Source organism: Strongylocentrotus purpuratus, unplaced genomic scaffold (genome assembly GCF_000002235.5).
Source record: "Strongylocentrotus purpuratus isolate Spur 01 unplaced genomic scaffold, Spur_5.0 spur5_contig_843, whole genome shotgun sequence".
In the NCBI taxonomy this organism is placed as follows: domain Eukaryota; kingdom Metazoa; phylum Echinodermata; class Echinoidea; order Camarodonta; family Strongylocentrotidae; genus Strongylocentrotus; species Strongylocentrotus purpuratus.
In genome coordinates this window covers 8,834-69,781 of record NW_022145550.1, presented here as the reverse complement: position 1 = coordinate 69,781, position 60,948 = coordinate 8,834, and the positions used below count along the sequence as shown (strand labels likewise).

The window sequence follows — 60,948 nt, the reverse complement described above, 5'->3', positions numbered from 1 at the left end:
ATTTTAAAATAAAATGGGTTTACAAATCAACATGAATTTGATTTTGTCCCAGAAATAGAAAGAAAATGTTTTTAATAATCATTACTAGAATCTTTGTGAAAATTGTGGTAACAATGTTAGATGTTAAATAAAAAGAATCAAAATGTTATATTTAAAACAAGATTCTAAATACTTACCTACTTTTATTTCTTAAATGGAACAACAAATTATCTCTTTTTTTTCATGCACTTTGATTTGGGTTGCTAACAAAATAGTCAACTATTGTAAGTTTGCGATGCATGTTCAAATTCTATGAGAAGTATTTTGAAAACCTAAAATATGAATTAAATAAGCTCCTGTAGTCTCTTTACAATAATAGGGGGAAAACACTTATGAGGTAAAATACAGTGATAAATGAAAAAAGTAATATTAACTATATTTGAACATATAAGTAATAAACACAAGATAAATATTCTTTAAGCAAAGGAGAAAATCGAATATATACTGGATAAGTCTAAAGAAGCATCTCCAAGACTCTTCAATAGTGAAGGAGGGGGAGTCGATAGAAGAAGAAAATTTGTATAAATCAAATTGTAAAATGTATATAAGTCATTAAAAAAGGGTTCTATTTTGAAGTCCTTTGTAGGTTTAGGCCTCTTTTAAGGTAAATTGGCAAAGGCATTTTCCCCATAATTTTTTTATAATTATTAATGTACTTTGAAAGAGTGAATTTGAATGAGAAGAATATATAAAAGACTTGTTTGCATAGTTACTTTTTGATAGCGGTACTATTCATGTCAAATAAAAGAGTGTTATTACATTAAAACATTTGAGAATGAGCTAGACATGCATTTGAATTACTGGTACAGTAAAAAAAAAAAAAAAATCTTTTCTTTAAAGTACATATATATTTCATGATAACCACAGATTCTTTATTTCATGTAATTATAAATAACATAAGATACCACATACATGAACATGTATAAACAGACAGAAATAGTAAAAAGTGAAGGCTTATCTTTATTGAACATTTGGTTGTTTGTAAGTCATATTTTACTTCATATTTCAACGTGTTCAAAAATCCTGTCAAGCGTTGCTAAATTCCACATTATACATGGATTTTAATACACAGTCACTTTCCGTATTTACTGGGTCTACAATACTACATGTACATATTTAGGTACACGCTTTTTTAGAAACACCATTATCCACTAATTAATGCAATTACCGGTAGTGCTTTTACTGTTTGTATAATCAAAAGCGTGTATTGAATTGCCAGGCAAGTCATAGTATCACATCATGAATACATCAAGAATGGCAATGGTCAGATTAGAATCCAGTAAAAAAATAACTTGTACGTGGGCTAAAATATGGTAAACTATTCTTTCACCAGCATCTCATGTACATGCAGCAAAATGGTATTGTAAATATTGCCAGTAAAGTTATAGACATCACTCAAGCACTAACCACCTTACAAATAATGTGAGAAGGTCTACATTACAGGTAACAGATTTGGACTCCTGGGACCAGTTTCACAAAGCCTTTTTTTCAATGACAAATTACAAATATCAGTGACAAATCTGCTAATAACCAATCGGAAGCAAGGATATCAGTAGTTTATAACAAACACTGTCAATTGTCACTGATGACAAGTTTTGTGAAACGCCCCCCGGTAGAAACGACATACTGTAAGCATAATCAATCTCTTCACATGTCTAGGTTAGCATACTCATCAAACTTCTTCATGTACTCTGCCATGCCTTCATAACAGATGCTGTATTGATCCTGTAAAAGAGAAGGGGGGAAAAGGTGAAGAAATATAAATAAGTAAGAAATTGTGTAGCAAAATTTTTGGTCAAAAAGTTGAATGCACATAACTGACACAGAGTGTATTACTTGTGTTACACATAATCACAACATCAACATGAAAACCACTTATTCATTAAGGTTTTAGAGTATAGATTTTGAAGAAGAGGTCACTGTCTTTTAAGGAGTTGTAATTGACTGGGATAGATCAAATTCCCAGATCAATCACAAACTTAAAAGCTCCAGTCTCTTTAGTATAGAGTTGTGAGTGATCATAAGTTGCGACATATTTTAATTAATCACAACTGTTTTAGTATAAGCCCTGATTTACTTCTAAGACAAAAATTGATAATTAACACATAATCTACTTGACTAACAATATCTCTACCTCCTCTGTTCAAACAAAAGTTTACATACATCATCTCTAAATAATAACCCCTGATTCAATCATGCTAGGACTGTTCACCGTTTGGAAGATGACAGAACAAATATTTCAAGAGAATTTCTGTCACAACATCATCTCACGATGAGTACTCCGCTTTATCTTTAAAGTATTACAAGCCCAGACTTACCACTGACTCAATCATGCTGGGACGGTTTGCTCGTAACCTCTTCACGGATTGGAAGATGTCGACAGAGCTGTCAGTTATCATCTTCTCAGCTGCTGAATAGATGGCTGCAAACACACCACTCCTACCAATTCCATTGCTGTGATCATGAAACAAAGAAAATCATGCTCTAAGGTTGTAGGTGGAAACTTTAACAAACTTCCCCTACCAATCCTATTGCTGTGATGATCAAACAAATAACCCATGCCTTAAACATTACAGGTAGACATTTTTGACCATTTCGGAAGAACAGATTTCATGGAAATATAAGGGTGAGGAAAGAAAGGAGTAAGGTTGGTCTAATTGAAGAGGATGCTTGATACAAGAAGAAATGGAAGGCGGGAGTGCCATCATGGCGGAAAAGTCTGTAACCCCTTGTAAGATGGAAAATGCTGACTTTGATAAATGATGACGATGATGATTTAAAAGTAAGTAGAGATGAAATAAATAAAGGTATTTCCGTGTTTGCTTCATCAATCTGATCATTATCACTACTATTATATACTCTAATTAAAAAATGCATCATACAAACTTTTTGACCTGTAAACAACCAGGTAATGAAAGTCTATCTGACAAACATATCACTATCAAATTTGATCTTGAGCCAGAACTATTTCCCCTGATTTCTAGATTGTATCCATCACTCAATCTCATTAGAGGTTCCTTCAAGTAATCAAATGATTTCACAAATCTTTCTTTATGTAATGAATTTATTCAAAATTACACACATACCACATGTACTTAACAAGTAAAATAGGATTTTACTGAACTATTTGTATCTTTGTACATATATAAATGTAGATATATATATATATATAATGATTTTGACAGCTGTGAATTAAACATGGGCACTTTTTCATGAAGCTTCTTATCAATAACAAGTTACAATAACTGTTATAAGCCATTACAATTGTGGAGTTTGATTGACTGAGAGCAAATTTTTCATTGACTTTAGAGTGGCTCATGGATAACGAGTTTTATCAAACAGGCCCCTGAACTTGAACATGAGTTGTACATATATGCATATATTAGAAGACTATACTCACATGCAGTGTAACACGATTGGACCTGATGCTTGTGATGTCCTTACACACTCACTAACAGCATCAACCAGATGGAGGATGGGAGCTAAGGAGGCGGGTCTCTTCTGGTTACCATCCCAACCCATCAACTGAAACTGCTTCACTGTCAGAGTCTGTTAGAAATAAACAACAGGTTTATCCTTGTCAATATCCTTGTGATTATCTTTAAATCAAAACTTAAAACACATCTTTTCAATTAACTGTAAGTCTAAGCATATCAGGAGTTTTTGTTGCGCAGTAGAATATATACTTAATGTTGGATAGTTTCTGTGCTCTATAAATGTATTATTATTATTATTATTATTAATACAGTGTGATTGTTGTGATACATCACATTTCCCAGAGACCCAAGCTTGAGATGGTTTATTACCATTTGGTCTACAACTGGTTCGTCTACTAACAGGAAATACTTACCAATGTTAACAAGAGGAAGTATGTTGAGCGTATCTCAATCTTCTTATGTTTCTCTATCGACCTTTCCTTCTTACTCTTTCTCACAGCGCATACAAACATATTGTGATATGCGCTATATAGGTACGGTATATTATTATTATTATTGACCGGACCACGAATAATGTCATGATGATTAGACAGCTGCATGGAGAAACTTGTGAGTGTAGAGGCAGTATTTTCAGCTGTTTGAATAAAATTAATTTCAATTCATGTCATGGATTTATTTGTGCAACGATTTTAAAAACATGGAAGATTTATCAAACAAAGTTTTCCGAGGGAACATTTAACAATTCCCCTAGCAAAGATATCTCATGAAAGCTAGATAGTCTGTGGGTTAAGACATAATGAAAACTTACTCCCTTCTTAGGTCCCTTGATCTCAAACTTCCTCATGACGTAGTCACTGCGGATGGTTTCAGCCGAGATGATAGATACCTTGAGGGGACCAAACTGGACCGAGTCTTTATTGGGCCAGTACTGGGCACAGGACTAGCATATGAGTTGGAGGAGAAGGATTTCAATGTGATAAACATAAAGCACTTAAAGCTTTGGTATGAGTTATGTGTTTGTTTACTTAACATGAAATTTATTATTCCAATTACAACCAAATAATCTTATAACATTCAAATTATATAGCATAGCCCTTTCCATACATGTAAATTCATATTTTGAGCAATAAACCTTGCATAGGTAGCTGGGACTCTTTTAACCCTATCAGCCCTGCATTTTTATTTGCATTGATCCTTTCTATCTATATCCTAGTACTTGTTCAATGCCTGTTCGGTTATTCTGTATTATTTTATTCAAATTATGGAATATCAAACTGAAGCTGCAATTTACCAAAACATGGAACAATATGTTGATCTTTAATTAGAAAAGTTAACAGCATCAGCAAAATTTGATGTGAATTCCTTACAGAATGGGAAGACAGTGAAAGTTTCTCCATTCAGACAGGGATTAAGTCAAATCAGTCATTCGGACCATATTGCCTACTATGTGATTGGATAATTCCTACAGTAAGCCTAGAGAATAAGGCAATGCAGTGATCACCGTGTAAAACATTCTTGATATTTCAATGCTGATTATCTCTTGTGGAAGTATCTTGTTATCTAGTTTTGCCTTTTATCCATCATGTAAACTGCTAAAATATCATCATCAAATGTCAAATATCTTCAAATATCTCTCTTCAATAATCATTAGACCTGTACGTACGTCATACCATGTACTTGTACATGTATATAACTGCATATAATGTTTTTATAGTATACATGTAAAATTCTAGCGTAATTTCTTTTTATCATAAGCCAATTTGTAAATAGCTTTGGAATGGATGACCTCAAAATATCCACAGATCTTTTACACGTTGGATACGTCCCACTTGTGCATTTTAGAATAATTACTGCCAAAGTGATGGAGGTGCTTCATGTTTGCCTCTTGAGAAGAATACTTCCACCTGTGTATCAGATATATGTACTGTCGGTGCATAAATGAATACTGATTACATGACTTTCATGAGCACAATACCAGCATGCATCTCGATGGGTTTTAAAATTTGGGAACGAATGACCTTTATCTGCCCATGCGCAGATACCATTTACGAACTGGATTATTTCATCGATAAAAATCTGTAATGTTGTTCTTTTTTGGTAAACTTTGTGTGTACTCCACTGACCTTGTCTTGAAGATCAAGTTCATTTAGCATGACAATGACAGGACTTCTCCAGTCACACACCATTCTCCAGATATCACCGGTGGTATGAGGGAGGGGCATCTGGGTTGCTAGGAACACATCCTTCTTAATGAATGTCTGAAAAAGATACATCATTATTATCCAATCAGTACAAACTATACATATTTTGGGGGGAATAATTTTAAATGTATTCAATGTTTAAAGGAACTGGTGTCGCCCAAAACATAGCTTTTAGAGATGTTGATGAATGTATATTTTGAATATTTTTCTCAAAGAATAAATGACATCATCTGTTCATTTATTACTAATAATAATTAATAACAATAATAATTACTTATTATTAATATATTTATATTTGAAATAAATTGTCTTGGAGAGGAGATTGCATTTCAACACTCCAATCACATCTTTCCATACCATATACTGCATACCCAGCCCAAAAGTTTTGTGTTAAACGATGTATTTTGACCAAAGACAGGGATACACTCTTCTTTCATAATCGAACTTAGGTGCCTCCATTTGAAATTTTAATGCCATGAAAATATTTTCACTCTATAAATCCAACAAATAACCATGGAAAAAACCCAAACTGTCGATATACATGAATGTGTCAGGAAAAGGACACTACCAGGCCAATTAACAGCAACCCCTTCGGATAAATATCACCTCCATCTCCATCCAAAACAACTCAAGAGCTTCTAAGCCCTTGTGTGTGGGAACATTTCTCTAGGAGTAGTTGTCATAGGGGTTTGGTGGTACATGTAGTTCAGGACCTTCTTCATGGAGAATCGCAAAAAAACATTATAGCACTCAAACATTGAGTATAAATTAATGAAAAGGGTGCATTGTGTAAGTCAAGAGGATTAATTTGAAAGATTTTAAAGGTATAACCAGTTTTGAAAACGCCCCCCTCTCAAAAAATAAAATGGAAGCTCTTATTACCAATCATGTGAAAGAATATGTTTTGAAAACCGCCTACTAATTGATATATTTGGTAAATTATTATATCTATCCGGACTGGATAAATATCGGGTAGTTCCATATATACATCTCTCTGTATTCTAAATATGAGGACCACATTTTTACGCCTCATATGTTTGTGTATAGTTCCATATACATCTTTCTGTGTACAGTGCTTGTAACTTTACCAAGACTGAGCCAAATTTCTTATTATTTTGATGATTCAAGAACCTTGCAGTACACACCAATTCTTAAATGCTAGATGATCAACCTTTTCGATTCCATAACGTTTCTTTCACAATGCAATCGCATGACCAGAACTGGTCTATACCTTTAACCTCATACTTACATTGAGAAAAGAGGCATTGATATAGTCTGTGCTTCCTGCTTCTCCCTTTGTCACTAGGCATGGTCTGTTCTTCTCCACTGAAAAAAAGATATGGTACCATTTAATTTGTCATAAATATATGCTGAGGCAAACGTAAAAGGAAATAATTTTGCTGTGCAAGGCTGGTATCCAATGCATTGCTTCATGAAACCGTCATAAGTACAAGTTTGCCGACATCCCATCGAACATTTAACAAACTTTTTGATGGGATGTCAGTGAACTTATGACAGTTTCGAAAAACAATGTTCTGTACTCCACATATCAGCTGTATGCTCTTTAATCATGTACAATTAGTAAGGAAAGAATGTTGCCAAATCATGGCAACTGATAGTAATAACATTTTAAAAATGATACTGCTCAGAATAGAAGAGCCTGGTAACTGCAAAAAATACATAAATCATAACTCTGTTATTCACTTCACACAGATGCTGACCTTAAACAAACAAAAAAGTAGTCATGTTTTAATAAAATTTTAAATAAATTTCATTGAGATTGTGCGGGCAGGTATTGAATCCGATAACCGGGGTAATAGTATATCTGTAAAGCGCTTAGAGACATTGTAGATGTACTAAGCGCTATATAAAAGTGGAATATTATTGTTATTGATACATTCAAGCCTACTATTAAACTGCCTGTGATAAATAATGTTTATCATTATCTGACATTTTCTTGCTTGGAAGAGTCGATATATGGTCTTCAAAACAAATAAGAGATTAAAGTGGCATGCTGTAAAGAAGGAAGACTCACTGGGTAGAACGTTCGGGAATCTGTTCTTGTCAATGTTGGCAGGTAGACCAGCAGCCTTGAAAGCTTGTGGACCGACGGGAGGGGTGAGCTGGTTCAAGATCTACCAACAAACAAAGGCAACACTACTACATAAACACAACACATGCATCAAAACAATCACATAGACAGTGGGAGTGTAGAAAAAAGACAAAAAAACTTTCAAGATAATGAGTTAACCCAGAGGTGATACACAGCAGCAAATTAACCACATAGGGGTGAAGGAAAGATGCAATGAACCCCAATTCGGGGGAAAATGCCATTTAATGCTGGTTTAAAGTTGTGTTAACCAAGTCATGCAAACATTCTATTTATAATAGAAATCATGGATTCAAAACAAAACATAGTAAGAAAAGATATTACCCCATTTCAAATGGGAACCAGGTGGCCCTGTATAAAGCCTATGGGAATGAAAGAATTCAGTACCGGTACTCAACAGGTTAAAGCCTAAATTATTGGAAGCCTCAAATTTGCAAAGCATTTGATTGCAAAATTTCACTTAAATTGTATCGTAATGCGAAAGAGGATGTTATTTAAGACACACCTCTGCAAAGTTCCCCCCCCCCCAAAAAAAAAAAAAATACAACTTCAAAATGTTCAAGAGTATCTCTACAAGAAAGGAACAGATTACAATGCTGATTGGACTATTGCTCATCAGTTTTACCTCAAATTCCTGTTCAATGTTGAGTTTCTGGGTAAGTGGATTCCTCTCTTGGAGTGAGGAAAGCTTGGCTTCAAAACTGCTGACAGGAACATCAGTGTTACCACTCATGTAGGCCTCAACTAGGGCAGTATGGATGAGAATATACTGGTCCTGATAGTGGAAAATACATAAAGAACAGATATATGAATCACATCATAGAAATAAAAGCACAAACTACTATCATAATAGCAGTAGTAATACATTGTAGTAGTAGCAGTTGAAGTAAAAGTAGTAGTAGTAGTAGCAGTAGTAGTATTAGTAGTAGTAGTAGTAGTAGTAGTAGTAGTAGTAGTAGTAGCAGTAGTAGTATTAGTAGTAGTAGTAGTAGTAGTAGTAGTAGTAGTAGTAGTAGTATCGTTATAATGCTGTAAGGGTTTAAACTTGTAAATGTAACAACACTGGGCTGTGGGCAAGATCTTCATCATGAAACAGTTGGCAATCTTACACTCATGAAGTTCTTACATCTGTTGCCTTGTATCCTGTATCCTGTAGGAAGTATCCTGTAGGAAGTAATCAAGTCAAATCTATTTGTAATACAGGCCATCATGGTACAGGCCATCATATAAAGCTGAGCAGAATAAATGATAGATACTTACAGCAGTTTGGACCATATTAGGTCTGTCTTTTCTCATCTTCTGAATGAAACCAAAGATGTCGACCCTGCTCTCTTCTATGACCTGTGCTAGCATGCAGTAAAGTGAGATGAACGTTCCTGTCCTCCCAACACCAGCACTATTTAGAAAATAATAATTGAAGTTTAAATGATGTGTCAAGAAAAACTAATTTATTGTGGAAATCATATTTATGAAGGATCCAGATAGAACCAAGTCATTGTAACAAGGAGCTGGTTAGTAGCTGTAATGACCCGATTGGGATAAATATTACCAAAACTGTGATTCAGATATGTCAAATTACAACATTTGATTCACCAATATTACTGTCTTTTACACTGCATATTTTTGTTCTCATTAATTAGCACATTATTTTGAGGTTTCAAAAAACTATTTTCTGGTCACATTCTTAATCATGATCTAACTCACCTGCAGTGAACAAGCATGGGTGTGGAGCCCTTGGTATTAGCAGTGATTCGTTCATGGACATGTTTGACAGTCTGTGTATAGCTGATGAGTGTGGTAGGGTACTGTGGAACACCCATATCAGGCCAGGACTGGTAGTGGAACTGGTGGACGGACCTCGTTTCACCTCCACTCACCTGAGAAAAGAACATAATCAAGAGCACAGTTTGATAAAAATTGTTCATAGGAATTGATTTTTGTTTTAACTACTGGAATCACTGAATTTAATTGGTTATTTTCTAATAATCAGTGCCTTTGATTAGGCATCTACATACTGACGCTCTACTAATTCTCTGATTGGACTAAGTTGGATGAAGAAACAGTCAAGGTAAAGTGGAAGTTTTCATTCATTCTTTCATTCAGATTATCACAATTAATTAAGGTACACAATATTTGTTATGAAAAGGAACATCATCTTTTAAAGCAGGTGGGACCAAAGTGCTATCATCACCTATCTTGCGCTGTTTAGAGCCTGGGGGTGTTTCATAAAGCTGTTCATAAAGTTACGCATGACTTTATGAATGACTTATATATGAAAAGCCAAATGGGATGCTCAATCCTTTTTCAACTGCATCAAATAAAGTTGAACTGTGCAGATGTAGATTAACATTCTTATGATAACAAACATTTTTAATGCAAAGTATATTTTTTGCCATAATTTAATTAAGGTTTAGGAAATATAGTCACACTTTGTGAAAACATTAGGAAAAAATTTGGGCATCCTATCTGGCACTTCATATTCAAGTCGTTAGTAAGGTCATGCGTAACTTTACAAACAGCTTTATGAAACACCCCCCAGAACATAATTCTTACCTGCTTAACATCCAGAACCCTGTGCACATGATCTGAGAACTCTTCAATGGTTCTCAGCTTGACCTCAATCCCACCAAACGTCTTGCTCTTACCCATCTCCTTCGGCCAGTAAACTGTGCAGCGATCCTGTCGTACAGAGCAGAGAAATGTTGAGTTGACATTTATAAATCATAGCGTACAGTGTTGTTTTTTAGTGAGATCTCATTTTTTTCGATCTAGCATACAAAGACGCGTCCAGAATGCAAAAGGCAAAATACTTGTTGTTTGTGAATTAAAGTTTTTTTTTTTTTTTATATGTGATGAAAGTTTAGGTAAACATTAAGCCTTATCAAGACAGTACACGTATTTACCAGCTAGTATCCTAACAATGTGCTTCTACCTCTATATGTTAAAAAATATGATTTCAATCAATTATGTATTTTGCGTTCTGGGTTTGTCTTTGCATGCCACTACGTCTAGCTAAGCTATCTTAATTGGTCTCATCATTACATTATAATCAAATAATATGTAGGTCTTATCTATAAGTATGGCATATTTGTGTGTATGAAATCATTGATTACTTACCTTGCCTCCCTCTAAGATGTTTGTAACCATGACAACCGAACATACATTCTCCTGCCAAATGAGTCTCCAGAAATCATTGATGCTTGCAGTGTTGGGGGCTGAGAGTAGACAGAAATACAAAGAGCATTATGAAATGAAGGATCATTAGGGAAATATTTCAATCAAAATGTTTAAACATGTAGGTGATGAATGCATATATTATTCCTGAACGAAAAGCTTTCTCCCATTAAATCTTCTGTGTCTTTCTAAAAAACATATTGATCTTATTTCAGATTAACATATATGTACATAGTAATAGGCACAAAAGATTTGTAATATCATTTTACTAATTTTGAATGAACCCAAATATTACAATCTTCAGTAAAGATAATTTTCATATTTTGAAGATGATGTCTTTAAACATACCTTGGGCAGCAATAAATGTCTTCTTCCCCTTGTCATCCTGTTGAAAATAAGAAGATATTATCACTATCAAATTCCAAATTGACCTCTAGTTTGTGTCTCTACAATTCATATATTCCTACCTCTCACTTCTCATTCGCTTAGGTAATTTTTTCTCTCTCTCTGTCTCTCTCTCCCTACCCTCCCTCTCTCTTTCCCTCTATTTATCTCTCTCTCTCTCTATTCTCCCTCCCACTCTTTATCTCTCTCTCTCTCTCTCTCTCTCTCTCTCCTTCTCTCTCTCTCTCTCTCTCTCCCTCCCTCCCTCCCTCTCTATCTCTCGCTCTTTACAGTTACCTTCTGTTTCTTTTTATTCGCTTCTTATTCTTTTCTTATAATATTCTGTGTCTCTACCCTTCCTTCACTCAAAAGGAACATTATGTAGTACCATGGTGGGCTTAATTTTTCCTATTACATAGTACTGGCAAAGGCAAATGATATGGTGAGCTTTATTTTGTCAGAATACCAAAATATCAATAAAGATTACCTATTTAATCTTTTCAAACTACATGTACATATGTCAGCATGAAGAACTTTAATAGATGAACGAAAAGTCAATTACACTTAAAAGACAGTGCAGTAAACCCAGAGAATTTCATGAATTTTTAAAATGGAATAAACTTGTGGCAGTTTCATCCTGTAAAATAACCATATCACAACTAAGTTTGCAATTCCAAGTTCCTTGTGGCAGTTACAAGTTACTAAAGGAAACCTGAAATATGGTGTTTACAGAAGGTATGGAAGTAAAAATTTATTTCATGAATCTCAGTATACTTTTGGAAGATGATAGGAAATGCGACTGACCCGTATGTAATTAGCATTGTAGTAGTCTGAGTGAGGATCATCTTTCAACGTCTCGAGGACTACTCTGGAATGATCAACTACAAACCAAGAAAAGAAACAGGTTAATCATTTTTACCAAATATTATCTCTCTTACATTTTTAAATGTGAATAATAATAGTAATCAGCTGTTCTGTAACACACATACATTGTGATATTTATTCTAGAAGCAATTAAAAGCTGATTCCAATGTGATATGTAAATTATCGCCTCAGCTCTCGCTTTGTAATATCAATTTTCAATTTTAAAGAATTATCATGGAAGTAAGAGACAAAGTTAATAATTATATCTGAAGTTGGACTAATGATATAGAAAGGAAATTCTTATAAAATGTCACCGTTCATATATAAAATATAACACATTGATATATTATATTTGAGGCAGTAGTCATTTTCCAGGTATAAACCAAAGGGCTTCAGCATTGATTACAATTAATCATTGTGAAAATACTAATCCCTATGAACAGCTAGGATTTATGGGAATGGGAAATATCACAGTTTTAAATTGATACATACATTTGTACATTTACTTGTACATCTCATCAACACTCATACTTTCATTATGTCAAAGTAAAAATAAACTCACATGCAACAATGTTTTTGAATCGATTCTTGGCTTTGTTTTCCGGTTTCATAGCAACTGTTTTGGCGATACCATCATCTGAAGGCAATAACTGAAATTCAAAAAAAGGATCATAAATTAATTTATAGAAAATCGTTTTAATTAAAATTTTGTAATGAATGCAAAATACAGCAACAGAGAATTTGCTTTTTGAAATACATATTACAATAAATCTCACATTTTTGCTGGAGTGTAAGAATATAAGGAATAAGAAAGTGACTAGAAAATAACTAACAATGAAAATTAAAACAGTTATAAGAATTTTAATGATTATTTTATCAGAGAGCTAACAAAGCATGTGAGTGTGTTTATTTTATTTATACACGGTAAAAGTCCGAAACAGTTCGCAGACTGGTTTCAATCAGGGCCGTCGATAAAAAACAACATAATCATGACATATAAACAAAAGTAATATAACACTGACAGATTCACAACCATTGAACGAAATGTGTATGCTTGTGAGTAAGTAACCAGAAGGCCAATTCTTTTATGTCCTCTCTGAGTGACTAGATATTGAGGATTAATGCATTAACATATGATAAAGCATGAACCTTCCTAAAACAATTCTGAGATGGAGAAATATGGATGAAGCATAAACCTTGTTCCTGACTTGAGGGTCATATCAAACACAGATAGGCTCGTTCAGATATGATGCTGCAAACCACCCAGTCATCTTGTGTGTGAAAGAATGGTAACTGCACTCAACAAAGATCAAATGCGTATTCACTTAGCTCTGTGTTATTGATACAGAAATGTGAAGTGTATACTTAACGTCATCATTTAAAAACACAGTTTTTACAGTTGATATCTGAAAGAGGCTTAACGAGTCCTTCTAACATTCTGACCCTATGTAGAAAAGGGTCCTGCATACTGATAGTCATACTTACACCAAATTCATGAGCAAATCCATCTTGATCTTGGGCTTTCTTCTTCTCCACATGTTCCACAAGGTTGACCACGGCGATGGATCCAGGAAGGCTCACATTCTCGTAGATATCTCCTTCCGTTGTATCCGTCCCTGCTTCCTTCACCGTAGGGGCCAACAGACTGGGTACCGAGACCACATGAGATCGCTTCTCAGGTTTAGCATAGAGCGCATTGAGAGCGTCTAACGTGATGTCTCCTGAAAGCAACGGCAGTGTTTGACTCTTCCCATTGGACGCAATCGGGGCCTCCATAGCGACGTCGTACGTTGTGTCTTTTTTGATAGTCATGTCAAGGTTCAGGTCGTCGTTTAGAAGGGAGTTGCTCTCATGGCTGATGTAGGCATACTCGGTCTCTGCTGGATCGCGGACTATCGGCTTGTCGTTGATACGTGCTGGATTGCAGAAAACATTGAATGAAGGAATCTCTCATAGAATAATACAACAATATCAAATACTACTATACACCAACATCAAGGTGGTCTGTACTTCACTGAAAGAAGTATCAGTTTATTATTTATTTTGACCATACACTGTACATCAAGAAAGAGCATATAAGACAACTTTCAAGTTAATGACTTTGTGAAACATTTTATCACATAAACTATTGAGAATTCTATGTATCAATCATTCCACCCTCCCTCACATGCAGTGAAGGTAAAAACCAAATAATTGCTTTCAACCTACCAGCATTGTTGCTGTTCTGATGATCAAGAGGTAGATTGGACTCATAGAGAACATTGTCCACAAGCTCAGTCGAATTCATTGCCCCTATCTTCTTTTCTCTCTTTCTTTTGCTGTTAAATAAAACAAAAGAATCAATTGGAAAGTTACTTGTTAAAGAAATGATGCATAGGCCCACATGTATGTAAAAAAAATAGATATATGAAATGTAACCAACATGTTAAAACATATATAATACCAATGAACTTGTTAGAATTAAATCTGAGAACACACTACCCTGTGTCAATAGATTGATTGTAGCGAATTGAATTACTTAGGCCACATTTGTAGACGGCATAATGATAAATAGCATTAAAAAGATAATTATGCAAGAATTCACTGAAGGCCAATTAGAAGACAAGGCATACATAACTTAGATGAACGGAATAAGAAAACTAACAGGTCTTTAACTCATCTCAGCCCATCGTTTGGCTTGAGACAGAACACTGCGGAAAACCATCATCAACAGCTAGGGTTACAAAGGGCGAGTCATGACTCTATTAGGACCACAACGATATGTAGTGTGTGTGTGTATGTAATTGGGTTTTTACAGACGTGTATCAATGAGATATGATTATTTACGTCAGGGGACCGACTTTTAACGTCACCATCCGAAAGACGCGACTCAGTTTCGAACCTGCGTCCTCGGCTGAAGTCAGTTTGTAACTTCCATTGTTAGCTGGATTACAGGCTACTTAATGCTCTGAATAACTGATGAAGCAGAGTGTGGTTACCATGCTCGTAGAGCCATGACGATGATGATGATGAGAAGAATAACAACGATGATTCCTATCACGATACCAGCGATGAGGGGAACATTGGATGCAGCAGTACCGGTATCTATATAGTAAAGTAAAAATTTATACAAGTAAGTTTAATGACATATATTCCTTGAAATTACCCACGTTGACTCAGACAGGTATTAACCATGCCCATTCAAAATTGTATCTATTTATCGCACCCCCACCCCCTTTATTATAAACTGAATGTAATTCAGCTCTCGGGCTGCTATTTCAGTATTTCTAATAAACCATTCAATAATACACTCTAAAACCTGAAGGCCTCTTTTTTTCTTGGTAGAAAACTTTAGATGCACGTGTTCCCCTCATGTTTGAAGAGGGATTTCTACCCATGAGCACATAATACTTCTGTAAATGAAAACAGACTCCCAGGTTAACCACTTTGTACAGAGGGGCTAAAACTCTATGTAAGAGTATGTATAGGGGCAGGTCAAAGCTATTTGGTAATATTTGTTCCATACATTATGACAATTATTATCATTGAAGGTATCATTGTGTCTGATCAAAGCCATATTATATTACAGGTTATTGCTATTTTGTTTCCCTGTCAGGATAAAAACTATGATATATAATATTCAAAATACAAACATATGCATGTACAATGAGATTTCTAAAGGGGGAGGATCATGAAAAGCACATAAATTGCTTGTTAAAAATTATCCTCACAAAATATACAAAGTAACAATAATTTTGCTACAAAATTTACCGGTAAATCAAAATTACAAGAAAAATAGGAACATAGAGAAAATAGAGAAAGAAGGAGGAAACATTGCATAAACATTGACATTATAAGTTATTAAAACTTTTTAAAGAGAAATTGTTTATATAGTTTATTAAAGATAAACTTGAGTTCTGGTAAAAAAAGAAAATAAATTCTCACAGAATCTAACGAAACTTACATGTGAATGTTCAAGATTACAAATAAATGTCATGTGCCAAACAATTTTGGAAGAAAATGTATACTGGCTGAGTAATGAGCATAGAAAGATAAGGAAATCAGGGTAGTACTAGCCCCGACACCATGTGTGTTGTCCCATATACATCTTTCTGTGTCAGGGATTGTTACTTTACCAAGACATGATGACCATTTCATTTTTGTATCATAAATTTTTTTTTTTTTACCCAGCAATGAAGTCTTTAAAGGTGACCATTCACCGTATCCAGCTCCATTCAAAACTCGAACCTGAAAAAAAGAGGGATGAAAAGGGGATGAAATTTACAAAATGTATTAAAATTCATATCAATCATTCCAGGCATCTGGAATATATTAACATAAAAAAAAACCTCACTTAATGTAAACCAACATACCACCAAGCTGTCCCCAAGAAGACTTGACAATACATAACTTGTATGGCCTCTTATTCAGGCAGTAAACAATATTGGATTGCAAGCAATGGTACTACCACGAACAAGTTGAAATTGCCTAATTCATACAATTGCATACAATTTAATCAGTTATTCTAATAATGACTTGTTTGTATTTTGAGGCAATCAATTGTTGTTGTCCATGGCCCTCAACAAGTCAAGTATTACGTTTATCATTATTTTCCTTTACTTTGAGACAGCACGCAGGAACTTTACCTCAATTTCAAATTCACTGTCTTTTGTCACTCCTTCGGTAATCTCATACTTGTTACCCTCAACATCAACAATTACTGTATCAAGTCGTTCTGGTTTTGTCTGGGTGTATCTTAGTTGGTATCCCTGTACATCTCCATTGAGGTGAGCAGGGCTAGCAGCATCCCAGCGCACAATTACAGTTTCAGAGGTCGCTTCAACGCTTACAGTGGGCGCAGGGGCAACTACAAATACAAAAACAAAAAACATTGAAAAGAAGTATGGAAATTATCTGATTAAAGCACATACTCGAAAGGCATAAAATCATAAATCTAATTCCCGGATTTGTGGCAGTATAAATCTTGTTGTATTATGTTTTATAGTTTGAAATAAACTGGTTATGCAGTTCAAAACCTTTTTTTTATTCATTTTGATTTGAGGCAAAGACAAATCCAAGAGGCTAGAGTTGTCAGATGTTATATGAGTGATATATATCTCAATTCATAACCAGATTCAAGACTTCAAAATTGGTCTTAGGACTTCTCACTCCCCTGAGTTTGAGTTTGTTTACTAAAAAGAGTCAAAATATAATTTTCTATAATGTTTTCTAAAAACAGAAAGTACAGTCACATGGTCATGTTGCTAAATGCTCCCTTCCATACTTATCTACTCACTTGTTGAATCATTTTTATGGATTTATATTTAAGATTCACAAACACTCTAGCTCAAGTTTCCCCTGTAAGTTTATGCAAGACTACAAGAATACAGGCACAACAAACAACATACTAGTAATCATAAAACATAGAAAGATACACAGAAAATTATGTGATCTAAATGTAAGATCTTACAAAACCTTATCATTTCTAAAAAGATACATGTATGGTGGCGCCTTTTTAAGTTTCATAATGTTTAGAAATGATCTTATTTAACCTTTAAAATATGTTAATAGACATATACCTCCTTCAGTATTATTACATTTTAAAAATGATTTGTGCATGTAGTTTCAATCTATTACTTCACATACAAGCATTCTCATTTCATGACTATTTATACAAATTACGCTGTATTTCCTCTTACGCATTTCCTCTGTGATCTGTGTAAAGCCCTCTCCTCTTGGCGTCTCAGAGTCTTTATTGTAGACTACAACCTGGATGAGATACTGGGAGTACGGTTCAAGGGTCAGGGTGTGTTCAGACGTTGGGGGATCAAAGGGAATATCAACAGAGTTCTCATTGGGGTCAGCCGCCCTCTTTGAGATCCCAGACTGGATGTCAGACCGGGTGAAGTAGATGCGGATTCCTCCCACTCCACTGGCACAGCTAGAAGTATTGGATGGAGGATTCTACGAGATAAAAAGATACAAAAGCCTTACAAAATTCAAAAATTGTAAATCATAGTTTTTAGTTTAATTTTTAAATAAAGAATACAATATTCCATATGGAAAGAATTAGCTTCATGGTTTTCCCACATCCCTTCTGGGGAGACAAAATATAGCTGTATCCTGATTGACACTATAGTCCATTAACATTCCTGAGTACTGAATTTGCTGTTGCAGAGATTTGGGAGGTGAAAATCTCTTAAAGGTTTAAAATGTTATAAAAATCATAATTGAAAAATTTCTCATTTACATTGCTCATATACACCAGGTTCTAGTAACCTGTAGCTAGTTTACCAATTTCATTGCTCCCAGCATTCAAGGAATTCCTTCCTACCAGGTTTAATTTGAGGCCTGGGTCGAGAATGGCAAATGTAGACAAATGCCTTGCCAAGATAGGACATTCACCTTACCAGTCAAAAGATTAAACTACTCGTGCTCAACATATCTGGAATAACAATTAGCTTACCTCCCAAGATACCAAGAATTCTCCAGGTCTAGTCCCATTAGTGACATTAACGGATGACAGTCCTTCACTAGGAGCTACAGTGTATACATGCACAATAAAAATAAGACCAAATATTTTTTATTATTTAAACATTCTTAATTCCATATCTAGTGGTTTGTTGCACTAGACAACATTTAATCCAATACATTGCAATGTAGTTAAGAATTAGCTTTAACCGATCTAAGATTTTATGCGGTGAATTTTCATCATGGTTTAGTTTTCAAGTGTTTGTAAATACGAAAGTAGTATTTCATTAGCAGCTTGATAAGTCATTAGCCTGTTTTGAATTTCAAGAAAATATTACAAATTATTCAAGTTTTTTGTCAAAATTTTGGCACTTAAAACTGCCTAAATGATCATTTCTGTGTTACAAACCAGCCAATTTATGGTACTGAACAGTTTAAAGGTAATACAAAGTTTTGGTATGCGGTCATGAATTAAATGAACATATTGGAAGCATATGCGATCCTACAATATTCAGTGATCGTTGTCGCGGTTGAAATCGAGTCTATGAAAGTGATTAAATTGTAAATAATAAACTCTTTATGTTGTATAGCGCCCTCTCAAGGTTAAGATATTAATTTAGCTATATAACAATGTTATTTGACTAAAATCGACCAATTTGCTATAGCCGTTTGGAATATATATATCACAAATGCATATTCTGAGATTGTCATGGTCGCAGCTACCATCGTATATGGCTGTAGGCGCTATTTGAAATTTATAAAACTTACCAGGAGCACCGATAAATTTTTATATTCAAGTTTTCTTGAAAGCAGAAGTGTTTTAGGAGCTAATTTTGTTAGTGCTTATAATACATCCATAGGGGCATCCAAATATATCACAACTGTAAAGAATCACTATCCAGCCAATTTTCAAAATTTAACAAAATTTTGTAATACCTTTAATGCAGCTGTGTTTAACCTACCTGTGAAAGATGAATCTAGTCCATATTGTTTTGAGACAATCAGCTTGTTATAAATAGGCTTTCATTATGAGACTAGATGTTTAATGTCATAAACAAATTTACCGATATTGCGAACACATAAATGAATACTAGCAGGTATTTCATTCTACTGAGCATTACATTTAATAGTTTTGTATTATTGAATATCTTTTTTAAATGGGATTGTTGATGCACACAAAATCAGACAAATAATTTCATTGATATATTATTAGTTGATATATTCTTTTCAGTTTAAATAAATGAGAAATGGGCACAAACATGAAAGGATAAATTTTCAAGAAAAGATGCAGTGTAGTATTAAGTTACAATGTAAAATTACATTGAATATACCTTACTAAAGAAAGCTGAACATGCTGCAGAATTTTTTTTAAAATCTGAGATCATATTAAGCATTAAGAACTTACGTGAGCATTGGGTGGTTCCTACTACCTCAAATCGGCCTCCCTGGCCTCCTGGTCCAGGTCTAAATGCTGCTACACCAAACATGTAGGCCGTATCTGGACTTAGACCAGTCACTGTTTCAGATGGTGCTAGGCGGTCAGACCTGATAACTTCTTGATAATCTGCTATTGAGTTGTTCAGCATGTAGTAGACACGGTACCCGACGAGAGGAGGATCACCTATATCTGTTGATGCATCCCAGGCATCCCACATCAGAGTAACTGATTCATTGGTTGCTCTGCTCACGACGGGTGCACTAGGGAGTTCAGGCTGGGCTACAGTGAGATAAAACCAAATATTCAATGAAATAGGGAAGATTGAAAAGAACAGAGTATCCCTGAATTCAAATGGTTATTTCAAATCGTGTTAGATAAATAGCAGAGTGTTGGGCAAATATTTCTTAAATTCAACAGGCTACTTTGACAAATTCGAAAATTATTTCTCCTGTTTTCCAAAAAGAATACCAGTAAGGCTTTCTTCAGTCACAAATATCTGGAAACAGCTCACAGCAAGCTTATACAGAGTTTAATATCTGACCTCTGAAACCAGTATTGGAATTGACCCATTGCGCTTAGAGACTTCGGTGGTAAGCGCTTTATAAGTAACGTTTTTATTATTATTATTATTATTATACTGCAACCAGCTGGTCCCTGTGTTTAGTCTATGGGAAAGAGAGAATCCAGTTCATCCTACACAAGCATCATCATTTGTAGTAATGAGTTCTGGTAATGAGGTACATAACTAAAATCAGTGAATTAAACAAAACTTCCTTTAATTATTATATTTCTTTTATTTATAAAGGTGTCTGTCTGCCAATGACAGTATCATGAGGAACATGCATATAATGATGGTGCATGGGGGGGGGGGGATTCCCTGAAGAAAAAATTGTATTTGATCATTAAAACATAGTAATGTGTTTGTATATTACAAAACTACATCCATCAACTTACTAAATTCCCCATCGGTAGTCATATTGTCACTAAAGAAGATGTTCACATCAGAGAGAGAGCAGACAAATATTTCTCCAACTTTCACATCACGCACGAGAAATAGAAACTTTGCAATTGGGGGGACTCCATTTCCATTTTTTATTATGTTTTCTTGTGTATAATTTCCGATGCCGAATTTCCTGTAGAGATTGACCACTGGAGCCGTGGAGATGAGATTTCCACCTTCCAGGCAACAGATGAAATTGGTGAGCTGTCCCTTGTTGGTCTTTTCATAACTAACCGTGAAAGCTACCAAATGAAAATGAAAGATAATTAAACTGACGCAGCTATGCAAGATAATGTTTTCAGGATACAGGATATGTTTTCTTAATACCTCCCCAGCAGGTTCATGTTTATCACTACATGCAGACTGCCAATTTAATAAATTATACAGTTAGACTAATACTTATGACCTACTATTAGCAGTTCCAGTCCAAGGCAGATTGTAGTTATGTCTACATTTTCAAACCTTGCAACATTTAATACGTCATATTTGTTTTTTAAAGTGAGACATATTAATTGTATCTTGTTTTCCTCTAAAATTAACAGATGGTAATTTTCACTTGGAATTAAATTGCTTCTGTTTATTTGCAATAAATTTACAATGTATGCAAGTTTCATTGAATGAATATAAACTTTACTATATGGTTTGAACACAAACTGGTAATTGATCATGATGGCAGACTTAATTGTGCATAGAGGGGGGTATTTAATAAAAAAAGAAGCTCTGCTCAAGCTTTGTTCATTCTTTTTCCAACACAGTATGTTCATTTGTTTACATATATAAGAGTATTAAATAACTTGAAATTCAGGATTTGACAATGTTTTGAATAGTGTGTCATGAATTAGTAAAGATCACTACCCTAAATTCATGTTTACCATAACAGTTAACACATGTAAATCAGTAATAATAACTGTATTTTTTACTGAGAACAAGAAGGGCACAAGATGTTTGTCTCAGCCAACAACATCCCTCTTGCATATTTGTTAGTGAGTATCTGATTAACTGAAAACGTGGCATGTGATACTCAACAATTTGATATACACGCACAGGCCTTTTTTATATGATATATAACATGTATAAAAGTGAATTAGACTGCACACATGTGTATCTTTCCTTCGCGTACCCATTGTTTGCATCGTCTAATATCTGCACACATCTGACGCAAAGGCAGCCTAGATAAAATTGAGAGGCCTAGAGTCCAAATGACAGCAAATACCCTTTACTTTATTTATCAAGTATTGCAATGCGTCTCGTTGTTCAATATAAATAATACATGAACCAACAAATTCAGAATTTGTTGGTTCGTATATTTTGTTATTTTAAAGTGCGAGCATGCAATATTTATATAATATTGCAATTATACTTACGCTCACAATTAGGCCCATATCTGCCAATCATGCATTCTGAAATATAAAAATAATTGAAATAAATTATCTGCAACCAAGCAGAAGACATTAGGTGAGAGAATAGATTTACTTCATACTACACAAAAACAATCTGAACATTTATCATAAATCATTACAATGCCATGGACACTGGGAGTTGAAATCCTTCCACTACACATGTAGTGTCTTTTAAGAGGAGTAATATAAGTCGTAGTGACTAACTCATCTTAAAAGACACTACAGCTGAAAATTCCCATTTTTATGTTCAGAAAAAATACTTGTAACACTGACTGGATCAGTACATCTGTATCAAATCACCCCTATAACTCACAACTTGCAATCCTTTAGATAATTGTATTTAATATATAGCACAATTTATTTGTTCCAATCATTGGTTGAAACTATGTTGTTATTACTTCAATGTCTATCTAATGTCTTAATTTTCTCCCTCTTCTTCTATTTCAAGCTGTATCTCGTCTGTCCTTTTCATTTCCCTATCTTTACCATTTACTTGTTGATTTTGTGTGCAATCTATATTACTGTGCATATTACTATATTTTATCGAATCAATTTTCAATGTAATATATTTCTAAAATCTTTTGCAATTCAATTTGTTTCAGCCTCTAGCTGCTATTTTGAATGTATGTGTTTTAATCGATAAACCAGTTCAAATCAAATCAAAGTAGTGACAAGGACCAAAATACACTCATAGGTGTAAACATTGCATATACATGTACACCAGACAACAAAACTAGCAATATTATAATCAATACTTGAAGATAAAGTTGAGTTCTGGTCATGCGATTGCATTGTAAAAGAAACGATGTGGAATCGATCAGAAAAAGTGGATTATTTGGCATATTAGTATCGGTGTGCACTACAAGGTTCGGGAATCATCAAAATGATAAGAACTTTGGCCCAGTCTTGGTAAAAGTAACAAGCACTGTACACAGAAAGATGTATATGGAACTACACAAACATATGTGGTGTAAAAATGTGGTCCTCATATTAAGAATATGAAGTCATTTGAAGAGTCATGCTTTGCAGGGAACATTTTTTCTCTGATTTTCTTCGATATATCCACACTTGCATAATAACAATGAAAACAGTCACCAATTATTTTTCACCTCTACACAGAACTCAACCTTCTCTTTAAGTTGGCAACACTGATAGATTGTTAGACTGACCTTGGCAGTTGGTCCCTGTCCATCCTGGTTCACATTCAGTAGAGCTTCCTGTACAGACTCCAGTAAATCCATCACACTCTTCTGATACACAGTGACATTTCTCCGTACAACTGGCTCCAAACTCACCTTGATCACATTCTAATTAGTGTTTGTTATAAGAGAAAACAATTTTTTAAGAACCACATTAAAGTACACCCCTGCTGTATTGTCACATTCTTGTTGTTTAGAGATAAATATCTGTTGTGCAGTTTTGTAGATCATTATCAAGTACTTAGCTGTGGACCAATATGTCAAAATGTGTACATAGGGCTCATATACAGACTAAAAAACATTTAATCTTCTAAAAAAATTAGTGTAAAGCTGTGTTGTATATATCTATCAAAATAGAAGGTGGTACAAATAGAATGTAATTGAACAGGGCTGTGGATTTTCCAAAGCAAGGCTTAACATATAAACATAAAACATACAGTTGTTTATACCAATATCATACATAGTTCAATGAGATAATATATTGAAGGTAATTAACATTTTAGGAATATTAGTTACATAGATATAATTTAGATATAGGTGTTTTATTGTAATTTACTTTTATCCTATGAAAACAATGTGGTAATTAACATGGAGTACATTGATGACCGAGGGCGGTAGACTAGAGTCAGTGAGAGAGAGAGAGAGAGGGAGAGAGAGAGGGAGGGAGGGAGAGAAAGAAAGAAAGAGAGAGAGAGAGGGATAGAGAGAGACAAAAGGTGGGGGAAGAGAGAGGTGACATGCTTTTGATAGGTAAGAAAGTTCTGGGAAGGAAGTAAAGAGGGAAGATAGGGAAAGCGAAAGAAAGAAAGGAAGAATAAATCGAAAAGGTATTTAAAGAGGACAGCAGAGTAGTCCACCTTGACAGGTAATGATTAGAGTCATAGAAAAAAGAGCTATAAATAGTTACAAATTCATATTTGATGTTTGTGTGCTAATTCCCATTTGTGCCAAATGAGTGAAGATTCAATGTTCCATGACAATAACCCAATTGACAGTATTTCACTTCCTTCTATTGGTTACATACCTGTAGTACAGTCCAATCCTTTGTATCCTGGTGTACATGAACATCCATAGGGATCGGGCACACAAACCTGAAGTCCACTACATGCTGTGATATCATCTGAAAGCTCGTAGTCGCATCTGTACTCGCAATTACGACCATAGCGATTTCCACCGCATGCTACATGTAGGCAACAGATAAAGAAGATAGATATTAATAACTTGTAATCTATTAATACACTAAAATGTTATAACAACATACCACTACTGCTACTACTACTGATACTAAATAATGATGACTGCTAAATAATGCTGAGCTCCATATTCATTACCCAAAATGCTCAAGGCGCTGGGAGAGTACATGAAAAATACAATTTAATGTAAATTGGAATATATGAACAACACCATCAAGAGCAGAAAGTATACTTTCCCCAATAATTACAGTTCTACAGGCACAATTTTGAATTTGGACCAATTTGTTTTTGTTGATCCTACCTATAATCTTCCTTTATATTGCACAGAAGCACACACAATTGTGAGTTAGATTTATGATTAGATTAGTAGGATTCTGTTACCATTATGATATGGTTAAGGATGATCAGACGAATAATACTTAATCAATATGTTTTAAAAATTATAATATTCTTTAAATTGTATATTACATACCACAATATGATATATGATATAAGCCTGATGGGATCTAGAGACAGTGGGTCACAATATATAAGAAGATGGGACCAATGACAAAAGCCTGCAGAGCTCGACACTAACAGGTGCCTCGGATAAATGGATCCCCAAAAAGTCTGGACCCGCCAAATGTGTAAATTTGTAAACTAGGGCTCCTGCATACAGACTGTAAAAAATGCATTCTGGAACACCGCCATCCCAGGTCTAACTGCATCACACTTTTTTGAACAAAACATCCCGGACCATCCCGGATCACCCCAGACCATGGTCCGGGATGGTCCGGAGTGGTCCGTGCTCGTCCGTGCTGGTCCGGCTTTATATGGGACTGGGGCTTAAGCTGTATAGAGGCTACTTAGTTTCCTTACACTTTGTTTGATTACTAGCTGGTACATGTAATTTTTACTTTGGTTGTCCTGTACCCCAGGCTATTACAAGCCCTGTTGATATGACAGGTAAATGAAAAGTAAATTCTATGAAAGGTCTCTGGATATACTCTTACCCATTTCACATCCATCTCCCTGGAATCCTGGAGGACAGATGCATATCCCTGTTTGATCATGACAGATTCCTCCATTGTAACATGATGGACATATCTGGGTACATCCATTAGATTCATCATAGCGACCAGCAGGACACGCTGAAAAATATGATAACAATATTAGAATGGTTACCTCTTGTATCCATGTGTGATATTCTGACTAACTGTACAAATGCATAAAAGATATGGAGGTGCCATATTATAGTGAATATATGTCACTTCGGTTCGAGGTCTGCCATGGCACCAATGTCTTTTGGCAAGACATTAATATGCATTTGCCACACTTGACCCAGATGAGGTAAATGGGTACCTGGCAGGAATTGATACTTAATTGAAAGGCAAGTGTGCCATAATGGCAGCTATGCTAAAGCTGGGTTAATAATTGTGGAAGGCCAGGAGTATCAAATTTGACAGACATGAGCGCTAGAAGAACCTACTATTATTATTATTATTATTACATTTCAGGAATAGCTATGATGATTTATCAATAACACAAGTCCTTATCCACTTCAGATGAAAATTTAGAAGACATAATTCAGGTACTTGAAGCTAACTAGACATAAAACCTGTACACCCAAGAAGCTCATCCTACCTCATTGGTATACCTTTCTTAATGATAACATATACTGTACTTCTCATGGGGTCTGACCTAGGTTACTGCAGGCATGGTAATGAATGGATTAAGAATGGGGATATTACAGTAAAGGGTATTATTTCAAGGTATGATACTTCTCTCTCTCTCTCTCTCTCTCTCTCTCTGAAAATATATATCTTTCATTTTTCTTAAATGATTTTAAAATGAAGTTATCATAATACTTCAAAATTCTCCCTCTTCTCATATATCTCAATCCCTTTCTATCTTTCTGCCTGTCTGTCTATTCATCTTTATATTTATCTAATTAATCTATCAAAAAACCATGACAATATTCATAATTCTAATCATCTAAATATCTTCTTTATTATGTTCTCACATGTGACCTACCTCTCACAATTAATCGGAGTAGTCCAGCTCTTGCTTGTCCCCTCCCATTCATCAAATGAAGCTCATAAACACCACCATGTGAGGTGTCTACCTCTCCTATGATTGTGTAGACAGTCAATCCCTCAAAGATCGTGCGGTAAGAGATAGTTACAGAAGAGTCAGTTGTACCATTAAACCTCCAGTTCTTTTCCGTCTCACTAGGAGTAAGCTCAGTAAAATCAACTGTAACATTCACATCCCCCTTGTTGACAGTCTTTGAAAACCTGCCACTTGTAGGCTCAAACTTAGCTGAAAAAACAAATAAATGAATAATAAGTTTGTGGATTGTTTAAGTACACCATATATTCACAACGTCAAAAGAAAATCAAATTTATAATTACTTTTAGACTTCACTTCAACACCACAAGGCTTCCATATCATTCTGTATAAATGTAGTGAATGTGCAAATATTCCATTTAATTAAGAAGAATAAAGTTAGTGTTTTAGTCCAAATAGTCCACTAAACTTATTTTTAAACACAAATTGAACACTATTTATACTTATTTGCTGGATTAAAAAGTCTTGGGCATCAATGTCCTTCTCAATAATGCTAAATATATTACTCATTGCGGATGTAGTATGGAAAATAATATCGCTAGTGATATTCTCTTCCCTCGAGGTTTTGGTTGCAGAGCAGGTGATTTCTGGAAATGTTGCAAATGCCTCTCAAATCACTATGAGAACATAAGTTAAAAAACTGCACATTTTTGTTTGTTCATAAATATATACATGAATAAGTTATTAATATCTGAAGAGGGATAGCTAGTAAATAGGAAGCCTTTCATGATCATCATTTACCCTCATATACTCAAATGCAAAATAAATAATCAAAATACATTTAAATTCACATGTTTTTCATTCATGCTTGCAAATCCTATAGTTTATAGACTGAATTGCTTGTTTGGTTCATGAGTCATGCCATTTAAGGCTTTGATTTGGATAAAAATTCAAATAAAACAGATCAATCATATCGTCCCTATTTTCACGAAGTGACGGTAGTGAGGAAAATCGTCACGCAAAGTGAATGCAATTTTTTTTCACTACCGTCACTTCGTGAAAACAGCGACGATATATTAGTAGATAATGAACAAAAATATAAAAACAATTCAGAAAATAAATGTTACTGTTTGTCTTTAACAAAAACTATAATCATTCTCCATTTTCTGGCTGACAAAAAATATACATGACTCCACGACAACATTAAAAAAGGTGTCAAACTCACAAAATGTGCTGTGAAATTATCAGGTGCTAGCTGTGCAATTTCTAGTTGGGGGGGGGGGGTTATATCTCACCAACGAATACTTCTTTTTTCTAATGCTATAGTTCTGTTTATTCCCAATATTATTCTCATATGATAAATTTGTTGTTATCTCTACTCATTTTGGACCATGAAACATTTTAACTCCTTAATTATTTTGCTATGGTACAAATTTGGAATTTATATGGATGTGTTTAGAACATACAGTGTATGTAGATGGTCTAACCTAATATGTCTGTGCTTTACTACAGGTCTCTTAAGTATTTTTAAAAAAAACATATGAATGGTTTAGATTTGTGCTATGAAATGTAACATTTAGTGAGACAGGGAAATGTACATATGGTTATATTTGTTTGTTTGTATTTAACATCTACTCTTCAGAGAAATATAACAAATCATACCACTTACCATCAGATCTCAAGAAGAGTGTCGGTACAACAGAGCGTTCTCCATCCAGGGATGCAGCACAGTAGAAGGCACCGTACGACCTGTGATTGGTTGTGTCTAGATCTATTCTGTAGGCTTGAACTGGTGGATTACCAGCAGTGAAGGGGATACTGAGCGGTGGATCATCATTAGCTGGGTCATTTATATCATTGAATACATAGGCATACCTCCCTCTAGACACAGCAGCATTCAAAGAAGGAGAACTCCTGTAGCACTCAAAGAAAGGGTTATCAGTCTCTGTGCTTGTATATCCTCTACTAGTGGTATATATGTAGGTTTGTCCTGAGTGAGAGGGAAAAAAACCGAAAGTGGGTCGGTTGGTTCTATTTCGTTGATAAAATGTACATAGATCTACACATAAACAAATTTCAAAATAATTCATTTAAAAGATGGCTGGAATGCTAATGGCTTTTTTGCTGACCTCACAAAAAAACCAAAAAAAAAGTAATAACAAATATCCAATCCCTCTTCCCAGCCCTCATCTTCATGTTACACTATTGGGAATCTTATCCCCCATCCTCCTATCATTATCTGTTCTGATATACCCCAAAAGAATCAAAATCTTTTAGGCAATCATTTAGGCTATTTTGAAATAAAGTGAGAGTGTCAGGTCTATGATTGGTAATATTGATGAGTGATGAAAGAAAGTTCATTAACAATAATAAGAGTTTGGCAAGTTATCTAGGTGTATTAATGCATTAAATTTCCAATTCGTCCTTGGATATTGTAGAACCATTAACTTCTGTGACCTGAAATTTATTTGAAATGTGAATGAGGGCTATTTCCACAGCCAATTTTTTTTCTTCTGTGAATGGCATAATTATTAAACAGATATATACCATCAGATAATCAAGGTAGGAATGTAAGGCACATACAACTTATGATGTGTCCATGTCTGATAATGAATTTACACATGAATCAGTATCAAGATACATGTACATCATTCTTCGAAAAGATATAAAGTACATTAATGCAAAAAAACATTAGAGATGCAAAGAATCTCTTTCCTGTTTCTGTTAATGATTCTTTTAGTTTCTCTTAAGTACCCCCAAGTCATAAACTCTCTTTGTTACAACCCTCTCCTTGTCGTATCTCCTATTACCTCTTGCATCTTCTTAATAATAAGCAATTTTCTAATGTAATTTTGATATAAAAGCTAGCATAAAAAGTACAGATTCATAACTGTACAAGTGATATATTAGATCAGAGCCCCTGCCCCTATTTTCGCCATTATTTAAGGTTAATGATCATATTCTACATAGAACCTATGTGCTCATGCAGACACAAGAGACAGAATTAATGACCACATTATGTGTGGAGGCTAGAATTAATTTGTTGTGATGTTTGACCACACAAAAAAAAACCTATTAAGGAGTGCAAACATGGAGGAGTAAAATTGAACAAATATTTTGCTGTAACCATTTTGCACAGACAGTTGCTCATGAAGGACGTTTCAATGACAAAGTGGAAACCATATAATTATGTCACTTCTAAATTTAGGATTGTCATCTAAATTTCCCTCCCCCCCCCCCCCCCCCCTCTCTCTCTCTCTCTCTCTCTCTCTCTCTCTCTATCCCTCTCTTTCTCTCTCTCTCACTCTCTCTCTCTCTCTTTCTCTCTCTCTCCACTCTACCTCTCTCTATCTCTCTTACTGTCTCTCTCCTCTTTTCTACCCCCCTTGCTCTCTCTCTCTCTCTCTCTCTCTCTCTCTCTCTCATTTTCTGTCTCATAGTCACTCTCTAGATTCTTCATATTTTCTAACAAATATGGAGCACTTTTCCTTAAAAAAATACTGTTGACAGGCCATTTAGAGCCATTTACAAATGTACATCATTTACACCCTTATGTAGGCAACCTACATTGCACAACCTGTCAATGAAACAATAATGCCTTTCTAATGTCTATGAAATAAATGAACAAAGGCCTCAGAAATCAAAAATTCTGTAGTTTCTGCTATATATTCAAGGCTACCTATAATGTACATGCAGCCTATAACACATCAGAATCAGATTTTACTCAAAATGTTACTGGTTTCTTTTTCGTATTTCTCTGAATTTATTAAAGTCAACTTGATGCCTGGGTGGACTTTCCCTTTATGATGTAAATGTACTTTAGATAAAACAAGGAACTAATGTTCTATTTTTAGAAATACATGTAGTTACTTCCACCATTCTTTGAAATGTGGTGGATAAACCAGAGAAGGTTATTTAAAAGTACATAGAACACTTTCTTTCTTTTGATTTTACTTTGAACTTCAGCACTGTAATACTTTTATACATTCAAAATTAGGCATTAGTCATTAAGACATAAACATTTGAAATCAATAGCCAGATACCCATTTGTTCAAATAGATTCAATACCCTTTTCCAACTGTTTCAAATTACAAAACAACTAATTTCATTTTAAACTGTTATTCACTTTCTGAAATCATCTTCTTTCCAAAAACATGAGCACAAGCATTAATTTTTATGAGTAAAAATTTTCCTACCAGTATAAACCCAATTTTACTATTTAAAGACTGTCAAAACTACTGGGCCAGAAGGGATTAGACCACACAGTGAGGTTGCTGACAGGTGGCTATCTCATTAACTCAGCTCTCAACTAACATAAGAAAAAGAGGATCATGGGGGACCAACAGGCACTGATTAGGGAAGTTTTCTATATATAGAGGGAGCAAGTAGCTACAAGTAGGACAGTGGGGCTTTAACAATATACATGCTCCAGATGCGTGCCATCAGGCAATAATTTTCATTCAAAGCAAAACACATCCTATTCAAATTCATTTCATTACAACCACTCGTGCATGTGACTTGTCATTTCAATTAGAGTTTTTGTTCTCCCTTTCATTACTGTTCAAACAATATTACTGATAATGGTGTCTCTAAAACAGCAAAACAGCAGCAAATTCATGCTGTCAGCTTTATAGTCTATGCAATTATCCAGGAAGAAAAAAGGTAAAAGGTAAAGGTATTAATGAATAATGTTCTACACTATGACATTTCAATGCAACATCTATACCTACATGTACATGTACGCTAGTCTGGTATTCAGTTACCTCTTATAATAACAACCCATACGCCATAGTGCATTAACCTAGGTATCTGTTTCAAGAAATGTTGGCTCTCTGACAAAAATTCTCCAAGCTGTGCATACTCATTGTTTTTCATTGCCTTGCATGCCAATGATGATCAGCAAGGCTCAGTTTTAATGGATCATATATCTGTTCTGTTTCGGGGAGCTTGATGAGTTTTAATCGGTCGTTTCCGTTATTTACAAGTGGTCGTTTCTATTTACCAATGATAACCTTTTAGTATTTGTATTGAACACATTGAATTTTATTCATTACAAGACAAGGTTTAGAAGAAAAATCTTCTTTTTAATCAATTGCTTATACTACACATGTACGTATGATCATAGATTTTAAATTCAATTTTTCTGTTCAATTCAATTATATTTCTGTTTCCAACAAAACATTACAAATCAATTATGATCATTTAAATGTACAACAATTAAGGAATACATATTGGAGACAGAGGGGTCCACTAAAAAGCAATGCTGGTACAATCATGGACCCCTCAAAATTTGATAGTTAGGAATTAATAGTGAGTAATTAAATTACCAAAATTTGTAACTACACAAGGAACTAGAAATATAAAAAGGGGGATATGCCAACAGAGACAAGAACAGGACAAGAGGGAACTTTGACATGAAAAAGATATAACACGGTCAACTAGACAATGCCAAAAAAGAAGTGACATAAAATATTACAAAAGGATGAGATGCATGGGGGATTGAGAAGAAGATGAGGAATGAGATTGGTGCATTAGAAAGGAGTCTAAAGAGATATGCATGAGAGGGCACAATACAATATATATCAAATTACATTTTGAGTCAGCGAGTAGAGAATGACCTTGTTTAAAAAAAACTAAAAAAAGTTTTAAGAAAAGAAAGATCACTGCACAGGACTGTTCTTTACATCCTTTTATTCATAACTATTCTACACCCCCCCCCCCTCCCTCATCTGACAAGACCTTTCAATGCCTTGTTGAGGCACTAAGGGGTTGTCGGGGGGGGGGGGTCTCATTTTTAAACAGTTGGCACCGCCCCCCCCCCCCTCCCTCTAATTTAAATGGCCTAGCACAAGTATAGAGCTAGTAGGAATTAGCCTTTAATTTCACAAACCACTCTAGACAAATCACATTTATTTGGCAGACAGAAAGAAATCAACATAAACCATAAAGAAAGAAAGAGAAAGCTTAGGAAGTAAGTAAGAAAAGAAAGAAAGAAAGAAAGAAAGAAAGAGAGTAAGAAAGAAAGAGAGAAAGCTAGAAAGTAAGAGAGAAAGAAAGAATGCTAAAAAGTAAGTAAGAAAGAAAGAAAGCTAGAAAGAAAGAAAGCTAGAGAGTATAGGGAAAAAGAAAGGATGAAAGAATGGAACCTCAAAACATGCAAGGCAGCTTACCATGAACGAAGCACGATGCCAGTAGATGAGCAAACCATATCACCCGCATCCCTACCCGTGACCAAGCAACGGAAGGCTCCCCGGACTTTCGGCTAGTCATCACTTCAACCAATGGGCCTAACACCTTTTCTAACAACGCGCAAGAGAATCACACACAAACATCCAACACAGGTTTAATTTCCGCCGAGATTAATCCGAATAATGAATCGTTTTCAAAAATTACAGCAATATAAACACTCACAATGACGTAGAAACCAAACTCAGTTTCTACTCATTTGTTTGTTGAACTGTCAGGCATTACGTGAACAATACTGGTAGAGAAATATTTGGAAACAATATTTCACTCTGCAAATTGAACAGCATTACAATGACCAGCTCACGCACACACAATGTACACAAACCCATTCATGCACAACCTACAGCTTCGCATTGTCCGCGAGCGGAAGATTGTGCGCTCCGCACTTTTGCTCAATACCACAATCTCCTGATCAGAAATAACAATATTGTGAAACTGAAACCCATGTCATCTAAAATCGGCGATAAGCTAAACAAGGGGAAATGCAAAGTTGATCATCCTTCCTTGGGTATTCTTATGTCAATTTAATCCACCAAGTCTTTTAAAAAAGTGTAAAACTAGATTGCATCTCCTTGGTAAGATGCCTATATTTGAAGACTATATACCTTGCCTGATACGTACCACGTGCATGAATGAAAAGCAATAAGACATCAAAAGGTGTGAGCAGGGGAAACCCCCTACGCTGGGAGGGTGATCGATGACGTCATGATGATAAGCGCAGATCGTGCATGCATACGCGTACCCTAAATAACAGGGGGGGGGGGGGCCTCCAGGGTATCTTTATTTTGTACGAATTCTTCTAAATTTCGTTGTTCAAAGATAACATTGGTAACGACTGTGTTTTTAAATGAGATTATGAATTAGGATTAGATCAGGATTAGATCAGGATAGGCCCATATTGTTGGATCCAGAAACGTAGTTAAAAATTTGACGAATTTAGTCAAATGTCGCTGGAGCGAGTTCCATAAAACCCTATAGACTCCTATTCTACTCGCTCATGTAAACACGACTCTGGGTAAATCACATTTAACAAAGGAATACTAAGACCCCAGACTAATTACCTTTGTTAAATCCAGTTTCGAACAAAAGTGTAACCCAACGTGTGGTTTAAAATTTTATTAGGGTACGGGCCTCGATCACAGCCATTAAACCTACATAGCAAAACAAATGACATTAATACACCTATCACACCAACGAGATAGACGACAGAAAATTACCCCCAAATTCGCTCGGTCTGGGGTCGGTTTGGAAATAGTATGGCGGTTTGACTGCGGTAGCACTAAGTTGATTCCAAAAGGAGCTCTTTTGAAAAATATAGGTTATTTATCATCTTAGAATAAAATAAGAATGTGATATTTATTATTTATTGCTACTTTTATCAAGTCATACCATTATTTAAATCTTGAATTCAATAATACACGTATTACACACTTTATTTTTTTTTATAGTTAACGACTATTTACTCTCAAGAGTATGAAGGGCGTTTCTTTAACATGTGCTTTATGAAAATTATTTTATTATCGTCAGTATTATTAAACCGTAACTACAATTTAAACCTGTTTCCTTCGCTACCAGCCCATGATGCAAGGTTAGCTCTTAGTAGAAAATATGTCCAGGAAATGATTTAGGGGGATGGTTGTTATGGTTTCCTTGTTTCATGCAATTTATATGACTTGTGGTTTTATCATAGATCGAACAAAACCGCTGAAATCACCTTTTATTCTCAAGTGCGGATAAATCATTGTAGCCTAATTGTCGCTGTTATGGTATGCTATAAACGATTTTTGAGAAAAAATATCAGCGTGGTCCAATAAAGCCTTTCAATACTTTGTTCAATATTACTGTAGCTCCATTGGCGCATAATGGCAACGGTAATTGACGTATGGAAACACAGTACTAGCTCATCGCAAAAGAAAACGTAATTTTCTCTCACAACGAAGGCATGGGTTATGAGTTGCAAAAACATTTCCAGTATGGGGCTTATAATTTCAACTATTATACTCAAGGGCAATTTCTATACCCTATTTTAGTGCCTATGATAATTTGATTTGATTTGATTTGATTTATTTCTATATCATATTTCAAGCATACATATTTTAAACATATATAATGTCCATCAGTTTGATATAATTTACGTTTCAAAGTACAATACATGATACTCATACTTTATAGAACATAGACAATATATAGGAGAACATTACTCACTTTACAATTAACATGATGAGGGATACAGCGTGAAGCTTGAAATGCTTGCAGCCCTCGATTAAACTAAACTATTATTAATTAAACTAAACTAAACTAAACTAACATCCTATAGTACAAATGAAACATATTCGAGAGAGAGAGAGAGATCAATGCTAATGATAACAATAATGATGATAATGATAATAATGATAATCCGCTGTAATACCGGTTTCTTTTATGGCACATTTCCATTAGCTAAATAAAGTAGTTACAGTATTATGATTACCCCGGTCTTTGGATTCAATCAATATTCTGCACATTGTAGTGCACATTGTCTACTCCACAATGACTACAGAAATCATATTTGGGAAGATTTTATTGGTGGATTTCATATGTTTCCAAACATGATGGACAAGGGCAGGGAACTTGCTAACGATTGATTTCTCGAAAGTATTTGCGATTGTGTTGTTGCATCATAATCGTATCCACGCTACTTGCAAAAAAAGCAAAAATGTGCAATACTTCGTCCTGTTGTCTATCATCAGATTATGCTTAATGATACTGAGATTTCGTGTATCAACACAATTCATGACAATGAAATATTTTAGAATGAGGTGCAACTAACAAAACTTCAAAACCAAGACAAAATCAATAAAATCGGAGTTCTTTTGATATTACTCATAGTTCCGTTTGCGAGAAAAGGAAATAGTGGCTTTGATATCAAACATATTTTGGAGAATAACTCAAGGCCATTATCGTCAATTTCTCTTTCAATGTCGGTTTAACAAAGCACTTATTAAACAAGTTAATTCGGACACCTTTGGAAAATGAAATATCTGTTTACAATTTGCTCGTATTAATTACTTTAAAAAATAAATCGTCCTTCAAAACTATTGGTGCGTCAAAAGAATGCGTATTAAGAATGGAGTGATTCAGAAGATGATCAGTGCAGCGGAACAAAATATCGGGGGCGATTATAGTGGTGTCAATGCATTCTAGTGGGTGATAGTAAATACCCTTCAAACAATAAGCTGAAAATTCAATGAAAAGAATTTTTAAGTGCATTCTCTATATTTTAGATTATGCTATAATCAGGGACATTTTTCCTTGTAAAAGAACATAAGCATGATCTATATAGTTAGGGCCATTAATTACAACGGCTGTTGACACGAGGCCTATATACTACAACCATGACTACTATTACTACTACTACTCCTCATATTACTACTACTACTACTACTACTACTACTACTACTACTACTACTACTAGTAGTAGTAGTAGTAGTTTACTACCGTACTCTTATTACTGCTGGTTCTCCGATTCTTACTGTTATAGACCTATCTCACAATGTTAGGTGCTTGTTCAAGATGATGTTGATGATGATGATGATGATGATGATGACGATGATGATGATGATGAATTCGATGATGATGATGATGATGGCAATGATGATGATGATGGCGATGATGGCGGTGATGGTAGTGGTGTTGGTACTGGTGGTGGTGTTAGTGTTGGTGATGCCTTGTGACGATGATGATGATGATGTTGATGATGGTGGTGGTGATGGTGGTGGTGGTGGTGATGGTGATACGTAAGTATTATGCATGTAGGCGAAATTATCGTATCTCACTGTAGTGTAATTGTGTGCGTAGTGGTATAGGCCTTCGTAAGAACAGATTCAGAAACATCGTAAATGGATAAAGGTTTAATGACCCTAGTATGAAGTAGTGATTACATGAATAAACCAGGGAATTCCCTCAGTATAATTCTAACGACTCCAATTATATACGTTCGAGTAATATGCACAACCGGAATTGTATTCATGCAGTTGGTTGCTACCGGAAGTAAATGGCTTTCTATTTCCTGTGTGTCTGTTTAGATTATCCATGCCCACTTCCTGAAACATTTGTAACGACAAGAGTGAGTGCTTGAGCCTCGTTCACATTGCATTGCCGGTGTCGGTTTTTAGAGATCAGAGAATAACGAGGGAACAGTTATATCTTATATTCGACCAGAATTGTCTGTCCTGAAAAGTCTCATTCTCAAAGTCGAAAAAAAAATGATTTTAATAAAATGCGTAGCGTAATTGAACTGAAGGAGAAAATGGTATTAGAGTTGAGCTTCACTGTCAAACGTCTTCTCGATTCTCCCTCGCAGCAGGGTACAATAGGAATGACGTTATTTATTTGGAAGAACAAGGGAAAACCCTTATAAAAGTACAGTATACAGCACAGTGTTAATCCTTCAATTTATCACCACTACCAAAAATGGTGCGAACGACTTTCAATGGGTCTACTTTGCTGCATAGATTATGTGACGCTGCCTCACTGTTGCCAATGGTTGGATAATATGTTACCTTTTTTCGTAAAGAGATTGTTAAAATATTTTTTATTCTTGATAGGTAAAGTTTGTGTGTTCCCAAAACTGTATTTATCAATTTAAACAGTAATAGAGATTGATCAATAATTTTGGTCTATCAAGAATAAACTATATTGTCATAATCACTTCATGAAATAGGAGAGAAAAAAGTAATCTCACTTTATCAAGTTTATTGGCAACAGTACCTGTATTAAAAAATAAAGAATACTACTATTAATAATAATAATAATGATAATGAACTTTTCCCTAAAAGGTAATTATCTTCTTTTTGTCAATCTTCATCTTTCTTGTTTCTTTCTTTCTTCTTTTCCTAGTCAGATAAATATGAAGTGAGTAGGTAGAACTTGAACTTCATTTCCCAAATTAAAAAATGTCTGACCCCCAGCCCAACCCCACCCCTTAACATACTCATAAGAAAGGATAAATCTGTCATGGAAGCAATGATCATGCTTTTTCCTGTTGTCATCGTTGATAAGCTTCGAATTTGGCAACAAATAATAAAAAACTGTATATTAAAATGAACAGACAGTAAAATTAAGAAGACAAGCCAACAGTTTCAATGCCGACATCATATCAATGCCAGATAATTCTTTTAGAAACAAGAATCAACTTTCAATATTTAATGACAACATTGTGGTTGTATGCATGAAGTAAAATAACTTCCGGACAAACCAATCAATGTCATACAATAAACCCCATCAAAATATGTTGTTCCTGTTACTGATATATTTCTATTTTGATTATGAGAGCGTGTATTTATTTGATTACTAAAAAAATAACCTTGGCAATGGATATCGGGTGATTAAGGCACTATACAAATATACTGATTGACAGACCGTGTAGCATTTAAAGCCAGCCGTGCAACCGCAAACCCAACGAGGCATGCATCAGAAAGTTAATAGTACTTTGCAGAGCAAATGAATATTATTTTGGTCTATGATAGTGCAATTCTGCATTGTTTTCGTCAAAGCGATGACTTAACAACTGGCATGCAATATTCTCTCTACACTTTTAATGTTTCCATTTCATCTTACATTGTCATGACAATAATGATAGCAACAGCATACCACATTTCTATATTTTGCCCTTTTTATGAAAAGAGGATAGTTGATGTAGACCTATACTATTCATGTTTTGGAGGAGATGAACAACTAGGGCATATGGGGTGCATTCACTAGGGGAAATAATCAAGCCATTCTGAATGGTCATTTGGCCATTGGTCAGAGCTCATTTGCAGGCGCGGATCCAGGGGGGGCCGAGCGGGCCTTGGCCCCCCCCCCCCCCGGCAAAAAAAAGAAAAAAAAAGAGAGAAGAAAGGAAAAGAAGGGAAAGGGAAAGAGGAGAGAAAGGGAAAGAAAGAAGAGGAAGAAGAAAAAAAGGGGGAAGAAGGAGATCGGGGGGGGGGCGAAAGAGCCTAGCCTCCCAGGCTGTTGCCCCCCCCCCAATCAAAAAAATAATAGAGAAGGAAGGAAAGGGAAAGAAAAAGGGAAAATAGGAGATACTGGCGTACTGATAGAGGGGGGGGGGGGCTTGGGGGAAATCAAATTCAAACGTGTTTTATTTCTAATTCCATAATTGTGGATTACAAATAATGCTGAAATTACATAATTTCCGACATGTTTCCTCACTTTTTAGTAAATTATACTTTTTTATGCGTTTGTTGGAAAATGACAAATTCCTAAATTTACAGCCAGGCAAGAATTATTGAGATTCCTACATGTCAAGGCCCGAGGAACGGCGGGAATCGAGAGCCTCGAGCCCCCCCCCCCCCACACTTTAACAAAGAAATATATTAAAGAAAAAAAGAAAAAAAAAGAGAGCAAGAAAGAAAGAATAGTTAACTGCCAGTGTTAACAAATAAAGAGGCATCAAAATATGATCATCAGACCGTGATTAAATGCCTAAAACCCCTAAGCTTCCGGGGGATCTACCCCCTGGATTCCACCTAGGGCCCTAAGGTGGGCCCTTCGAAGCTCATCTGACGGTTATTTAATGCCTAAAACCGCTGATTTTGGGGGGCTCCGCCCCCTGGATCCCACGCCAAATAGTGTCCTGCTACTGACACAAAATAATGAGGATTATAACGAAATGCTCATCTGACCGTAAATAAACGCCTAAAACCCCTGAGCTTCCGGGGCTCTGCCCCCTGGATTCCACCTTGGGCCCTAAGACGGGCCCTTCGATGCTCAGTTGACGGTAATTTAATGCCTAAAACCTCTGATTTTGGGGGGCTTTGTCCCCTTGACCCCACGCCTAAGTGTCCTGCCAGTGTGACAAAATAATAAGGATTATAAAAAATGCTCATCTGACCGTAATTAAACGCCTAAAAACCCCGAGCTTCCGGGGGCTCCACCGCCTCGACCCCACCAGGGGCCCTAAGGCGGGCCCCTGAATGCTTGTCTGACCGTAATTTATTGCCTTAAACGTCTGAGCTGGGGGGAAACTGAACTCAGACGAAGATTAAGCATCGAGAACGGTACAACGAATCGTCTTGTTTCTCTAATGATTTAAAGTAATGTAAAAGCTTCCGCGCTACGCGCGGGAGGGGGGGGGGGGGCTAACTGAATTTAGACGAGGATTATTTTCGAGAACGGTACAACGAATCGTCTTCTTTCTCTAATAGTTTAATGAAACGTCAAAGCTTCCGCGCTTCGCGCAGGAGGGGTTGGGGAGTTGGGACTACATGTAGACAAGAATTAAGGGTCGAGAACGGTACAACGAATCGTCTTCTTTTACTAATGATTTAATGAATCGTAAAAGCTTCCGCGCTTCGCGCGGGAGGGGCCGGGGGGGGGGGGGCGAAAATAAATTCAGACTAGGATTATTTTCGAGAACGGTACAACGAATTGTCTTCTTTCTCTAATGATTTAATGAATCGTAAAAGCTTCCGCGCTTCGCGCGAGAGGGGGAAAACTTAATTCAGACGAGGATTAAGAGTCGAGAAATGTACAACGAATCGTCTTGTTTCTCTAATGATTTAATGAAACGTAAAAGCTTCCGCCCTTTGCGCGGGAGGGGGTAACCTGTATTCAGACGAGGATTAAGAGTCGAGAACTGTACAACGAATCATCTTGTTTCTCTAATGATTTAATGAATCGTAAAAGCTTCCGCGCTACGCGCGGGAGGGGGGGGGGTAACTGAATTCAGACGAGGATTATTTTCGAGAACGGTACAACGATTCGTCTTCTTTCTCTAATAATTTAATGAAACGTCAAAGCTTCCGCGCTTCGCGCAAGAGGGGTTGGGGGTTGGGACTACATTTAGACAAGAATTAAGAGTCGAGAACGGTACAACGAATCGTCTTCTTTCACTAATGATTTAATGAATCGTAAAAGCTTCCGCGCTTCGCGCGGGAGGGGCCGGGGGGGGCGAAAATAAATTCAGACTAGGATTATTTTCGAGAACGGTACAACGAATTGTCTTCTTTCTCTAATGATTTAATGAATCGTAAAAGCTTCCGCGCTTCGCGCGAGAGGGGGAAAACTTAATTCAGACAGGGATTAAGAGTCGAGAAATGTACAACGAATCGTCTTGTTTCTCTAATGATTTAATGAAACGTAAAAGCTTCCGCCCTTTGCGCGGGAGGGGGTAACCTGTATTCAGACGAGGATTAAGAGTCGAGAACTGTACAACGAATCATCTTGTTTCTCTAATGATTTAATGAATCGTAAAAGCTTCCGCGCTATGCGCGGGAGGGGGGGGTAACTGAATTCAGACGAGGATTATTTTCGAGAACGGTACAACGAATCGTCTTCTTTCTCTAATAATTTAATGAAACGTCAAAGCTTCCGCGCTTCGCGCAAGAGGGGTTGGGGGTTGGGACTACATTTAGACAAGAATTAAGAGTCGAGAACGGTACAACGAATCGTCTTCTTTCACTAATGATTTAATGAATCGTAAAAGCTTCCGCGCTTTGCGCGGGAGGGGCCGGGGGGGGCGAAAATAAATTCAGACTAGGAATATTTTCGAGAACGGTACAACGAATTGTCTTCTTGCTCTAATGATTTAATGAATCGTAAAAGCTTCCGCGCTTCGCGCGAGAGGGGGAAAACTTAATTCAGACGAGGATTAAGAGTCGAGAAATGTACAACGAATCGTCTTGTTTCTCTAATGATTTAATGAAACGTAAAAGCTTCCGCTCTTCGCGCGGGAGGGGGTAACCTGTATTCAGACGAGGATTAAGAGTCGAGAACTGTACAACGAATCGTCTTCTTTCTCTAATGATTTAATGAATCGTAAAAGCTTCCGCGCTTCGCGCGGGAGGGGGAAAACTGAATTCAGATGAGGATTAAGAGTCGAGAAATGTACAACGAATCGTCTTGTTTCTCTAATGATTTAATGAATCGTAAAAGCTTCCGCGCTTCGCGCGGGAGGGGGAAAACTGAATTCAGACAAGGATTAAGAGTCGAGAAATGTACAACGAATCGTCTCGTTTCTCTAATGATTTAATGAAACGTAAAAGCTTCCGCGCTTCGCGCGGGAGGGGGAACCTGTATTCAGACGAGGATTAAGAGTCGAGAACTGTACAACGAATCGTCTTGTTTCTCTAATTATTTAATGAAACGTAAAAGTTTCCACGCTTCGCGCGGGAGGGGTGAAGCTGAATTTAGACGAGGATTATTTTCGAGAACGGTACTATGAATCGTCTTCTTTCTCTAATAATTTAATTAAACGTCAAAGCTATCGCGTTTCGAGGAGGAGGGAGGGGGAAACTCGCCCCTCCCTGCACCCACCCCCCCCCCCGCATTACGTCACTGCTGGTCACCATTACGTTCCAATCTTTGGCTCCCATAATTTCAAATTCGGGCCCCCCCCCCCCTAAGAAATCCTGGATCCGCGCCTGCTCATTTGAGTATCACCACATTGACTTAAAACCACATTTCTCCAAAAAAAACTTCACAAACCATTTCCCCATACTTAGAGTAAACGAGTGTTAATCTTTTTCAATCAGTTAAATTGATGTTTGGATAATCTTTATATTTAACCTTTTCCTGTTTTGCAACCTACCAAATATCCAACCTTAATTAAAAGCAAGTTATTCTAAAAGAAAGCAGCAATATCAGAAAACCGGATCATTGGTGAAAGTTTGTACGATATCAGACAAGAAATTCTTGAAGTTCAAACATTTGTAATCACCATAATTATGTAATCACTACATGGGTATTTCGAATTTGTGGAATTTGTAATGATAATGTGACGTAGTGCTGGACAACTTTCCCATTTGTGCGGACACTTTTTTTTTTTTTTTTGGTCTCGAAATTTGAAAATTTGACATTTTTTTCGTTGGGGGGGGGGGGGGGGTAAGGTCACTTACGTACGTTAGCCGTGGGCATAATTTTTTTTTTTTTTTTGTTATTTTTTTTTGTTATTTAAAACAAAAAACAAAAAACAAAAAAACAAAATACCAAAGGGGGGGTTTGAACCCCCCCCCCCTATGCGTACGCCCCTGCATACAATGTGGTTTGCTATGAGGGCCAGACAGTCATGAGGAAAACATGTACCATCACCAGGAAAACGACTGTAGAACCGGAATAGAATACTATGCAAGGATATCATAAACAACATTTAGGAAACTGCTTCTGCTTTTACATATTTACATTTCTTTTTAAATTGCACATTGATTAGAAGAGTAACTATGCTTTTCGATCTTGGCTTAAATCATATTATTATATTCATTCCTAAATATCTTAAAACTTTTAAATAGTGATTTAATAAAAGAAAAGAAAAGAGCAATATTGACATTTCCACAATGATGAGAGAGAAATACAGAAATTTTGCAAAACATGGTAGTCATCTATTCTATGAGGAAACTTCATGAGCATAGTTAAGGGCCAAACCCCCAACCCCCAAACCCCCCCCCCCTGCGTACGCCCCTGCATACAATGTGGTTTGCTATGAGGGCCAGACAGTCATGAGGAAAACATGTACCATCACCAGGAAAACGACTGTAGAACCGGAATAGAATACTATGCAAGGATATCATAAACAACATTTAGGAAACTGCTTCTGCTTTTACATATTTACATTTCTTTTTAAATTGCACATTGATTAGAAGAGTAACTATGCTTTTCGATCTTGGCTTAAATCATATTATTATATTCATTCCTAAATATCTTAAAACTTTTAAATAGTGATTTAATAAAAGAAAAGAAAAGAGCAATATTGACATTTCCACAATGATGAGAGAGAAATACAGAAATTTTGCAAAACATGGTAGTCATCTATTCTATGAGGAAACTGCATGAGCATAGTTAAGGGCGTAGGATTTTCCGATAGGGGGAGGGGGGGGGGGGCGGGTGGATATTAGAAAATCGATCGCGCCGACAAATATGTCGGATATTAGTAAGGACACTCCCCCCCCCCCCCCTTGAGCAAAGAATTTTTTTTTTTACTTTCTTTTCTTTTTTGCCAGGGGAGATACAAAACAGATAAAGGGTGTCTTTTGTGTGTCTATACCCAAAACACTCCCCTCGACACGCCCTTGCATGGGGATAATATTTGCAGCATAACTTTCACTTTGCATTAATTCAGCTGTTCATATTAAAGACCTTTGATACAGGCTAAGCCAGAGATATATAGTTCCTCTTACTCGCGGTTTTCTTTTTTTAAATCCCCGTATACAATCCCTCTCATCCTTTAATATTGTGTTAATGGCACGAGTCTATTAAACCAAGCCAACCTTCATGGATTTTATTACATCATTGACATGACTCCGCTCGTCAATGATTTGTTGCACGTACAATGTTTTACATGAAACCAAGCATACGTGATGAAGCAACTTAGTTAAGCACTTATAAAGACAAGTATTATGAATAATTGGCGTAGATGATCTGGGGACATGTAGCTACGTACACCCCCCCCCCCCCATTCTCCGTCATCGCGTTGCTTTAAAAACACAAAATGAGAGAGAAAGAAGGTAGAAGGGGAGAAGAACTCAACTTTACTTACTCGGTGTTTGCTTGTTTGTTTGTTGTTGTTGTTGTTGTTGTTGTTGTTGTTGTTTTTTGGGGGGTGTGCATTTTCTCCACCCACGCAGTAACACCGGTGCCCCCTTCCTCCATATCAAGTCATTACCCCCTTCACTTCCTGGCCATGGACCTCCATTGTATAAGCTACTGTCATATGACCAAGTCGGGTCCGAGTGCCTAATTTGAGTAAAAATTGAATGGCCAACTTCTAAGTCACAACTACAATAAATACGATAACAATTATACATTCTCCAGTCTTAATTGTAATTCTATCAGCTCGATTCTAACCCCCTTCTCTATATATATATATATATATATATATATATATATATATATATATATATATATATATATATATATATCTCTTCCCTTCCTCCCTCTCTCTCTTTCTCCCCTCCCTCTCCCTCTCTCTCTCTCTCTCTCTCTATATATATCTCTCCCCCTCCCTCCTTTCCTCTATCTCGACCTCTATCTTCCTTCCTCCCTTCTTTCCTCTCTATCTCACTACCTCTCTCTCCCTCCCCCTCTCTCTATCTCCCTCCCTTTCGCTGCTATGTGATATACGTACACACGACAAATAATTTCAACCTCAATATATACACAAAACTAAATGTAATTAGGACAACATGTACTTGACATAAAGGAAATGATACTTAAACCCTGTATTAGTTCAGGCCTACCGTTTCCATTCCACCTGCTGCATGATTGTGTAGACCTTGACATTGCAAGCTAAGTTTGTATGATTGCATGTACATTGCAAGCTAAGTTTGTATGATTGCATGTACATTGCCAAGATTACATTTCAGTCTGAGCTAATTGTTTTCAATATTTACTCGGGTTACAAAAATTGCTATACCTCACCATTTTATTGTTACCATTTCTGTAAAGTTACATGGATCGTAAAGGAGACCTTCGGGTTACAGTTATTCAGTTAATATTTTTCTTTTCCCGGCACTCATGTACTCTTTTTTTTGTATTCAATGATTTTCTTTGTTTTTGCCGAATAAATAATAATAATAATACCATTTCCTATTTTTCAAAAACCTGTCTTGTTTGTTACAGAGGTGTCATGGTCTAGTGGATATGTCACCGGATTGTGGATCACAGTTTAAACCCTGCCATGGCACCAATGTCCTGCATTAATCTACATTTGCCACTCTCCACCCAGGTAAAGTAAATGGGCACCCGGTAGGAATAAATTCCTTGAATGCTGTAGCGCCTTCTTATGGTGGCTCAGGGTAATAATGTGATACTTTGTATTAAGTGCAGTAGAGTATATTCATATATTAGCTACATGTATATCAATGGATATTTTATTATTACAATTGTTATTAAGTTTTCAACTGAACATGTTGGCATGGTCTAGGGAGTGGCTTAGAAAGTAGGAAAACACACATCCCTGAATAAACATCACTATAACATATTCAATATGAATTGTCAATGTCTATGAGGTAAAGCTTTGCTTTAGATAAGGAAAATAAACACTTAAGTCAAAACTACAAGAGGAATTTCACAGAAATAATACTATCATCACGACCCATAAAGTCTTGGTTCCATTATCCTTAGGTTTCACTTTCAAACCAATATCTGATAGATGTTGCACTTTTTTTTAAAGTAATAAATTGTCTAATTTTCACAGTAAAATTCAAAATGTCTTCATATATTCACAGCACTCAGAAGAAACAAAGGTTCAGACTCTGATCATGAGTATCACATGAATTTAATTAATCACATAATCTTGTATTCTTCAACAGGCACTTGTACATTAACACTATTGCTTCATAAATATTTAAAAAATAGTGGTAGTGAAACAATCATTTACATATAACTGTCATGAGTCACCTATTAACATTTCAAAATCTGTATTTATTTTTTAATGAAGCTGTGGTTTTGGAATCTAGGCTATCCTTCCGTTCTGCCATTATCGTATTGTTCAATGACCTCCCATTAATGATTGTATAACCTAGTTTGGCTAACACAATTCTTTGTAATGTTTACCTTCATTAAAAGTAATGTTCTCCAAAGCTAAACATGGTGACACGTGGTGAACTGGTAGAATTAAATGTGTATATCAATGTTTACTGTTTTTATCATACCTACACATTGCAAAGCATATTGAAGTACCCACTTAATGGGCTATATAAATTTAAATTCTTATCATCAATATTACAAAAATATATTCAAGCATGTACAATCTAAAATCTCATTAATCAATTACCTGCATAAATCAAAATGTAAAATCCTTTGCACATGAATTTTCCTGTTTCAATTGTTATTGTTTTTTTCTTCTCTCTCTCTCTCTCTGTGACTCTCTCTCTCTCTCTCTCTCTCTCTCTTACATACATGTACATGATATGTATATCAGTCTATCTGGCCAAAACAAAGATATTTTTCTAATACATAAAGAAATAAAATAAAATTTCACAACTGAGAAATCAGAGCTGCATGTGATGTCATAAAACTCACAATAGAAAGTTTCTATTACATTTGCATAATATAAAGGTTACATGATCACAATTAAAACATGTCTTTAAGATTTCTTTAAAAAATTCACAAGAATATATCTCCCAATGAAAAAAAAATGTAAAGAAAGAGAGGATCTCAATTTGCACACAGAATGACATTTGTCAGTTATAGGATTACTTTAAGCAGCAAACCATACAGAATTCTCCACTAAAAAATATAATACAGATTAAATATTAAAAAAACTATGTCATTTAAATGATGACATCAACATTTGAATGCATTCATTTTGAATTCTTTGTCTGACATATACCTCTTTTTAAAATCCATACAGTGGAATTAATTTCAGTTTAAATCCTTACCTTGAAAGCACATTCTCCACTTTCGATGTTGCACTCCAGTCAGTTGCCATTCAATAGGCATACATAAGGTGCTTTTTATGTAATTTCATCTTCTGCACCCTGAGCAATCGATTTGATTTCAAGTGAATTTGGCATTTTACACATGATATTTCATTATTATTATTAAAAGAGATAATGATGTAGACATCATCTCAAGTACTTAAATACTTATATATTTCAAGCAATAATTAATCATATATTTTAAACAAAAAATAATTAGTTATATGTGTTAAACAATATAACAACAAATTATTTTTTTTCTTAAATAACAAAAATGCAGTTCAATGACTTAAAACAATGATCCTCATACTTCCAAATCTTGTGACACCACTCTACCAAAAACCCTCCATAATACCAGATTTGTATCTGCGTCTCCTTGAGGATGGAATTGATATCCTGTTATTCCCCCTCTGTTAAAAGTATGAAAGAGTTTGGCAACATAGGTGAATAGTCTCTACTTCTGAAGGTATTTTATCAAGAAGGTTTTCCTTTTTTCCTCGTAATTTGTTAAATTTTTTAAAAATCATGATATTTCTCTAGCACTTTGACATCATTCCCATTTCTTTTTATTATGAAAATGTGTTCCTAAAAGAGCCCTAAGAAGACTCAAGGCAATGAATGAAGCCAAAAGGTGTAGTACTGTCTTGGCTTTTAAAACTAAATTGGTCCATCCAAACTTCTCAGCACAAGAAGAATGTTTTTTAAAGGATTATTAGTTGTAAGGCATTTTTATCTAAAAGCCTCAAGTAATAAAGCCAGACATAGCATCCTTTTATATTCTGTTTTTGTTTGTTTTAGTAAGCCCTATCAGACACATTTGTATATATGTTATAGATCAATTCGATTTGCATGGTTTCAAGCAGCACTGTAGCACTTTGTCCACCAAAGTCGAGGGCCATCCGAGAGTAAAATAAAGATGATTCAATGTCTTATGTAATCAGACAGGTGCATGGCCATCCCTGAACTACAGTGAGAATAAATTAACTATTATGTAGCATACCTGATGGCCTCCAGTAATGGTAGCTGACAATTTTATCTTCAGTTCTCCAAATTTGGTGTCTACAAAGCAAAGTATCTCATATGCAGGGAGTTTTTAAATGAAACAGTTTCCAGTTTTAGAGGACCTGAGGCTAGACTTGGCCTCAAGGCTGGGTACTCAGGACCTGGCCTGGGCCTCGCTCCTTACGATGCTGTGACTCAAACTCAGCCCTTCACAACACTGACACTGAATTACTAACAGCCAGGGCGGACAATCATATTGAAACATCTCTTCGAGTCAGTTCCATCATATTTGCTCCTTAAAATGTGTACAATATCCTGGGAGTGACCTCTCCACACACAAACACACTTCAGGCTGCAGAAACAGCAGGAATAGACTTTGTGATGACAGCTCTTTGAGAAGGGATTCTGTGAGGTAGCTCAGGGCAGTTGCAGTACTGTCTAACCTGGATGGCCTGTAGTAACATTCAACGATAACAACAATTATGCAATCATTGAAAGACATCATACGGAAACAGGGGAACTTGGAAAGCGCAGGTCTCAAATTCATTTCAATTCAATCAAGGTTTATTAAAGACATGAATTGCAGTCACAGACTGGTTTGTACATGCTTTCACAGTGCAGGTAAAAAAAATGCAAGTATAAAATAACAACATGAGATCAGGAAAAATGGAATTAAATATAATGTGTACAAGTATAATTTAAAATTTGATAGGTCTTTTCAAGAATACTAGGTAGTAAATTATATACAGAATTTGAAATGACTGATTGATATTGCCCCACTGTTAATTTTGTTTACAAGAGTCTGCACTGACTGGCTGTGATTGCCCCTCTCAAAATGATGGGACTTATAGGAAAACTTTAGGGACGCCATTTTGCAACCTCTCAATTTGTACTCTGACTGGTTAACTGGTCAACTTTTCAAAACTATAGGATATACATTTATGAAGAAATCAAAATATAATACATTTTATGTTTTGACTAGTTTATAAAATGTTCTATGTGGAACATTTTTTTTGGTTAACCCATGACCAAGAAAATTAGCTTATTGTAACAGTGGGTATAAAGTAAATACTCACTTAACTCCAGGAGTATGTGGGTATAAAGTAAATAATGACTTAACTCCAGGAGTATGTGGGTATAAAGTAAATACTGACTTAACTTGAGAAGTATGAGGTTCTATAGTAAATACTAACTCACTCTCGAAAGTATTGGGTTATATATGGAAAGTATTGGGTTATATATGGTAAATATTAACTTACTTTAGGAAATTTTGGGTTCTAAAGTAAAAACTGACTTACCTTGGGTAATAACGATTCTATATAATCAGCTCTTCTCTGATGGGAGGGGTGTGTACTAAGGAACTCTAGGGGTTCCGGCTCTCCAGTTGATATCTGGGCTACATCCATGGCTTCCCAGAATGCTTTGCATTCTCGTACATCAATACAGCTCTGAAAAATGAGAAATATTATTTCACTTCAAAATCTACTATTTCAACATTTTGAAAAGTGTTTTACACTACATTTACATTTAGTTGAACAATTAAATAAAGTTGAGTAAGGATATATAGTGGATAGATATAGACAGTAATTCAGAAAAGGAAAACATCCACACGTAGGTGCACATGACTGTTGACAAAAGTCATTAGTTATTAAAGGGATCTCTTATAAGAAATATGATTTTGTTTTCAATTAAAATACACCATCTATTCTACGGAAGATAGATGGGGGAGAAAGAGAGAGAGAGAGAAAGAGAGAGAGAGAGACTAATATCAACATATTTTTAATCACTGTTTCCATTGACTTCAGATCCTTACTACACTCCTTGGCCCGAATTCACAAAAGAGGTTTGTCGACAAACCTAGGTTTATGTGCGTCATGTGACGCGTTTCTACTCGACCTTGGATTGAAATGCGTCATATGACGCACATAAACCTAGATTTGTCGACAAACCTCATTTGTGAATTCAGGCCCTTAAGTCTGACATTTGAAAAATGTGAGAGATTCAATATGAACCAGTCATGACTAATAGGGAGTATATTTCCTTACCTTGGCAGCTAGCATTAAGCCCACCTCATCGGCCTCTGTCTCAAGACTTCTACTGTACGGCATGTGGAGTAACAACTGAAAATGAAAGAGAATATCAACTCATTACACGTACGGCCTCGGTCTCAAGACTTCTACTGTACGGCATGTGGAGTAACAACTGAAAATGAAAGAGAATATCCACTCATCATGATGTGATTCTAGTAAGCCAGGGTACGACACTCACAGCCTGCCCAGGATATATGGGCGTCCGACCCCATTGAACTGCAATATTGCCTGTTCAGAGCCACAGTGGCGTTAATACCGCATCTAGTCTGGCTGCCAAACTGACTCCAGAGTCCAGACCAACTTCAGACTGACTGACTCTCTTGAGGTATCACTGTCGTATATGAAACGTTACGGTTAGGTGCATGCATCTCCCTTATTATGCAACCAAAATTTGACCCAACCAATATTATTTTTTTTAGTCCAATGCAAGGTGCACTTTCTTAAAAAACTAACACTGAAATTTCAGAGAGGAAATCAGTCTAGAAGTTGGTTAAAATTGATTATTAATCAACGCATTCATTATCAATGTTATGACCTTGAGGTCACTCTAAAACAAAGACATCAAAGATTTCATTACAAATTTCATAAATTACTTATTTTTTCACCTATTTCACCGTCTTGGCACCAAGTTGAAGAGCAGAAAAGGCTCTTTCATTTGATATGTATACTGCCATCTAGTGGTAGGTCTGAGAAATGCATCTCTTCTGTAAACACATTTGCTAGCTGCTATTACTAAAATTCATTGCCATTTATTCTGCAATTACTTCGTCATTTACCATTTTATTCATCATGGGTCGTGCTAAGAAGGGCTATGTGAGTAAGAAGAAGGTTTTTAGAGGAGTTTCAAGACATGACTTGAAGAAATTGAACATTCAAGCAGCTGCCAAGCTGTCAGAAGACACTGCTTCAAAGAGGAAGCTGATCCATTACAGTCCCACTCATAGGGTTTTGAGTGGGAGCATGGTGGGTCATCTCGTAATTCATGTTCTCCAGTTGAATGCAGCCCTGGAAGTTTTCAAAGACCATTTTTGTCAAGGAGGTAAGCTTTATTACTTGCTTTAGAATATTTATTAGTCATGCATGTGAAAGTGTTGACTGCATGACATGCATGTTCAGTTAGCGACCGTACATGTATGTAAACTAAGATTACAGTCGCACCCGACCGTCGGGACGGTATGCAATTGTATTGTGCTGCAGTTTGCCCGTGAATCCTGTGAGCAAGTGCATATTAAAAGTCTTTGTTTTTAGGAAAAATACTCAAAAAAAGTTAAGAAAATTGACAGGTAACAAACATATCGACTTTTAAATCATGACCTTTATTTGGACATTTGATGAATATTTACTTCATTTTGGGTATGTTTTAGTAGGGCATCTCCACGCCTGAGTACAGGTCAAATTTTGGATAGACTTCTGAACTAGCGCCATGTTGACTTTACTATTACCCTGTAGGTTGATTGCTTTTTCAATTATAAACACAGGCGATTTTCTGTGCATTCATCATCATTCATGGAATCGTGCATCATGCATGATTACATTCTATGACTATGGAATCAGTTGGATGATTTGGATCTATGCCTACCAGTATATGGTGTTATACAAATGACAGTAGCTTTATAAGTTTATTGCCAATAAGAAATGTGGTGTGATATGTATATTGTGTGTGGACGCAGGGTGCTACAAGAATTTTTTTCACCACTTGCCCTGTCGGGCAAGTGGGTTTTCAATTTACTTGCCCAAACAATATTTCCACTTGCCCAAAACTTTAAAGCGAAAAAGGACTCGAGGTTAAAGCATTTATTATCTCGTAATGATAAGTTAGTGTTTTAGATAGCAAATTAATGCACATACATGTACAGTGTAACTGTACTGAATAATAACCTAATATGTCAAAGAAAATGGTCAACAAAGGATGGTTGAAGGTTTAAAAAACGCATTTTATTGATTCTCCATAAATAATCAGATTCACATGAATCTCGGCAAGGTAGAATGGTTCAAGCAGGTTCGAGAAAAAACAGCTGATCAACGCACGTGTGTGTCTGTGCAAGCCGCTGTCATTTGGAAACGTAGGCTAATTTTCAGCTGTTAATAATTTGGGTCAACTCTTCCATCAAGAAACGTCATGTAAATAATGGGTAATCAACTATTTTAAATAAAGTACGGACATTTTTATTTCATCATTCACTGCTATAAATATCATGCCAAAATTTGTAAATTCTTACTAAATAATAATATTGAAGATATTTTACGATAAATCTCGGATAAGTATGCGAAAACTAGACTAAACAACGTCGCTAAAACCATGAAAACAAAACAACAACGGCTTATATTCTGGGGGTCTCGATACTATTATCAAAATGACTCGCTCGGTCGGATCTTGAGACCGCAGTAATAAATTGAAAACGAGACAAAAACATTCATCTGATTTATATGAGCCGCGAGTTTTAAATAATATGTTCACAATCATTAACAGTCATCATGAATAAATATCAAACATTTGACTTTTTGTACTTACTAGAAAATCCCTGTTGTTTATTCCATTCCGATTCGCACGTGTTCATTTCCCTAGAATAATGACGTCATATTTGGCGTGATTCAACCAATCGGCAATCAGAGAATAGCAAAGGCCTGTCGGTGCGGCCTGCAGAGCTAGAGAGAGAGAGCGCGAATAAGCTCGCAGCTGGTACGATCGCGCTAGCTGTCTCTAGCTAGCTCACGGCCGGCCGTGCGTGGAGGCGGAGCGGCATTCATGGCTTGAAGTGTCACTGTTGCATGCGCGCTGAGCTAGCTGAGCTGGCTAGCTGTCTGTGAAGTTTTTTTGAAATCGGAACGATCGCTTTTTTGCTTCTGGATTTTGACGACGGGTAAGAAGTTGACGGGTGAATGGTAGAGTTCTTGGACACTAGGAAATTACTGTAAAAGTATCACTTGCCCGAATCGGGCAAGTGATAATTTGATTTACTTGCCCGACGGCTCAATTTGGTTGCCCCGGGACGTCGGGCAAGCGGGTTTGTCGCGCCCTGGGACGTGATTATTTGTTTCAAAATCTTTCAGTTGCAGTTTTTACGGTGGCATGTCGTTACTGAGAGAATGAAATTACATGTACATGATGTATCATATAAAAACGTGATATCTACAAGATTATTTAGTGTATTGTAAAGTGATCTGTAAGTTTAATGAAGTTTTATTTCTCCCCTTTAAATTCAGGACACCTTCAGTTGTTAGAAGAGCACTCTAAACGTCGAGGCCTGTGTAGCTCTCTTCTTCTTCAGTGCACCGGATGCAAGATGGAGCATCGCTTCACATCTTCCCCCAATGCTGTGGCAGAGGGGGCAGGTCAATCCGCAGAAGTTAACAAAAGATCTGTTTTGGCAGCATGTGAAGTGGGCCTTGCCAGGGAAGCCCTAGCAGACTTCTGTGGATACATGGACCTGCCCCCTCCTGTGAATTCCAAGAGCTACCAGGACCACACATACCGTCTGCACCTGGAGACGGATGAGGTATGTACATGTACAATATCATGGTGGTCTTCAAATTGAAAAAAATATCCAAAGAAATAAATTTGATAGACAGACTTGTGTACTTTTTGTGTACTGTGATATGAATAATTTGTTCTCCTCTCTTTGTTCTCCGAACCCACTGCAGGTCTGTGAGACACAGATGAAGGAAGCCGGTGAGCGAGTTCGGGAGGTGGTGCTGAAGGCCAACCCGCAGCTGAATTCGGATGACGTGCTGGACGTGGCAGTGTCGTACGATGGAACATGGCACAGAAGGGGTCATGTATCTAATCATGGGGTGGGGGTAGTAATGAGTATGGACACTGGGGAGGTTATTGATAGGGCAGTTCTTTCTAAAATATGTAAAGCATGTCAGTTGCGAAAAAGCTGGGATAGGGAGGGGGAGGAATACAGAAAGTGGTGGGACGATCATAAACATAATTGTTTGGGAAATCATGTGGGGAGTAGTGGTAGCATGGAACCCAAAGCAGCTAAAATATTGTGGGGGAGATCTGTAGAAAAGCATAGGTTAAGGTATAAGTACATAATTTCTGATGGGGATTCTTCAACTTTTAATTCGATTCAAAATACGTATGGGGACGCAGGGGAAGTTAAGAAATATGATTGTATAGGGCACGTAGGGAAGAGAATGTTTAATGCGTTAGATAAGTTTTGTAAGGATGGGGATCATTCGGCAAGTGAAAAGAAGTTAATGAGGAAAGGTAACGGTCATTTATGGGGTAGTTCAGATACTGGGACTGTAGGTATGATGAGTAGGGAATATAGAAATACAATTAAAGAGTGTCAAAATCGTAATGTGATAAGGGATGAAGAAAAAAGAGTAAGGGTTGTAGAGTATATGCAACGGAGGGTATTGGCTATTCTTTATCATTCATGTAAAAGTGATGATAATGAAGCTCGCCACCAGTACTGTCCAGACAATGGGTTTTGTGAGTACAGAAACAAAGGCACAATGAGTGACGAGGACCACCATCTAGATGGTCGGTTCCTCGAACTTCTCAAGCCTGTCTTTGAGCGACTTAGTAACAAAGATCTCATCGAGAGATGTGTCCCAGGTTACACCCAAAACCAGAACGAGAGTTTCCATTCTCTTATCTGGAAACGGTGCCCTAAACACCTGTGGAGAGGTCCACGAATGGTTGCCCTTGCTACCAACATGGCAGCTCTGGCATTCAATTGTGGCGCTGTGAAAGGTCGCAACAGAATACTTGTACGAATGAACCTAGAAATGGGAGCTCACGCATTGTCAGTTGCAAGTAAAAAAGATAAAAGTAGATTGTGTAATGCAGAATTAAAGGCTAGGGTGGTAACTAAAAGGAAAAGGGAAGTAGAGAGAAGGGCTAAAAAGAGGGCAGAAGAAGGGTATGTTGAGGAGGAGGGGGTGACTTATGAGGCGGGTGCGTTTTGATTTTTATATATTTTGTGTATGTATATTATGTTTCCTGGTGTAAATATTAATTGATCTATATATATTATTTTAATTTATGTGCCACTTATTTTATTTCCAATTGATTGTTTTTATGTACATACATGTACATGTATATATTTATCATTTTTATTTTGATAAGACCAGCCACACTGCCACGTCCTTCGCTCTACATGTACATATCTCCAGCTGGGTCTCCGAAACACATCACGCATCAACGCTAACCGAAGGGATCCAGCTTCTTTTGTAGTTTATTAGTTATTAATTTTTAATTAATTTGACTCCTTTTCATGTATTTTTTTTGGAAACATTCATGTATATATTTTGAATGTAATGTAAATAATTGAAATTTGAATTAAATTATATGTATTAGCATGCATCCATGTCTTCATTATTAGCCATAAAACTCCATTTGTTTATGAAGCTTTTAATGGCATGTATGATAAATTCCATGGGATCCATATATTTGTATTCTATATTCTGACTTTAAATGTGCTTTATATGTTCAATGTCAGTATAACTGTAGCTTATCTGTTCCGGATGGCTTTCGCCATTCCACTTACCCCTTTTCCCCTTTAGTAACTATTTGTAGATTAAGAAAGTACAGTTGTACTAATTTGTCTAATTTTTAAAAACTGTTCAGTATATTTATCTAAACTTTTCCAATTTCCATAGATTTAACACAGTTTAACAGGTTGCAACCTTTTCACTGTTTTTTATTCTATTTCCTTCAGAAGATAGTATGAGGCATATTTACAAAAAGAGGTGACTTGAATCACATTGTAATTGTATTTATTACATATTGCTATATTCATATCTTTATGAGTGACACATATATGACTGCTGAATCGGATTATTATGAATTGAAGAATTTACCTCAGTGCAAATCTTCATATTTGTTTCAGTATTGCATGCTAATGTTAGAAGTTTGAAAAAGAATATTGATAAATTACATTCATGTCTATTAAATGTCAAACCTTCTTTTTCAGTAATAGGAATTACAGAAACATGGATAAAAGAAAATGAGAAACTCTTGCCAATCCATAAATTGGATGGATATAATTTTGTCGGTAGAGGTAAAAGTGATTGCTCAGGTGGTGGAGTTGGTATATTTATAAATGAATCATTGAAATATAAAATACGTGAAGACTTAAAATTCTTTGTAAGTGAAGTAGAAGGTATGTTTGTTGAGCTTTTTTTTAACAGGAAGAGTGTCATAGTTGGCGTAATTTACAGACCACCAGGTCAGGCAGTTCTTGCATTCAAGGAATATTCTGAACCAATTATTAGTGATCACAAACTTTGCTATACATATAATGGGAGATTTTGATATAAATCATTTTGTTGGAGAAGAGATGGAGCCTAATGATTTTGTACAATTTATGAACTCCTACTCTTTTTCTCCTTTAATATCTAAGGCCAACTCGAACCACTATAAAAACCTCAACTTTGTTGGATGATATTTTTGTTAACAGCACATGCGATGATTATTTGTCTGGAATTATTACATACCCTGTAGGTGACCACATGCCTATATTTTGTATTTCTAATGTTATTATGAATTCAAACCAAAATGTAAGGTCTGCTCGAAGTGTGAGGCATATTAATGAAGAAAATATAATATTATTCTGTACTGAATTGAGTATGGTGAACTGGGAATTCATTTTGAAAAATTCAACTACTGATGTTAACCAGTTATACAATATATTTTTTGAGGTTTTTGATCATTGCTTTCCAAAAAAAAAACCTATAGATAATCGAAAAGAAATACGTAACCCATGGTATGATCATTCTTTAAAAAAGCTTTGTCGTAAAAAAATGCTTTGTACCACAAATTTATAAAGAATCCCACCATTACAGAGAAGATGTTTACAAGAAACAAAGGAAAATTGTAAATAATGCGATTAGGAGTGCAAAACGTGAATATTATCGAAAGAAATTTGATGGTAAAAGAAATGATTTGAAAGGAACATGGCGTGTTAAAAACATTAAACAATATTTTAAAACAACAAAAGAAAATTGACTGTCCAACTCTTTTAAAAGATGGACAAAATATTGAGGAACCATCAGAAGTGTTGCGACTTTTTAACGAATATTTTATTTCTGTTGGTGAGGATGTTGTAAACAATATGCCTAATACTTTAACTCCACATTATTGACACTCACTGGAGGTATTCGCAAGGGTCAATTTTAGGCCCATTAATTTTTCTATTATATGGAAAACCATGGCGCTTCTTTAACAAAAATTGTATCGTAAATGAATTGTAACTACATGTACGGGCAACAAAGGTCCAACATCATGTATTCACTGAGCTCTTTGTTATAAGATCCAGAAATGTGAAGCATATTTTATACACATTATGTCATTATAATTTATGATGCATGGTAATTGTAGACAATATGAAATTGAGGGGCACATGCACATTTTTAAATACTTATCCATATTTATGTACATTGTTTTCTATTGTTAATTTTTTTTTTTTTTTTAATCTTTTGTATTTTCACTGTCAAAAAAAACCATTGGAAGCAGAATTTCTATGTAATGTTTGCATGCATGGACCAATAAAATAATCTATTCTTGAATCTTGAATCTTGAATAAAACTGAAGTTAAAATACTGCAGTTTACCATTCATATCTGAACAAGGCTTTATAAAACATCTAAAATGAGTATTCATAGGTTCACTACATCATCCTTTACTTCAGAAGTCATGTCTATCATTGGCTAACACAGAAAAACACCATAATGCAAACAAGCAAACAATCATGTACAGGTGTATATATCTTTGAAGAATATAAAACATGTATCCCTATATATACATACTGCGTTCAACAGCTCTATATGGTTTGCTCTTAAATTCCTTGCTATTTTTACCGTTTAACCCCCCCCCCCCCCCCCACCACTCCGTGAACGGAGGGATACCATCATGCGTGTTACCAAAATGTCCGGTAAAGGAGTACTTTTCAAGCACCAAAGTCCGGCTCGTAGTACACAAAAATCCGGCCCGTATTGACTTTACACAAGGAGGGAACATGCATATGCGTACCCTAAATAAAACTGAGTGGGGGGGGGGGGCAGGGTTTTACCGGCTAATTCTGTATAATTACATTTGGAACTTCACATGAGAGAATTTTGTCGGAAACATTCATGGAAATATGTCGGCTTCTAAAAACTCCGATGACAGCGGAGCCCCAGTAACTCGGTCCTAAAGTTACAGGGGGCAAAGTCAACGAACTGAAGCCATGGAAACAGCAACAATTGATGGGAGACAACAGCTTCGATCTAGCTATTGAATCCAAGATTAAAACCGCATTATGTTCCCCCGAAGTCCTAAATGCCCTCGTCGCTGCAGTGAAAGAAGCTATCATCGGGAAAGTTACCAAACAAGTGTACGCTGCACTGAAAATGGACATGGAGTCCAAAGAAGAAGAGACAAAGTTGGAGAAAAGGAAAATCGACAAACTCGAGGGGAAAATCAACAGACTACATGAAAAACTGGATGAGCATGAGCAATACAGCCGACGAAATTGCCTGAGGTTCTATAGCATCAAGGAGACCCAGGGAGAAAACACTGACAAGCTGGTGTGTGACTTAGCTTGAGACCGTCTCAACATCAAGCTTTCTCCTGGCGACATCGACCGCAGCCATCGGATCACGCCGAGGAACCAGAACCACAACGGCAGCACAAAGGAGAAGAGCGTCATTGTGAAGTTTTCTACCTACAACATGAGACAGAAGGTGTACGAGGCAAGGTCTAAGCTGAAAGGGACGTCGATCTTCATCAACGAGGACCTGACAGGCGAGTGGCAACAGCTGCTATACGCGGCCAGGAAGTCCAGCGCCATCGCTTGGACCTGGACTCAAGATGGGAATTTTTTTTTTTTATAGCAGGTGGTTTTTATAGACAGGTGGTCCCTAAAGCAGTTTTCACTGTACCTACATTTGCAATCATGGTATAAATGGGGATGGTGCATTTCAAAAGACGGCAACATTTAGAATAAACTGCCACAAACTTTAAGAAATATCACTCAGTTGGTTCAATTCAAATCTGAGCTGAATACACAATTCTTTTAAATGTGTAATCTAACTTTTTGTGACATTAATAAAGTGCTGTTCTAACATTGATAGAGATCATGTTGATATGATGCGTTTACTTAGCAATGTACTATTATTATTTTTACTATTAAATCTCTCCTTACCTCTACAACCTTCTGCTTGAACCATGTCGCAACTAAAGCAACCCCGTCGTTGGGAAGGAACGCCCATAGAACAGTCAAGACAACAATCATGAATAGATCAAAGAATTCAAAGAAACTTGCCATCTCTGCCTGAAATATCAAAATAGAATAATTTCACTGATTACTAAATATGATTCAATAATTTGTCATAAACTTTTTAAAATTATTTTACTTGTCATTTACAAAATAATGAATTAATAAATTGAAGAATAAAGGAATCTGTACGATTAAATTACACTTATCAACAAAAGGCTGGTTAAGATTTTCCACAAAACGTTCCCAGTGCAGATAGTGAGTGAGCTAGGGTGGAGGTATACATACATGATGTAAAGATGAAAGTCTAAGAGAGAGAAAGTGTGAGAGACAGCCACAAGGAGTCAGAAACAGATCATTCAAGAAGACAACTGTGGTACAGACTCCAAGCCAATGATAACTATTGTAGCTTACTGAATGATTGAGGACGACATGTGCCATTTCATGAGCTAAGACTGTTCCTAGTTGCTCTATGTTATCTGTGGCTTGTAGGATCCCAGTAAACACAAATATGTGACCATTCTGTGGAAATAAAAATTGAAGAACATGTTTATAATTCATAAATTGACAAATCAAGGATGGATAATTGATGATTCAATTTGCAACAATGCAAGCTGATGATTGTTTGTAAAATACGAAACTGATGGATCACTTAATTTCTACATAAAAGCTCAAAATTTAAGAGCAAGTATTATCTTGGGTAGGGGTATGCCTGACCCTGTCCATGCTGTAAGCTTTATGAACAATAAACTATCAAGACTCAAATAATCTTAATCTTTGTCCCATTTAATAATTAGGCACGAAACATCTTGAAAGGAAACACACTTGATAATGTTTGCATTCTACTAATATGAAGAAAAAAAACCTCTCCTTTAAATTTCCAACAAATAGTACAATTATCAGTCAGCTTATTCTTGAGAAGGACTTGAACTCATGACAACCATTCATGTACTTACAACATAAGACAGGTACTAAGGGTAAATCAAGTCAGTTGGCTTGTAAGAGATTGGGGTCCAATTTCCCTCTATTTCAAGCAAGTTAAACTTGTAATGCACTGTGAGCGAA

The 60,948-nt window shown here is 36.0% G+C and overlaps 2 protein-coding genes across 2 annotated transcripts in view; both read right to left on the bottom strand.

Annotated features, from left to right (window-relative positions):
* Nucleotides 1–641: 641 nt before the first annotated feature.
* Nucleotides 642–33,436, bottom strand: LOC578838 (receptor-type tyrosine-protein phosphatase kappa). The gene is made up of 31 exons (XM_030990140.1): nt 33,109–33,436; nt 28,608–28,928; nt 26,903–27,190; nt 25,882–26,019; nt 24,721–24,876; nt 23,667–23,804; nt 22,462–22,497; nt 21,052–21,339; nt 20,065–20,376; nt 18,655–18,728; nt 17,888–18,152; nt 16,835–17,055; nt 16,376–16,436; nt 15,188–15,293; nt 14,418–14,527; nt 13,695–14,125; nt 12,772–12,859; nt 12,150–12,226; nt 11,310–11,346; nt 10,905–11,002; nt 10,341–10,466; nt 9,492–9,664; nt 9,048–9,183; nt 8,413–8,562; nt 7,713–7,812; nt 6,927–7,003; nt 5,600–5,734; nt 4,285–4,416; nt 3,440–3,588; nt 2,358–2,493; nt 642–1,764 (listed from the first exon to the last, which is right to left on the bottom strand). Exons 1-31 carry the CDS (start codon nt 33,206–33,208, stop codon nt 1,687–1,689), a joined length of 4,737 nt encoding a protein of 1,578 aa, XP_030846000.1. The 5' UTR covers nt 33,209–33,436; the 3' UTR covers nt 642–1,686.
* Nucleotides 33,437–46,417: 12,981 nt separating this feature from the next.
* LOC594646 (metalloendopeptidase OMA1, mitochondrial) overlaps nt 46,418–60,948 on the bottom strand; it is a gene marked incomplete at its 5' end in the record, with an annotated part of 17,895 nt that continues 3,364 nt past the window's right edge. Inside the window, 5 exon segments of the mRNA XM_030989890.1 lie at nt 46,418–49,034; nt 49,881–50,030; nt 50,628–50,702; nt 59,812–59,940; nt 60,298–60,405. Coding sequence (XP_030845750.1) covers nt 48,930–49,034; nt 49,881–50,030; nt 50,628–50,702; nt 59,812–59,940; nt 60,298–60,405 — 567 coding nt within the window. The 3' untranslated portion in view covers nt 46,418–48,929.

Bases quoted from the DNA above. Each gene is read 5' to 3' on its own strand.
- LOC578838 (XM_030990140.1), bottom strand. From the start codon at position 33,208: ATGACTAGCCGAAAGTCCGGGGAGCCTTCCGTTGCTTGGTCACGGGTA. The intron at 12,860-13,694 runs GTAAGTATGACT...TTTGAATTTCAG, and splicing joins GATTTGCTCATGAATTTGGT to TTATTGCCTTCAGATGATGG. The intron at 10,467-10,904 runs GTAAGTAATCAA...TCTGTACGACAG, and splicing joins ACATCTTAGAGGGAGGCAAG to GATCGCTGCACAGTTTACTG.